This window comes from Panicum virgatum, chromosome 6N (genome assembly GCF_016808335.1).
Source record: "Panicum virgatum strain AP13 chromosome 6N, P.virgatum_v5, whole genome shotgun sequence".
Classification (NCBI taxonomy): domain Eukaryota; kingdom Viridiplantae; phylum Streptophyta; class Magnoliopsida; order Poales; family Poaceae; genus Panicum; species Panicum virgatum.
In genome coordinates this window covers 32,565,878-32,620,198 of record NC_053150.1, presented here as the reverse complement: position 1 = coordinate 32,620,198, position 54,321 = coordinate 32,565,878, and the positions used below count along the sequence as shown (strand labels likewise).

The 54,321-nt window shown below is 47.8% G+C and overlaps 2 protein-coding genes across 6 annotated transcripts; one reads left to right on the top strand and one right to left on the bottom strand.

The window, feature by feature from the left end:
- Positions 1-13,007: 13,007 nt before the first annotated feature.
- On the top strand, positions 13,008-16,316 carry LOC120679966 (receptor-like protein kinase HSL1). Its single transcript, XM_039961619.1, has 2 exons — positions 13,008-15,601; positions 15,702-16,316. The coding sequence occupies exons 1-2, from the start codon at positions 13,060-13,062 to the stop codon at positions 16,067-16,069; spliced, it is 2,910 nt and encodes a 969-aa protein (XP_039817553.1). The 5' UTR covers positions 13,008-13,059; the 3' UTR covers positions 16,070-16,316.
- A 6,549-nt stretch (positions 16,317-22,865) lies between these two features.
- On the bottom strand, positions 22,866-34,059 carry LOC120678374 (nudix hydrolase 15, mitochondrial-like). Of its 5 annotated transcripts, XR_005676505.1 has the most exons (5): positions 31,512-34,059; positions 30,490-31,322; positions 29,883-30,025; positions 28,863-28,982; positions 28,030-28,596 (listed from the first exon to the last, which is right to left on the bottom strand). XR_005676505.1 is itself a non-coding variant. In XM_039959535.1 (4 exons), the coding sequence occupies exons 1-4, from the start codon at positions 31,034-31,036 to the stop codon at positions 23,153-23,155; spliced, it is 1,047 nt and encodes a 348-aa protein (XP_039815469.1). In that variant the 5' UTR covers positions 31,037-31,321; the 3' UTR covers positions 22,866-23,152. The 5 variants fall into 5 exon arrangements, 2 of the variants coding, with proteins under 2 accessions (XP_039815469.1, XP_039815467.1); XM_039959535.1 differs by lacking the exons at positions 28,030-28,596; positions 31,512-34,059 and adding an exon at positions 22,866-23,389 and having other exon boundaries at positions 30,490-31,321; XM_039959533.1 differs by lacking the exon at positions 31,512-34,059 and having other exon boundaries at positions 28,029-28,596; positions 30,490-31,321.
- Between the last annotated feature and the right edge of the window lie 20,262 nt (positions 34,060-54,321).

Genomic DNA, 54,321 nt, shown 5'->3' with positions numbered 1-54,321 from the left:
AGAACAAGTGCTCCATGGATCTTGGTCTTATGCAGGTTTGATCAAGACTTGATGGTTCTCCAAGGCTGATGGATAGCCCGTGGTGGTTTGTGTATCATATGTACATTTGAGTTTGCTCTTTGAGTTCTTTGTACACTTTCTGCTTTTGATTTGTTGTAGACTCTTTATCTCATACTTGCTCTGCTTGCTAGGTCTGTACTTGTGCTATGGTGGACTAGTCACTCTGTATGCTAGTTTTTGTGGTTTTCATATTGTCATGACTCTTGCTAGCTCAGTGTGTGTGCTTTGTTCAGTTCCCCTCATGCTTGTGTAGCTTGTACTCCTTAGGTCTGGTTGCTAGCTCAAATATCTTTTTCATATAGTCTTGCTGCCTTGGTTCATGTTATTGAGTGCCTTTAGACTTTTCTAGGAATATCTTTCATCTTGATATGTTCTAGAGTGTCTTTTGATATACTTTTGCATGTAGCTTGACTAACACCTAATCGTTTGCTTGAGTTTTGCTCTGGATTTTTGGAGTTTGCTATTTTCTTGTGTCCTAGCTTCTCTTGTGCTAGGTATCACTTGTTGAGGGGGAGCTCTACCTCAGGTGCTGATGATGATCCGGAGTTACTGCGCCGGCTGCAGGCTCCGGCCCCTTCTGCTTCGACTACCTCAGCTCAGGAGGACGATCCAGTACCACTACTTCCACTTCGATCGTTCACCTCTACAAGAACCTGTTCGAGCAGAAGATGGATCCGCTGAGGACGCAGGGGAGGTGACCTCGAGCCTGCTATGCTCTAGGTCCAGCGGGATCTTCGTCAAGGTATGTGTGCGTTCGGCTTGTACGTTTTCCTCTCAGGATGGACTGGTGATTTTCTGATTGTTGCCTTTTCCTTGGTACTCAGTTGGATCCATTTGGTCAAGTTCTGTGTGTATTTGAGCCGTTGTATTTGCTGAGTGCTTCGTTTGCCTAGCTTTTGGCTTGTCTTTGTCTTTCTCTTTGTTTTAGCTTGGTTAGTTGCATTGTGCATATGCATTGTACATATTTGCATTTTGCATTGACTCACTTGCACTAGCATTCTTGTATATATTGCTATGATCTTCTAGTGCCTGCTAGTGTGAGTTGATAAATTTGATCATGTATAGCTTGCTCCATTGTGTATATGACATCATCTGAGTTAAGCTATTTTGATTTGAAAATCTGAAAACATGATCACCCTGTTTTGGCTACTAGCATGTTAGGGCGTGTTGATATGCTTTGTTATCTTATTCATGCTAGTGTGGTCTTTCGTTCAGCAATTCATATTTGAAATGATCTAAATCTGATAAAATTACTTGAACTGTTTTGGAAATGGATGGAAAAGATCCAGGTGGGATTGCATGTCGCACTGATCGAGCTTTCGGGACGGCTCACTTTGCACTTGTGAGAACCCGGGCAAGGCTGTGCATGACTGAAACGAGAGCTTTAAGCTTCTGATTGTCTTTTGGCATAGGCTTGGCCTCGTTGCTAAGTAAAGCATGACAAGCTTTCAACCCTTGGCACTTAGAATTGCTTGATATAAAAATTGATTGAAAAATGAATGTTGGCAACTTGTTTTGGCTGATTTGGCTCACCTGTATGAGTATGAGTAGCACTGCTTTTCATTCCCTACTTGTTAGTGCTAGATCATGGGTGATGCTTTTATTTCTCCTCAACTGAACTTGCCTAGCTCTAGACTAATTTGATATACCCTGTTGAGCTAGATGCAGGTCTAGTTTATGGATGCACACGTGCTTGAGACTAGATGTTGCTCATATCTTTGTATCATTGAATGCTTTCACTTACACCTCCTGCATTGCATTCATGGCATAGCATCTGTTCAGGGGGAGTTTTTGCTTCAGGGGGAGCTTTAGGTCTTTTTAGACTTGATGTGTGCATGTGCCAACAAGGGGGAGAATTTTGAGAGAAGTGATAAAACAAGGGGGAGACTTGTTTGATTTTTTAAAAAACTTGTGCACAGGGCTTTGAGAGTGCATCATTTTGGGAGAGTTGCACTTGTGAGAGGGAAAAGCTTTGCTTGAGGAGTTTCTGCTTTGTTCTTGGCTCCGGGTTTTCCTCGTTTTCCCTCTGCTTCTTGCATGACTGCGTCGAGCGTTACCTCTGTCTTTGAGGAGTCATGTTTTGGCTTTTGATCGATTGCGTCGAGCCGTTGCCCTTGTCTTAGGGAATCGATCTGTGCTTGAGTAAGTGACTATTCTTGACTTTTTGAGCTTTTTGTCACTTGCTTGAGTTCTTCGCTTTCTTGCTTCTCTTTTTATCACTTCTCTGTTTTCAGGTGGTGTGTTGACAATGCACTCATCAAGGGGGAGATTGAGGAATGTTGAGTACTCTATCCTGCTTGTGATGAGTGAATTGTCAACCGTGCGGTGTGATCGTGCACTTGATCTTTGGATTGCAGGTACACGGGCGTCGAGTGTCGACGGGGAGCTGCCGTGGAGGTGCTGTGGCCGATGGACCTTGCGGTGGACGGCGGTGAAGGGCAGCCGGGACCGGAGCTCGGACCGGGCGGCAGCTGTGGCGTCCACTCCTGGATCGAGGGCGCAAGTGGCGACGGAAGGCGGGTTTCTTGGTTTGCGCCACAAAACCAAGGAGGCGGATGGCGGTTGAAAACGCCAAGTCGTGGAGGTGACGGGCGTCGGTCTCGGGACTGACGGAGGCGACGGGCGTCGACGGCGTCTAGGACCTCGCTGCGGGTGAGGAGGTGATGGGCGTCGGGCGGCGTCTAGGGCCGTCAGAAGGCCGAGGCGGGAACGGTGTCTAGGGCCACGGCGCGGAGGCGGGAATCTTCCCGCGCGTGAGGTTTTGGCGGTTTTCTCAAAAGCGGCCACCTACCCGGGTTTCGCGGACCCTCAAAAACCACGGACTGAATCTTCATCAAGACGGCGGCATCGCGGAGAAGACTTCGTTTCGAAGAAAGAACCTCGGCCATCGGATGAGATCGTTGTACAGGGGGTGCTGCAGGCCAACCGGTCTGATCGGTCCCTGGCACCGGTCTGACCGGTCCAGCGGGTATAAATACCCCTTCACTTGTGTTAGGTTAATTTCGGCTTTTGTATTGCGTCCGTGAATTGTTCTGTTCCCCAGGCCGTCGCCCCTGCGTCTCTCTCTCTCCCTGTTCATCTCATTAGGGTAAATTTGAATGTTGTTTGTGTGAGAACTCTTGTGGATTTGATTGGGAAAGGAGGCCCTAACCTCCTCGTGCCCTCTGGGCGGTTGGAATCAATCCATCTCCTCATTTTGTGCCTTGTTTGATGAAATTCCGATTTCGTTTTTGGTGCACTTGATTGCGAGGAGGTTATGAGTTATTTGCTGTGATTCCCGTGCTTCTAACTCTGTCTTAAACCCTTTGGAATCACTGGCTGGTTCGAATTCGAATTCTTGAGTTTTTGAGAAAACCCCAATCCCTTTTGATCTCCCCCATAATTCTCAAGATTCGTTGATCTTTAGGCCGAGATCTCTTGGGGATATGTTCACGGGATAGGTTGAAGCAATCCCCCAAGTTTCACCGATTTTCGTGGTCGTTTGCTCGAGATTCACCGTTTGAATCCAATTTCTCGGGGGTTTTCTGGGTACTACCGGTCAGACCGGTAGGCACGACCGGTCAGACCGGTCCAGCGCACCGGTCAGACCGGTCCAGGCAGATCAGTTCTGCAGTTTTTTGGTTTTACTTCCTATTTGCTTCGTGGTTTCGTTCGCTCGTTCGAGGCCTGTTGTGTTGGTTTAGTTTTTCAATACCTACTCCAAACTTTGGTCAGAACGCTTGAGAGTTTGTGCGATTTTGGGACATAGGCCGACGATTCGAATTTCGAAGAAATTTTGATTGGCTCCCATTCACCCCCCTCTGGTCGCCGGCTTCGGTCCCACACATAACTTGTCTGTGGGTGTCCGTAGTCGAATCTGCCAGAGTTGGAAGTCCGAAGCGCAACGGCGGTAGACAACATCATTCGATTCCTGGACATGGTTAAAAACTTGGGCATTCCTGCACTTCCCAAGATTCCAAAGCAGCCCTGTGAGGATAGTCGACCGAGTTCGCTTGGAAGTGCATTGTCCAGGCAACGCGGTGTCCCAGAGGTGTTCAATCTGCAAAAAGTTAGTGGAGATAACACCAATAGCCCCCCCCCAGAAACTTTGGGCACGGGCACAATGGAGGAAAAGGTGCTCAGTATCCTCATGCAATGAACAGAAGGGGCAGGTCCCATCATTGTCTGCTCCACGAGAGTGCCGCCGAGCATTTGTGTTGAGTTTTCGGTATGGAGAAGCCAAATGAAGGACCTACAGCGCGGAGGAGCAGCATTGCTCCAGATGCAGGGCGCAAAAATGTCATCAGGAAGATGTGAGAAGGAGAGCCGATAGAAGTTAGTGATTGTATTAGGATCGACTAGATGTAGATCGGAAGGTTACTTTCTTTCTCCAGGAGCCACCGCGGGTATGTCGGTGAGGATCTGCGCTAGGGCAGCGACGCGCAGAGACGACGTGGTGGAGGTGTGTCGCAGTGGTGACGACGGGCCGGTGATGGCATGGTGGCGCTTCCCGCCGCTGCAGCCTCCCTCTCTGATCGGGTTAGGGTTTTGAGGTGGGGAATAGTGGCGGCAGACGAACCTCGTAACTTGAGCCGTCAGTCCCCACCTCCTCTTTATAGGCTGCGCGACGGGGGCCCACCAGCCTCGTCTTGGGCTGGGCCCCCGATCAGGGCGCGAGGTCAAGGGACCAGTTGGCCGTTGGCCAACTGGTGGAGATCAATTCCAACATTCTCCCCCTTGATCTCCTCTTATACTTTCATCTTCATATCTTTTACTTCTTTTCATATTTCATCACAAATTAATGTATAGAGCAGTTTCATCGTCATGGTCGGTTGCCGATAGATTCAACAGCTACAATACATGTCTCTGTTCTGAAATAGATACTTTAACTTTGGGGCCCTTTATTGTCCGGAAAATATAGGCTATACCATAAACTCATGTCGACTGTGTGTTCTCTGTACACACTGGGCGGCAAGCCTTTAATAAGTGGATCCACAAACACATGTCTGTCATTCTTTTACTCAATGCATTTCAACATAATTCCGGACTTTCTCCTTTACAACGTATAACTTTGTGTCAATGTATTTGGCACCACACTTGACTCGTTGTCATAGGAGCAAACTACTTAAATGGCTATCGCTGTTGTCAACCATTATCAAACTCCGGGTTCAGGTTCCCTTAACCATGTGCCTGTCCCTCGGCCTCGTATCATGCTATACCATGTCTTTGCATCACATTGATGATAATTGTTTCATTTTGGAGCTTTTCCACACAAAACCTCCAAGTGTGAAAGTTAGCGACAATTGTGGATTTCGCTACACATTTCACATGTTCTACTTTTGTACTCACAATCTTTTGAGAGTACTTGATCTTTCCAACTTAGCATGAGGCCAACATTCTCAATTTTGTTCCAGTGATCTATATCTGGATTGAACTTTTGCCAAAATAACCCGGATACACAAAATATGTCAGGGTAAGTTCTTTACTTGCGCGCCTATAAAACTTCCAACAGCTGAAGCATATGGATTCCTGGAACATTAAGGTTCCCAAAACCATTACCCTTGACGATAGGAACAGGCGTAGGTTTACTCCTTTGCATACTTCATTTCTTTAGAATATTTTCTGAGTATGCCTTTGTGATAATCATAATACCCCTTTCTTTTATCTCAATGAGTCTCAATTCTTAGAACGAAAACCAACCACCGAGATAAAAAACTTGAGGACAAGAATTCTTTATCTATAATGTCAGATTAAAACCACCACTAATAAGTAGGGTGTTATCTTCATTTAAGTTGTTGAAACCAAATTCCCCATTCTTTAACTTCACTTTAAAAACTATTGTCCTCCTTAATTCCTTTAAAACCCAAACTTTCTCACCATTTCAACGAACTTTAGATACCATCGTCTCAAGGCTTATTTCAATCCATAAATGGATTTCCTTTTGTGGTATCCCATATATATTCTTTTCTTTTCATGACAAAACGTTAGGTAGTGTCATGTAAACATTTCAGCTATCTGATATAATTCCAAAACATAATGCGCGACCAACGTCATTATGATTCTTAGAATCCTTTGCATGAGACTGGAAAAGTTCTCATCAACTTATTCCCTCTGGAGTCACATTCCTCTTTGTAGGTCCATTACAACCTACTGTGATGACTCTTTTAGGAACCATTCCTTTGTCCATGGACTCAACCCATGGAATACTAGCGACGTCTTCTTTACTTGGCACATTATTTTCTATATGGGGCTGTTGTTACTCTTTGCCAAAAGGCAAAGGACTCTATATGGCATAATAAGACCCTTCTTTACATTATTGATTGATCTTCTTTCAAAGGCTAACAATAGGTGTTGTATACAACATCAACAAGTATGAGAAACTTATTGCTCTTGAATCATCGAAGTTGACACACATTCCAACTTCTCTTCAAGTCTCAGGTCTCTACATACCATGCTCCCCCAGATTATCCCATCTTTTGTAAAAGATGGCGTGTCACTCAATCTCTTGTTTGGGTTCCTTCTGTAAAAGATTTCTGTTAAAGACTTTATATGTGCTCTGTAAGTACCATCTTACTATCTTTGAGGGTCGTCCAGCATAAATACTGGAATTTAGCCATTTCTTTACATAGGGGTATCAGTATAGTGACCGTTGTACTCCCCCTGACGGTCACATTCAATTTTAATAGATCATCTCTTGCTTTTCAATGCACATCACAGAGGAGTATCTTTCTAACTATCTCACATTTCTCCCCCTCGAAATGTGGCATGAACTTTTCTGCCACAATTTCGAAAACTATTCTCAACTTTCGTGAATGAGGAAACTTTTATTTCTTATTTCATCCACATGATTACGACATGCAGAATCAAGTAATTTGTTACTTTGTATGGGAGTACCTTTTATTCATTTTACTTTGAAAACTCAATAGAGTCCTTTATTCAATATGGCAGTACTTTTTCCTCAATTCACTTCATGAACTTAATAGAGTCCTTTATTATTAGTACTTTAGCAAGTCATGCTCGCATATCTTTCTTATCTTGAGGTTCACATGTAACTTTCCATTCTTCATTAAACTCAATGAGTGCTTAATCTCTGTGACACAATAGAAGTGCCCGATCAATTGTAGAATAGCAAAGCTACTCCAAATTTTTCTCCTAGTGTGGGATGAACCAGTACATGAGTCATCACAACTTTCTCCCGCCATGCAGGATTAGCACTATGCCAACTTTATCCCGTCATGCGGGTTATTTCATAATTTTCCAAACAAAAATGTCAGGATCGGTTCATATCAAATTCAGAAATAAATCTGAATATTCCATGACACACATGCTTAATCCGACGTTGGTCAAATTAAAACATGTATTGACTTATCACAACTTTGAATGAACTCAAAATGAATTCTTCTTGATAGAGAGTACATAAGAGACATTTCTCAAAATGAACTCTTATTGCTTTATCTACTTCTTGGATAAATATCCTGAGTACTTTTCCTGTCAAGCCGTTCTTTACAAAAAATATATTATCTTATGTAATGACCTTCTTTCTTTCTGAGTCACAAGTACCCAGTTCAATGTCTTTAGTCCTTCACGGACAACATAGAACTCTTTGTCTGAAAAGTCAATAATCAATACTTTAAATTCTATTCTATATCACCGTTGGGCAGAAATAGAATAATCTTTTACATTAATTCTGTATCACCGTTGGGCAGAAACGGAATTAATGTATGGAAAAATCAATAAACTTTAAAACCATATATCTGCTCCTCAAAATTAAATTCTCCCGTTGGTTCGAATTTAATTAGAGGATAATCAACTTTATTGCAGCGCAAACTAGAAAATACATTTCTCTAGTTTGAGAGCAGTTCTTTAGCTATTCTCTGAAATGGTCACTTTGATGCAACATTTACCAGAGACCTTAAACTTCAAGGTATGATTCATGAAAAAATTATAATAATGTTATCATCAACGTTGGTCAGAAAATAACAATACCATAATTAACTTTAAATTTCTCTTCCATGAGAAATATCTTTGTGATTCCAGTAATGCTCAACTTTGAGACTTCAAATGGCAGAAAAATGCCAAAACTCAACTTTTACTTTAAACAGCAGAAGCTTTTCTGTCTTTTACCCACAGACAAATCATTTAAGACTTTTCGACTATTCTTCCAATTAAATCTTCTCGTTGGTTCTAACTTAATTGAAAGATAGCATCATTGTAGCAGCGGAAAAACTTTTATTTATAGTCACAATACTTTGTACTCTTTAATTGTACTTTGTACTCATTTTCTCTCTAAACAATTAAACTCGTTGGTTCAAAATTGAATAGAGATAAAACTGTACAAAACTTACTCAAATTAAACTCTTTAACCATGCTCTTAAAATTTAATTGTCCCGTTGGTTCTAATTAAATTAAAGAGCAACAATATAAACTTTGCAGCAGAAACATGAAGGAATTTCTATTTTTCAGAAGCAATACAGTGAACTTTTATCTCAAAAACAATATACACGTTGGTGCAAAATTAAATAGGGATCAAATTATAAGCAAACCCATTCAAAATACTATGAAAATGCTTCTGAAAAATAGAAAAAACATTGAAAATCACCACTGTGGAGGCGGCCCAAAAGCGAAAAATGGCCCGCGGCCCGCTCGGCGCGCGCCTCCCCCCGCCCAGGCCGCAGCGTGGGCCTGGGCCAGGATTTCGGCCCCCCGCATGGCTCCCTCTTGGGCCAAATCCGGCCCAACTGGCGGCGACCGCTCCTGGCCGTCGGATCTGATCCGACGGCCAGCCGCGTCCCTCGCGGGATCAAAACCCGGCCGGCGCCCGCCCCCCACCGAAACCCTAGAACATTTTCACCCCCCTCTCTCTCTACCACGAGACGGCGGTGGCGGCCATGGTGACCGCGGAGGGGATGACGAGGCGGCGCCGCCGCGGCTTGCTCGCCGGCGCGCGCGCTCGCCGGTGGGTGAGCGCGCCGCCGTCGAGCTCGCCGTTGACGGCGCCTCGCTTTGGAGCTCGCTCGCGTGCGCCCCGGCGTCCCGGCGGCGAGCGGCGGCCCTGTTCTTGGCCGCACCGCGGCGAGCGGCGGCGCAGGACTTTCCCGCGCGATGGTAGCCGGCGGTGAGAGGCGCGCCGAGACCCAGGTGAATCCGACCGCCTATCTTTACTCTAGGGTTAGGGTTTGACGTCGTTTTCGATCCAAGATCGATGTATTCATTCTTTCTCTTTGATTCTATCCCCTTCTTTCTCAGCGCCAAACCGTGCGGAGCAGCGGTGGCAGCGCCCGCCCGTGGCTGCCAGTGGAAAGGCGTCTACACCACCGCTGTGTCTCTCGCCGGCGCGCGCGTTCGCTTGTGGGTGAGCGCGCCGCCGTCGAGCGGCCGTGCAGTAGTGCTTGAGCCGGAGCCCTTGCGGAGGCAGTGGCCGGCGACATCCAGGTGAGCGCCACCACCTTTCTTTTTGTTCTCTGTGGTTAGGATTTGGTGATTCCTTTGTGCTTTTCAATTCTCTCTGTTCTTTGAGTTCATTCGAAATCGTTTCCTTTTAACTTTCCCGATCCGAGATCAGTGGTCTTTTCTTTGATGTGTTCCTCGATCCAAAATCAAGGTCTTTCTGTTTCTTTCGATCCGAGTCCGGATCTTTCCCAATCTCAATCTACACTCTAGATTGGCTCTTGATGCCATTGATTGTATTAGGATCGACTAGATGTAGATCGGAAGGTTACTTTCTTTCTCCAGGAGCCACCGCGGGTACGTCGGTGAGGATCTGCGCTAGGGCAGCGACGCGCAGAGACGACGTGGTGGAGGTGTGGCACAGTGGTGACGACGGGCCGGTGATGGCATGGTGGCGCTTCCCGCCGCTGCAGCCTCCCTCTCTGATCGGGTTAGGGTTTTGAGGTGGGGAATAGTGGCGGCAGACGAACCTCGTAACTTGAGCCGTCAGTCCCCACCTCCTCTTTATAGGCTGCGCGACGGGGGCCCACCAGCCTCGTCTTGGGCTGGGCCCCCGATCAGGGCGCGAGGTCAAGGGACCAGTTGGCCGTTGGCCAACTGGTGGAGATCAATTCCAACAGTTAGCAGAGGAGAGCTCAGTGTTGGAGGAGCCAAGGAGGGTCCGAGTGTCCTGCAAATCCGGCTGTGGGGAAACCGTGTCAAGCAAACTGAGGAGAGAGTTAAGTTCCGAGGCTGCAGCAGAGGAAAGCCAAGGGCGAAGGTGCAGAGTAGGAGGGGCACCCGCGGTGCCCAGGACCAAAGCCACAGAAACATTGCGGCGAAGGCAGTGGGAAAACAGAGCAGGGAAAGTGTCAGCAAGATTGCTGTCCCCGATCCAATGGTCGTGCCAGAAGAAGGTGTACGCATCAAGGTGTTTATCAAGGTAATCTGTGCTGTTTATCAAGGTGTACGCATGCTTTCCCTTTTTCTTCTCCTGCATTGCTTCTCTATTTGTACGTGCTCTTATTGGTATATGTACATACTGGTACATTTTGAGCCCGTTTGGGAGGGCTTCGCTCTTATTGGTATACATACATACTAGTACATTTTGCGCTCGTTTGGGAGGGCTTCTTATAGAGGGCTCCTTGTGCAGAGCCGGAGCCACAGAGCTGGTTTTTGTGGCTCCTGCATGCACGGCAAAAAAACGGCTGCAACTTCTCCACCACAGCAGCAGAAGCCACTCCATTGCCCCAGCCATTTGGTGGAGCCCCAGCTCCGAGGCTGATGTGGCGCGGGCAGGAGCCGAAGCTCCACCAAATGGGCCCTTTGCTCATCTGCAGACCTGACTATACAAAATAATATCAAATTCCAAAATTGTATATGCCGCAGAGTGTTAAGACTCAAGATTACAGGTTGGGAGGGATGCTAGAAGCTCCTCATAACACCATGGTTGATGGAGCAGCCTGTGGCTGAAGCTTTGTTAATAAGAAAATGGTCTGGGATTTGTTTCAATTATGAGAGGATCCCTTTTTGTTTCAATTGTGTTGCTGCATTTTTCAACTTTTCTACATGTTCACCGTACAATTAGTCTCCTCTATGAGTTTGGTGCTGTGATTGAGAACATGTTCGCACCCATGTCTCATACACTTCATTTCAAAGTATAAGTAAAGTGTTTGAGACATGCAATTTACATGATTCACAGGGTTGCTGTGCTCTACTTTGCCTCCACACCTCTCCCATGACTTCCCTCCTGCAAGGTAGTAACTAACTAGAATTTTCGAGTCCCTATGCCATGAAATATGTTCTCAATATTATCACTTTTAAGTAAATATCTACTTTTTTTCTTAAATTTGAGTTGCCAGTTAAGAAACGTTGATGAACTGCACAGTGCAATGGCTTAAAAAGTATGCGGACACAAGCATGACGTTTTGTTGATGACAATAATATTCACACAAAAATAACTTTTTTCGTAAGACATATTTATTTATGTTTGTATCTCTAGCAGGCATCCATATTCTGGATTACGATTAATTTTAGGGTAAAGTCCATATTTCAACCTCCAACTATCACGTTTGTCCGATTTTCAACCTCGAACTGCAAAACCAGACATTATATACCCTTGAACTAACAAAACTGTGCAAATTACCCCCTGAGCCGAATCCACCTCGGTTTTCAGCCACGTCACCCGTCCACATGGCGCCAGTAGCCACGTCAGCTTCTCCTTTTACCCACTCCTCTCTCTTTCTCTCATAGACAGGTGGGCCATGCGCCTCCCGCGTCACACGTCTGCATGCGCCTGCCGCTGCCTCGCCACCGCCGCCTGCGTCTGCCGCCGCCTCCTCCCCTGTGCTCTCGCTCGCCTTCGCACGCGGTGAACCCCGCCATAGCCACGCATGGCTCCGGCCGCCGCAGCCATGGCCCCGCGTGAGCTGCAGGGGGCGGCGGCGGCGGATGGAGCAGGGGATAGGGTGGAGCCGGCATAGGGGAGGAGAGGAGGGAGGGGCCGCCGCAGCTCCATCTCCCCGGCGCAGCAGAGCTCCAGGAGGGAGGGAGGGAGGGAGGGCACCGGCGAGAGAGATGGGGAAGGAGGGAGGAGGCCATGGCGAGGAGGCCGGGGCCAACGAAGATGGCGAGAAGGCCGGGGCCGACGAGGGAGGGGGGAGGGGGCGCATGGATCCAGAGCCTCCCTCCAAGCCGGCATTGAGAAGCTCACTGCCGCAGTCGGCATCACCCTTGGCGGCGTACCCAGCGAGCTCCAGTGGGCGGCGGCGGACCCAGGGAGCTGCAGGGGGCGGCGGCGGATGGAGTAGGGGATGGGGCGGGGCCGGCGCAGGGGAGGAGAGGAGGGAGGGACCACCACAACTCCATCTCCCCGGCGCGGCAGAGCTTCAGGAGGGGGGAGGGAGGGAGGGCGCCGGCGAGAGAGATGGGGAAGGAGGGAGGAGGCCATGGTGAGGAGGCCGGGGCCGACGAAGATGGCGAGGCTGCCGGTGCCGACGAGAGAGCAGAGACGAGAGGATAAGGGTTTGACATGTGGGCCTCACTGATGATTTGTCAAAACCATCTACCATGTCGGATCAAAATCGGGGTAGTTTGGGTTAGGGGATATTTCGTCTGGTTTTAACAGTTTAAGGGTGCAGAATGTCTGGTTTTGCAGTTCGAGGTTAAAAATCGGACAAACATGATAGTTGGAGGTTGAAATATGGACTTTAACCTAATTTTTACAGCACATGGTGGACATACCATTCCATGTAAATTCGCTCTGTTATCACCCTACATCAGCTCAAACCATTCGAAATTCTAGTATCAACTGATCACAAAAGACAAAAAAGAGAAAATATGTGTGTTTGGATTTTTGACATAAATTTCTCATGAAAGTCGCAGGGTAGTGTGGTTTCCTTGCAAAACAAAAAAAAAACGGATGGTGTGCTTCGCCAATTTATAATCAAATTTTGACTCAAATATCTTTTCTCTAAGAAGAGTCAAACAAACATAGGCCCATCCGTCAGTCCCCACGCTTTAAAACCCCCCACTCCCCTTGACAACGGTTAAGCCCCGCCGCCCACTCCCTCCACTCCACTCCACACCTCCCCCATGACTCCCCTGCTCCTCCTCGTCGTCCTCCTCTGCCTCCTCCCCCTCGCGGCCGCGCTTCCGCCCGATTTCGCCGCGCTCCTCGCTGCCAAGTCCAACCTCTCGGACCCCTCCTCCGCTCTCGCCGGATGGGACCCGCGCCTCTCCCCGTCCCCGTGCCGCTGGCCGCACCTCCTCTGCTCCCCCGACCGCTCCTCCGCCTCCGATGCCCCCGCCGTCGTCTCGCTCCTCCTCTCCAACCTCTCCCTCGCCGGCGCGTTCCCGCACCCGCTCTGCTCCCTGCGCTCCCTCGCGCACCTCGACCTCTCCTACAACTCCCTGGCCGGGCCCCTGCCGCCCTGCCTCGCCGCGCTGCCGTCGCTCGGGCGCCTCGACCTCTCCGGCAACGCGTTCTCCGGCGAGGTGCCGGCGGCCTACGGCGCCGGGTTCCCTTCCCTCGCCACGCTCAGCCTCGCGGGCAACGAGCTCTCCGGCGCGTTCCCGGGGTTCCTGCTCGACGTCACCGCGCTCGAGGAGCTCCTCCTCGCGTACAACCCCTTCGCGCCGTCGGCGCTGCCGCCGCAGTCCTTCTCCGGCCTCCCGCGGCTCCGCGTGCTGTGGCTCGCCGGGTGCGGCCTCGTCGGCGAGATCCCGGCGTCGGTCGGGAGCCTGAAGAGCCTCGTCAACCTCGACCTCTCCACGAACAACCTCACCGGCGAGATCCCGGCGGGCGTGGGGAGGTTGGAGAACGCCGTGCAGATCGAGCTCTTCTCCAACCACCTCGTCGGGAGGGTGCCGGATGGGCTCGGGGAGCTCAGGCGGCTGCGGTTCTTCGACGCTTCCATGAACCGGCTCGCCGGCGAGATACCGGCCGACATGTTCCTCGCGCCGAGGCTGGAGAGCCTGCACCTGTACCAGAACGAGCTGTCCGGCCGCGTGCCGGCGACGCTGGCGCAGGCGCCGGTGCTGGAAGACCTCAGGCTCTTCAGTAACCGTCTCGCCGGGGAGTTGCCGCCGGAGTTCGGAAAGAACAGCCCGCTCCAGTTCCTCGACTTGTCGGACAACCGGATATCCGGCCGGATTCCGGCGGCGCTGTGCGGCGCCGGGAAGCTGGAGCAGCTCCTGATGCTGAACAACGAGCTGGTCGGCCCCATTCCGGCGGATCTCGGGCAATGCCGGACGCTGACGCGCGTGCGGCTGGCGAACAACCAGCTGTCCGGCCCCGTGCCGCCGGACATGTGGGGCTTGCCGCACCTGTATCTCCTGGAGCTCTCCGGGAACAAGCTGTCCGGCGCCGTGGGCCCGGCCATCGCCATGGCAACCAACCTGTCGCAGCTGCTCATTTCCGACAACCGCTTCACTGGCGCGCTGCCGGCGCAGGTCGGCACCCTGCCCGCTCTCTTCGAGCTGTCGGCGGCGAACAACATGTTCTCCGGGCCGCTGCCGTCGTCTCTCGCCGAGGTTTCAACGCTTGGCCGGCTTGATCTGAGGAACAACTCGCTGTCCGGCGAACTGCCACAAGGTGTTCGACGGTGGCAGAAGCTGACGCAGCTGGACCTCGCCGATAACCGCCTCACCGGAACCATCCCGCCAGAGCTCGGCGAGCTGCCCGTGCTGAACTCGCTCGACCTGTCGGGCAACGAGCTCACCGGCGACGTGCCGGTGCAGCTGGAGAACCTCAAGCTGAGCCTGTTCAACCTGTCCAACAACCGGCTCGCCGGCGCCTTGCCTCCTCTGTTCGCCGGCTCCATGTACAGGGACAGCTTCGCGGGCAACCCGGCCCTGTGCCGCGGCACGTGTCCCGGCGGCCGCCAGTCCAGAGCCGGCAGTCGCGGCCTCCTCGGCAGCGTCACCTCCATCCTCGCTGTTGCCGGCGTCGTCCTGCTCCTCGGCGTCGCGTGGTTCTGCTACACGTACCGGAGCCAACGGACTGGGCACGCCGGGGAGCCGGGCGGCGGCGGCGGCAGGCCCAGGTGGGCGCTGACGTCGTTCCACAAGGTGGAGTTCGACGAGGACGACATCCTGGGCTGCCTCGACGAGGACAACGTGGTCGGCATGGGCGCGGCGGGCAAGGTGTACAAGGCCGTCCTCGGGCGCGGCGGCGAGGACGCCGTCGTCGCCGTCAAGAAGCTGTGGGGCGGCGGGGGCAAGGCGGTCGACGGCGCCACGAAGGACAGCTTCGACGCGGAGGTGGCGACGCTGGGCCGGATCCGGCACAAGAACATCGTCAAGCTGTGGTGCTGCTTCCGGAGCGGCGACTGCCGGCTGCTGGTGTACGAGTACATGCCCAACGGCAGCCTCGGCGACCTCCTCCACGGCGGCAAGGGCGGGCTCCTGGACTGGCCGGCGCGGCACCGGATCATGGCCGGCGCCGCGGAGGGCCTCGCGTACCTGCACCACGACTGCGCGCCGCCGATCGTGCACCGCGACGTCAAGTCCAACAACATCCTCCTCGACGCCGAGCTCGGCGCCAAGGTCGCCGACTTCGGCGTCGCCAGGGTCGTCGGCGACGGCCCCGCCGCCGTCACGGCCATCGCCGGCTCCTGCGGCTACATCGCTCCCGGTGAGCTACCTGCCTAAAACTCGTGATGTTTCGTGTGATTTGCCGACGGCGGCGACCTGACCGTGATTCTTGCGGGGCGTGCGTGCGTTCGACCGGCCAGAGTACTCGTACACGCTGCGCGTGACGGAGAAGAGCGACGTGTACAGCTTCGGCGTGGTGATGCTGGAGCTCGTCACCGGCAAGAGGCCCGTCGCGCCGGAGCTCGGGGACAAGGACCTGGTGCGGTGGGTGCACGGCGGCATCGAGCGCGGCGGCGTGGACGCGGTGCTGGACCCGAGGCTCGCCGGCGAGTCCAGGGACGACATGGCGAGGGCGCTCCACGTCGCGCTGCTCTGCACGTCCAGCCTCCCGATCAACCGCCCGACGATGAGGGCCGTCGTGAAGCTGCTGCTCGAGGCCGCGCCAACGCCGCCGCCTCCGCCTCCGCCGCCAACCAAGGCAGCCGAGGAGAAACCTCTTGATGTCTGACGCTGTTGGACACGCACACACTGTCTCGTAGATCATGAGTTCATGACTGATGATAATCGATAACTTACCATCGTCCACATTTGACAATTTTTAGCTCTTAAACGTTAGCACATAATCTAGCACTGTACCTGCTTCATAAACTGATGAACTGAACTTGGAGCTCGATTTGTTCAAGATTCACTTCACACATGTACTTGTTCCTTGAAGTATATTAGTTTATCTAATGGCAAAGATTTGATTTAGAAAATGACACTAGTTCGACTTAGTGGGCCATTAGGATATGTCAGTGCTCGTTTCCGGTCCTGAAAAGTGCTTCTGCTGAAGTTCAGCTTTTGAGCTTATAATTTGCACATTCAGATATTGGGACGAAAGTAACCAGTGATTAGCATCGCTGTTAGTTGCCATTTCTGCATCAGGCTGCAGCCTTTTCCATGTGCCCTTCAGCAAGAAACATGCAGCTATAGAGTGGAAACTGGGAAGGACTGAAGGACAGCATCAAAACAGGAAGCTGCACTGCACACAAGCTGTACTGTGCCTTCTAATTCATGTTTTCTCTCAAGGAAAAAAAAAATACAGTCCAGCATGTTGCCTGCAGTGTTGGGATCCAAAGAAGGATAGGGCGATCTTGGTGTGTTTGCCTTTTTCCTGCATCTCCATGTGTGTGATGTGCCGGGGTGGACCATGGCTCTGCAGTGTGCTTGTCTGCTTGTACAATACAATAATGTGCTCAATCATTCGCAGCCGTGACAGAAATTCTCTGTGATTTGGAGGTTGGAATGCTGCACCTAATCTTTTTTGCTGCTTAAGTTCATGCGGACACCGGATCACGAATGCAATTGATAGGAAGGATGATGTGCAGAGAAGGGATCAGGTGAATTTGAGGCGAATTGGGTCACGGCCTCACGGGATGAATAGCGAGAGGGAAAGAGTGACTCCTTGGTGCTACTCAATAGTTGCAGAGTCCGTTAGGGACAGACTAGACAAGAGGCTCTTCCGTGCAGCTTCAGCTTTCACATAATGTTAGCTACTCGCTCGTCCCTAAAAGAATGCAAGTCTAGTTTACCAAAAAGTCAAACAATTTTAGATTTGATCAGATTTAGGCAAAAAATTACTAACATTTATATTTCCATATAGATTTGGTATGAAAGTATATTACATAATTAATCTAACAACACTTATCTTGTATACTATAAAATTAGTTAAATTTAAAATTGTTTCGCTTCTCAAGAAATGAAGGTTGCATTTTTTTGGACAGAGGGAGTAGTAGTTAGGGCTCTTTCTTCTGTGTGTATGTTCATGTTGTCCGCACTCATCATACTCTATTTTTATCTTTAAAAAATATTTTGTTCTAGTCATCGAGATTATTTCCTTTATACCCAATTTTTCCGCACTCATCATCATTTATATCTCTCACTTTATACCAACTACCTGCAGCGGGACCCACTTGCTAGAATTATTTTTTATTTCTCTCTCTCCCATTCTTCCTTATCCGCCGCCCTCCCCTCCCCGTCGCTCTCTCTCTCCCCCCTCTCTCCCATCTCTCTGTCGATCTTTATCTGGCTCTCTCCTTCGGCCATCGCCGCACCTCTTCGACCTCCTCTAGCCTCCTCCCTCACCAGCGACGGCGCCCGAGCGCGATGGCACCGGCCCCTCCCTCCCCATGGGCTAACACGCCGCCGCCCGTGCCCGCGCCCTCTCCCTCCCCGACGGCAGCAAATCCGAGGAGCAGGGGCTTGTGTCGAAATCTGCACCGAACCAACCAGTAGAAATAAGGAGTTTGGCTGATGTGCTCGATAGGTTGATTCGGTTGTCGTACATGACACATGAGCACTGTGCGCCATGCTACATGTACATTGCCGTCTCTTGTTCTTTTCTTCTCAGATGGCGAGGAGCAGAGTGGCAGCTGGCAATGGCACCGGAGCGAGGCCTGAACTGAAACGAAACGAGGCGTATGGGACTAGACAAAGCGGCACGAGCACGATCCAAAGACAAGCCATGAACCCCCTACCGGCTACCACTCCCCACGGTATAGATGTAACCCTTTTTGTAGCTTGTCGTTTTACCTTGACAACACAAATGAGTACCCCCTTTTCGAGTCCCAAGTCCCATCCCAACCCAACCCCCACGGAGCAGACGGATAAAATCAGGAAAAAACTGGGGTGGGCACTCGCAATCGAATAGCAATGGCTCCTGAGGCGCGCGGCTCCATTTCCAGCTGGGAAAAAAGCTCGCCTCGGCTTCTTTTCTCGTTTCCGATCAGCTCTCGGCAGATGTCTTCCGGCTCCGCTTCTTATCCATCTGCATCGTCATCGTTGGAGTCCGCCGCATCCTCCGCTCCCCCTCCCCGCTTTTGCCCCCACTCGCCGCTGCCCCAGGCGCCGCCTCCCTGTCGCCCGCGACCGATTCCGTCCGGTGGCGCCTCCTCCCCGCCCGACGGCTACTTTCCCTCTCGGCATCGCGCAGCCTGTGCGCCATCACGTACTTGCCCTGGCCAATCTGGTCGCTGTCCGCCATCACGCAGTCATCACTCCTGCCACACGCCGCCGCACAACTGCACGTTGTACCGTCGGCTCCACCTCCCGCCGCTCCTGAGGACCCAGGCCTCGACCTTCGGTGCTGCTCGGCACGCCTGGCAGGCTGGCACCTGTTGACGCTGCAGGAGACGACGGCCTCAGCTTTCTTAAGGGTGGAGCCGATGCGATCCAGGTCCGGCTTGTTTCGGAGCCACTTCCTTCTCGTTTTGGATGCACGTCCGGCTCGTTTCGGAGGCACGCGGACTCGTTTCAGAGCTGCGGAGGCCTCGCCGTCGGATCGATTACGGGATTACTTGGTGGGCATCCGGTGCCCACCCCAGTTTTTTCCTAAAATCATGCCCCCTCCATCCTTTAAAAAAATACCAGTCGCGTTTTTCCGATGTGTCAAATAATTTTAAATTTATGCAAAATAGTATTAATATTTAGATTATGAAATAAGTATTATTAGATTAATTGTGTAATATATTTTCATACTAAATCTATTTGAAGATATAAATTGTAGTAATTTTTTGTATAAATTTTGTCAAACTTCAAATTGTTCGAGTCATCAAAAAGCGAGAGTTGCATTCTTTCGGCGATAGCGAGACTAGTTACTGAATCTAGAGAGGGGGCTATATTTTTTTTGCAATTTACTCCATTCTATAAATGTATTTTATATATAGATTCTTGATGGTAAAATTATAAAAAGGACTCTACTCAGTGCTTTTATTGATTTATTCTTCAAGTTAAGCATCTCTAGCAACAGTCCCTACTTTATTGAGTAGGTGTTGTCCCTACTTTCTAGGGATGTGTTTTTTCCATCAAATCCAGCAACAACTCCTATACTAAGCTCCTACTCTTATTAGTCCTATTATGACATGTGGGAGCCACATGTCAATCTCTCATCCACCCTTTTCATTATGACATGCGGGGCCAGCAGTGAAGCTTATCTCTTCCTCCTCTTCTCTCCCTCCTTCCCCACCGCATACTCCACTGTACCCTCTCTCTCTCTCTCTCTCTCTCTCTCTCTCTCTCTCGTCTCTACCACAGACTCCACAGGCAGTGGCAGTAGTGCGGTTGCGGTTCCATGGCGGCGGCGGCAACGGCGACCCGGTTCTACCGTGGCAGCGGCGCGATTCCATGATGGTGGCGGGCCGGTTCCGCGGCGGCAATAGCGCTGCCGACCCGGTCCACGGCGGCGACGCACAGCAGCAAGGGTCGCGCTACCAGCTCGGTTCGCCGCAGTGGCGCATGGGGGCTTGGGGCAGTGGCAGCTCGGCGACGGGGTGCTCGAGTAGTTCTCCGTGAGGGAGGAAACAATAAAAAACAGGGGCCTCCCCAGGGACCCATGGTAGAAGGGGCCTATTGGGGGAATTTGGGTGCCTCCCTACTCTAAGGATCTAAGTAGGAACCCTACTGGAGATAATGTTTTGGCTCTTAGCTCCTACTTTAAAATTAGGAATTCAAGTAGGGACCCTGCTAAAGTTGCTCTTATTGAATTCATCGCATTGCATCTCCTTATTGCAGACAACACCTTACTCTTTCTTGAAAATAATTTAGGTAAGACTCAGAACTTCAAATGGCTGTTATCCTGCTATGGAAAACTTTCTGGAATGAATATAAATTTTGATAAAAGCAAAATATTATGATGCTGGGTTTGGAGGAGGAGACAACGTTGCAATTTGCAAGGTTGTTCTACTGTAACGTGGGCACCCTTCCCTTCATCTATTTGGGTATTCCCCTACATCAACCTAAGTTGAGAAAAGAGGATATCCAACTTATTGTAGATAAAGTCATCAAGAAGATTGCTGGGTGGAAGGGTAAACTTCTTTCTTACGGAGGGAGGTTGACCCTTTGGAAATCCTGCCTAACAAGTATCCCTACTTATCTTATGTCTATTATCAAGTTTTTTAAATGGGCTATTGAATCTATCAATTCACAAATAGCCCATTTCTTTTGGAATAATCTGGAAGAAGGGAAACACAAGTACCAGTTAGCCCACTGGAAATTAGTATCTTTGAAAAAGATTATAGGAGCCTGGGTTCCTGACCATCAACAAATGAATATGTGTCTGTTGGCTTCGTGGATTCCCCGCTATCACTTGAGTGATGCGGCAATGTGGCGTAAAATTATTGATTATAAAAATAAGATAGATGGTCCTAACATGTTTTGCTGTTCTGAGAAAGATGCCTCCCCTTTTGGAAGGGATGCTCCATGGGGGTATTGTTGGCGCCGGCTGTGGACAACAAACTGGGACAGGGGCGGAGCTAGAACAAAATGCCACCGGGGTCAGCAGGCTTCTTGTTGAAGTTTAACCGAGTCTAACACGGTGAAAATCAGTTGGGTATAAAGGATCTGTGGAAATCGTCGGGGTAGGTCGACCCCTATGCCACCACGTAGCTCCGCCCCTGAACTGGGAGACGTTGCAAGGGGGTCGTGTGGGAAGTTTATCAGTTTCTGGCGATCTTCACAATAACTCTGGTGTGGAGAGTGAACCTCTAGCAGATTTAGCTATTTTCCCTCTTAGTACTGTGGCAGGCGGGTCTTCGAATACACGCTCAACCTTGATCTATCGAATTAGTTTCTTTTCGTTGAAATGAAACGGAAAATCTTTTTCTCTTAAAAATAAAAAGTATAATGTTAATATGGACATTTCATCCTTTGAAATAACTGGAGATGTTGTTTTACCAAAGTTTTACCAAACGTTTTATCAAGTAGACAATTCGGAACCAGTAAAAACCGCTTCATCAAAGAAACCAGAGTTGGAGATTTTTCAGCCACAGCCAAAGCCATACCAAATAGGCCCAAAATAGAAAGGGGAGGGCGTGGGGTCGCTTGCCGGTGCCGAATTACGGATGATTGGAGCTGCTTGACCTTGACGAAGACGGCGGTGGTTTGGGCTCCACATTGCCGCGGGAGGGGTCGGCGTGTGGATGCGCTCGGTAGTGGCGTATTTGGCCGGCAGGCGGCGCGTGCCGCGAAACAAGCAGAGGAAGACAGCAGCACTCCCTCAGCATGCTCGTCTGGCTATTGCGGCTCATGGAAAAGGAAGGATGGCACTGGTACCAGCAAGGCGTGCGGGGGACTCACATTTGCAGCTTTGGATGGGCGTGGACGCCAAGGAGATAATGGTGCTGGTGTTGCTACCAGAGGAGTGCTGCGCACGGCCGACTCCAGGTCGAAGACGGCATTGGTGGAGAAGGCGTCACCGATGGATGACGATTTCACGGGATTGGAGAGAGGTGTACGCTAAGGGGATCCCTAGCATAGTTTCCTACAAATTACCACTCAAACTTTCGCCTCATAGACAAAGCAAATGTTCCGAACGACTTGGTGTCAGGGTTTTTAATTCCGGTAGGAGAAAAAAATCGGAACCCACCGATAAAACCGATATATCGGGAATATCGGGATTTTTTATTTTTATTTTTTATTTTTTATTTATTTTTTAATTTACTTTTTAGTATAAAAAATATTCATTAAATCAATTTCGGCCGATAAAAAAAATATCGGACCCCACCGATAAACCCGATATATCGGGCATATCGCGAAATTGCGGCCGATATTTCTAACCCTGCTTGGTGTTTGTGCATGACATCTTGAAGTTCTAAGGCATCACACGGACTCTAGGATTCTAGCATTCTAATGTTACCCTTTGTTCTATTCTTTTCTTTGATATCCATGGAGATGGAGCCCTCCCACATGACGAACCCATGAAGAACTGCAAAAGACGTTCCATGCCCAGTTCTAACCCAAAAGGCACTCACCACTATTTAGGTTCTTTTTTCTGAATGCCCGTGAAGAATCCTGCACTACCCACCCAGCCCAATGAGATTCAAAGCCAGCACAACAAAAAGCAACAGAAATGTGATGTGAAGTTGTCAAACGTGTAGCTGATAAAGGCAGAAGTACCACGTACTGTCCTTTCTGTTGCACAAAAGAACCTCCATGATCTGCACGCAGACTAAGAGAAGCACACGCTAGCAATCTATTACTATTATCTACTGTACCATTCACCTCATCTGCTTTTGTTTCTCCAATTACATAGCTCGTACCAAAGTTAATTCCGTCAAAAGCCGGCCACTAGAATGTGACAAATCAACATGTGAAAGCAGAAGACCCACTAGTGTGATTGCGGGGAACCCAAAGCGGACTCACCATGTTCTGATTGCAGCGAGCAAAATGGTCAAAAGGATACTGCAGCGTAGACTCATCAGGACCAGTGGCCAAATGCAGGTCCAAGAGGATCAGTAACACAAAAGGAGTTCACACACTTGCAATCTTTATGGACAAAATATCAGTAGTACAATATGACTAGTATATAATCAAATTTCATTAGAGCAGGTGCTTTGTTCGCATCAGCAGGACAATCAGCTGTGTACACTCTGATATTAGTAACATTGTTCTTAATGTCAGTAGTGTCGTTACCCTATTGTTTCGGTTTTAAAAAGAATATAAATCATATGCAAGAATATGGTTCTGCACTCCCCTTGGATTCTACAACTTCATGTGCACTTGTCTGTTATATGCTCCAATCTGATATAGTTGAGACGCAACTGTAGAGATTAGCGTTTCACAGTCCTGATGATGGCATGGAATAACACTCCTTTGAGTACTTTGGCAAGTTAAACTGTGCTCTTTTCTCAGGAAAGTCCGGTTGTCGCTGGTATACAACTGAAGCAGCATGGATCAGGATGCCGGCAGTCAGGCCCCAGATTATGTAATTCTCATTTCCTTTCTCGTAGGTGAAGTGATGAATTGTAAATGGCTGCCCCATCCATTCTAGCTCATTAGATGTCCGGTTCTCATCCTGCGCCAGTCACCACAGATAGACCACAGGATAAAAATGACATGGGTATAGTACTAATAATATCAAGTAAAATGAAACAAGGTCCTCTTCTCTGTCTTTGCAAACAAGTACTAATTTTATATGACAGCCTATCATAGCTTGCTGTTTTGGCAAGTACGACATGCAGATCATCACAGAACAGTGTATCGCAGCAGTGTGGTAGCACATGCAGTTAACATGCTTTTATCAGTAAACTAGTCATTTTTGTGGTAAATAGAAAATCCAGCTGCACAATAAATTGCCATGTTAAATAGAAATGCTACAAGATAAATCCTACACATTCATAGTTAGCATGTAAGAACATAAATGATACTAACCTTGAGGAACATCGAAAATTTCATCCACCTCAGCGACATTAAGAACAGGTTTAAATGCTTGTATGTCTGAAAGTATGCCAACAACAGGAACAACTACCAGAAGATGCTGCCAAAGACATGCAGAATATTTATAATGTAAAAATAGAATTTGTGCATAGCCTATTAACTAAAGTCCTAAATGGTGAGGCACAATTTTTTTTTTTTGGGGGGGGGGGGGTATTCATTATTTGCCACATCAAGTGCCATTCCATGCGCCACTATTTAGGACCTGAGACCACATGTCAGCGAGCAAGGGGAGGAAAAATCCTGAAATGCACTTTTTGGGGAGACATTCTGCATGCATGTGTTGCAGTGAAACAAAAGGGAACTCCTAGCCTACTTGATTAGACATTTTACAACAACACATTCAGTAGCTGAATTTACAAGTCTAGCTTCTGCTCTATATCTGAATGATATGGATAGAAATAAGTGGTGGGACATTTCATATGAATTTCACATTAACTCCATCTTCATGTGAGAGGTACCACAATAATCTTAATAGACATTTTGCACATGACGTTCACAGACCAATTTTACACACGAAATCTGAAACAAAGTATTGACAGATTGATAATAAGGTGAACTTCCATAATACTGCGATCAAATCCTAAATAAGACACCAAGACTAAGAAAATGGTCAAGTGTAACGACTTAATAGTTCCTTAAAAAGGACAATTTTGGACATTTTAACCAGTTGCGCAGTCATACCAATGGCAGCACAACTGTATTGACATCATATCACAAAATCAATTTTCCAGTTTTGTGATAAGTAAAAAATTGATATGCAACTAAATAGACATTATGATGGTAATTCAAGACTGCAAGAAGAGAAAAAAAATGACTTCCTATGTGATGTGGAACCATTGCTATCTCAGAGTAAGAGAAAAATTGTTTAACAAATGTGATCTGCTAATAGGTTTTCTCAGATCTGAGTGAGACTGGTTTAGCTGCACACATGTATTTGGTTCTCTGAATGACAAAAAGGGAAAGGCTGCTATTACATTGATGCATCGACATGTTACCAACTGTGAGAAAATATTCCATTGTGCTTTAACTGAGAATGGAAGGAACTGTACTTTGGACAAGAAGTGTTCAAGATATGTAACAATGGTAACCAGGGCTGGGTCAAGCCCAATCTCCTCTTTTGACTCCCTTAATGCTGTTGCTGCATCATCAGCATCGCCCTCAGCCTTTCCACTTGGTAATGCAACTTCCCCTGAAAATTCCAACGGAGATAACAAATCCTAAATAAATGGATAAAATAGTCATCATTTTCATCGTAAACCGAATCAAATCTTCACCTACAATTTTGCATGGTATTCGTAGTAAGTTATGCTCAGATGAATATAGTTAAGCTACACATGGATCAGTTAACTTCCACGAGTTGATATTAGCAAGGCAAGCTATCTAAGGTAAACGAAACATAGGACGAAGCCACTCATGTCCCAGACAAAACAAGAAGTTTGGGTCCATTTGGAATCTAGGTTGGCTGCGATGGAATTAATGTGGCCTCATGCTTATTTCATTTCAGGGAGAAACATGTTAATTACATGGCCTGAACTAAAGTCTCTCCTAAGCCAAGGCAAATACAGCTATCTGGGATAATGCCACTGCTGCAATTTCTTTATTGATCAATCTTGTATCACTTAATTCATATGATGTGTCTGAAACAAATATTGCCAACATGAAACGTGAAAACAAAAGCCAAAACTTGCTTGGTACCTTAGTCGTTTTCCCCTCTATTCCTGATCATTAACTACTAATACCATTAGGATTGCAATTTCAATCCACAGATCCCAGGTGTAATATGTTTTTTTTTCTCAAATACAGGTGCATCCTGTTTTAGCTTTCTAATTTTGTGCTAAGTCAAGACAAGTATTGAACAATTTGATATCAAATGTGCTTCAAGTGGAAGATGTGCATAGTTGAGCATGCAACTTCTTGGTCTATTCCTAGGGTGCTAGTGAGTGAAAATTCCTTATCCTCAAAACATCCCAATAAACATCAAACACTTAGCCATGTAATGCACTGAGAAGGATCATCTGTATGGCATTAGGTTGAGATTATGTATTAGCAAGTCATAAGATATCAGAACTTTTTTCATTACACTACTGGACTATTGAACTTCTAGCTTTAGCTGGCCAAAGATTACTTATTTGGCAAACATTCAGTATAGTGACCAAAATTTTGGATCCTGAGGTACACTGATGTACACCAGCGGCCCTCGAACTTGTTCCGAGGTGCCACTTAGGTCCACAAACTTGCAAAATCGAAATCTGGCACCCTGAACTTGTTAAGTTGTGCCACTTAGGTCCATACCACTTGATGTGGCGCCACGTGGCATGAATATATGCAAAAAAGCCCTTGAATTTTATCATCTTCTATATGTAGATCCTCCTCATCTCTTTCACCTCTTTCTCAATCAGACACGCTGCTCCTACCGCCGGCAGCCACTCCCGCCCCGACGTCCAGAGCACCGCCGCCCCATCACCTGCCCTACAGCCACGCCGCCGCCGGGCAGCCACCGCGGGAGGCTAGGGCCGGGCCCTGCCTGCGCCCAGCCTGCTGCCGGCGAGCACCCGCAGCCGATTGGCCTCCCGCGCTGAGACCGCCTCCCATCGAGGGCCGCCTCCCACGGCGAGGCCACCTCCGAGCGCCGGCTCCCATGCTGGGCTGCCTCGCGGCGAGGCCGCCGCACGCGCCGAGGTCGTGACGGCGCTGCTGCTACTACTCCCGCTGCTCGCGCTCGCTGCACGCGCTGATGACGATGGCGGCGGTGATTCCGAGGCCGCGGCGGTGTTGCCGGTAGAGGCGGGGGCCGGGGTGTGGAGGGCGCACCCTGCTCCCGCCGCCGCCGGATGCTCCGGCCCCGGCGTCCATAGCTGCGCGCTCGCCTCAGAGGTCGCCACGAGCACCGACGCGCCGCCTGTGCGGGAGCCACGAGTCACGCCTCCACCCTCTGCAAGTTCCTCTCGTGGTGGGACACGAGCGGCGGCGGCGGTGCTAGCTCCGCCGTGTTAATGCTGGGGCAGGGGCCTAGAAGGCGTGGCAGCAGCAGTAGGCCCTGGAGGACAAGGACGTGTGGCACCGCAGGGCGCTCGCGGAGGGCACCAGCGCCGGGTGGCAGGGTCTGAGGCCGCGGCGGCGCTGCTGCTATTTGTGCCCACTGCGCACGCCGCCGCCGACGGTGGCGGCGGGTCCGAGGCTGTGACAGCGTTGCGGCCGTTGCCGACGACGATGGTGGCGGCGAGTCCGAGGCCACGGCGGTATCACCGGCGGAGGCGGGGGCAGGGGCCGGGGCCGGGGCTGGGGTTGAGGGCGTGGCGGCGGCGGCAGGTCGCGGAGGACGGTTACGTGCGCTGTGGCAGGGTGCTCACAGAGGAGGGGGCCTAGGCGGAGGGCGCCGGTGCTGGGCGGCGGGTCCGTGGTCACGGCGGCGGCGCTGCTGCTGCTTGCACACGCCGCTGCCGCCACCGACGGCTGTGCGGGGCCGCCACCGACGGCTGTGCGGGGCCGACGCCGCAGGGGCGCAGGGCGACGACCACGCTCGGGTCGTGGCGCTGGGGGTGCTGCCTGCCCGTGCTGGGATGCAATGGTAGAAGATCCCAAATTGCATCCCAGCACGAGAGGAGAGGCGCGCCGGCGGAGGGAGGAGCGGCGCGCAGGTCGGCGGCTCGACGGAGGTGGGCGTGCGGCATGGAGGCCGGTGGCTCGCGGCCGCGGGAGGCGCGCTCGCGGCGTGGAGGCCGGCGGCTCGCAGAGGCAGGCGCGCGGCAGCCCTGCCTTCTATCCCTCAAGGATGTGAAGGTAGAAGACGATAAAACTCAAGGGCCTTTTTGCATATATTCATGCCCTTTGAAAGGGTATGGAACTAAGTGGCACAACTTAACAAGTTCAGGGAGCCAGATTTCGATTTTGCGAGTTCGTGGACCTAAGTGGCACTTGGGGATAAGTTCGAGGGCCGCTGGTGTATTTAACTCTTCTTTTTTGTTACTTTGCTCTTTTATCTGCACCGTTCGGTTAAGTTGCCCATTCCAAAATAACCACGTTTCATGCTGGACTTTGCTTTAAAAAAAAAATGGACTTTGGTCGTTAGATATTAGAATTTTGTGACAGAACATCATGAAGAACCAGTGCGATGGAACTTGGAAGACACCAGTTCTGATTGTATTGAGCCTAAAAAAAGGGGGACTAAAAAAAATGAAGAGTTCAAGATGGCCATTTGCAGAAACAACATAACCAGGAGAATGAAATTAGTTCCGAACCTTCTTATCCTTATAGAACAAATGAACAATGCATTAAACAGAACAATATGGTATATACATACAATTCAATTGCATAAACAGTATCGAAATGGACCATTTGACGGCTATAAAGTATATTTAGCATTGTTCTAATTGTAAATGTTACTATTGTGTCGACTAAAAGATTGTGCAAAGAATCTAAATTAAAATGACACCATATATGATTTGGACTCCCCATGGATTCTGTAATCATTTCTTGCAGTGAAATCTCCTACATCCCCCAGTACTGGGCCAGTAGTCTATACTTAAGATAGTGTCATAGAGACTAGTGTTTGGCAAGCCCTGCCAGCATTGAAGAGGAATCCTTTGCATACTTTGGTAAGTTGAAATGTGCTCTTCGCTCAGGAAAGTCTGGTGGGCGCTCATATACAACTGAAGCAGCATGGATAAGAATGCGGGCCGTCAGACCCCAGATTAAGTACTTCTGATCCCCTTTTACATAAGTGAAGTAATGAACTGTAAATGTCTGCCCCATCTTTTCCCGTTCCTCTGATGTCCTGTTCTCATCCTGTGCCATTCAACTCAAATGGGTCAGGGCATAAAAGGGGCCATGGTACCAATGAAAATCAAGCAGATCTCTCGGTACTTGCAATTATTGATTTAATATGTCAGCCTATCACAGTTCACCATTCTGGAAATATTTTCATATACATTCTGTTAATTGCAGCAGTATGGTAGCACATGCTGTTACCATAATTTTTCTGATAAATTGCTGAAGGCTGTTACAGGTACCATCGATAAATCTTAGCATCACAAGAATACAAAGTAACTAACCTTGAGGAACATCTCCAGGGGTACATCAAATATTTCGTCCACCTCAGCAACATTAAGAACAGGTATAAACGCTTGTATGTCTGAGAGTATGCCAATAACAGGAACAACTACCAGAAGATGCTGCCAAGGACACAAAGAATACCTTCAGCAATTGATAGGGATCCCCGAGTCCTGACCTACTGATAGGTCACTCATACCCATTTTACTTTAACAGCATGGAAAAGAATTACTCCCTCCCTTTCTCCCTACAGTAATGTTAAGGCAAACCTCCCTCCATCCCTACTGTAATGTTAAGGCAAACCTCCTTCCCTCCCTACTGTAATGTTAAGGAAAACCTCTATGCTGTAGAGCACCATGACAAAGAAAATGATCATGGCACCACTGCTTAAGAAGTAATGACATTGAGCACCATCAGAATAAGCTGAATAGTTTCCACATGAAACAGCAAAACAAATTTGGTCCTAATCATATTACAAAATCATTTTATATCTCTGATTAGTAAAGCACTTGATATGCATGCCATCCAATAGAATTTATGATGATTGTGATCCAAGATACCAAAGGACAATAATATGAATTTCTGTGGGATGCAGAATGATTGCTACCCTAAACAGGGGTGGAGCTAGACAACAAGACCACTGGGGTCATTGCCCTTGGCACACTGGGGACATCAACACATATGAACAGTAGTTTAGTAGTTTCTACAGGATTGATGGAATTTTATCAGGGTCAGCTGACCCAATAACTAAGCCTAGCTCCGCCCGTGATCCGAAGTCCAAAGTTTTAAAAATGATTATTGAATGTAATCTGGCAGTAAAGAACTTTTGAAAAAATAATTCAGACTCTATGCATTATCCATTTATCCTCGAGACATCTGTAAACAATCATGAGAGAAGTTAGTTTAGTTGCACATGTGTGTTTGGCTGCAGAGTCCAAACAACCAAAGGATAAAGTTTCATACAAAAGGCATTCAAGTGAGAATTTTTCTTTGGATTCAAGTGAGAACAAAAGGCATGGCACCTTGGACAAGAAGTGTTCAAGAGATGCAACAACTGTGACCAGAGATGGATCAAGCCCAATCTCCTCTTTTGACTCCCTTAATGCTGTTGCTGCATCATCTGCATCACCCTCCTCAGCCTTTCCTCCTGGCAAAGAAACTTCACCTGAAATCCCAGATGGAGGAAACAAATCATAAACAAATGCATAGAAATGGTCATCACAAACTTAACCAAGAATTGACCTACTACATTCTTCACATTTCAGTAGCTTGTGGGAACTGATTTGAGCTAAGCAACCTCTCAATAGCAAACAGAAAGATAGGAAAAATTTGCTCATATTTTGAGATGAAACTGCACTCCACTTTGTAAGCTTGATCTACAATTGTAGAAGCTATTGTATAGCAAGAAAAATCTGCACACAGCAGCAAGCTAGGTTGCCTGAACTTATGTGGCAACTAAGCTTAATTTACAACAAGGTACAAACCCAATGTTTTTTATTTGAATAATCAAAAACCCAGGTTGTTATTAGTTGTAATTCGGGAGACGGAGGCTTGTTCTGGCTCGTTACTAGAGTTAAACAAGGCAAAGGACGGAAGAAGGGCAAGCAAGGAAGCGAGCTAGAGGCTCACCGGAATGGGTAGAGAGCGTGGACGAGCGCTTGGTGAGGATGACGCGGAGCTCGCCTGCGGCGCCCCGGAAGAGGCATACGAGCACGGCGGCCCTCCGCGGCCGGAACAGCTCGCCGCCGCCGCCATCGGCCGCGGGGGTCGCCTCTGGTGCGGGGTCGTACGGTGATGGAACCGCCTGGTGGAGCCTCAGCCGCCGGATGAGTGCGTCCATTTCCGCGCCGGCGCCGGAGCCCTCCTCCGCCATGGCCGAGATCGGGGGCAGTTGGTGGGAGCGGCGGAGGTGGGGTTGGTTTGGCTTGGGCGGTGACCTTTTCGTTTCCGTTTCATCACGTGGCTCATTGTTTTTGACGGCGACATTTTGCTGCCACGTTTGATTGACAGTTTTGCCTAACCAAACGCTACCGTTTGATTTGTACCAGTTTGACCGTTGTTTAAAACCAAATTTTCTTTCCAAAAAAGCTTTGGTAAGTTTACACTTTGCCAAAGTTTGATTGAAAGGAAAGATGTCCGCTCCATAGGCAGAGACCTTATGCTCACTCAAGTTCATGATTGGCAGCCGAAACTGAATTAACCAAGAACAATGGATACCCTCCGAGTACCTCAGTTTGATTGACACGAACAAGTTTACAAGCACACCGTGTCAATTCTTTTCCTTCTATTGTCTTGTTTCCCTAAAATCCTGCCTGCGAATGCCAATCTAGATTGGGGACAATCTTGCTGGTTTTGTATTAGAGATTTCAATTAAGTTAGGTGCACAGCTGAGTTGTTGGCCACCAGGATTGAGATACAACCAGCTGCAGAATCGAGAAAGGAACATCAGTCTCGATTCCCACCTGAAACCAACACAAAATTGAATTAAACAAATATTGAAAAAAAAGTATCTATTTTTGTGATCTGCATTAAATCTAAGAGATTCTATAATTTTCGTAGCTTTGCTACCCAATGTCAAGACCCAAGATGGATAACACTAGCTGGATAAGAATGAAATGTACACAACTAAAAAAAGACTAAGGGTACAGAACCTGATAATGGAGTCAGATAATCCATCCATCGTCAAGATGATGTGTACACCGTACACAAGATGGTGCTCAGTTTATCATATCAAGCATTTGGCATGATGTTCAACAGCTTTGTAGGAGTTTTATTTCTCTGTCTTTTCCTCATGTAAATAGGGAGGAAAATTTGCCAGCCCATGTTTCTATCAAACTAATATTTTTTTTCTTGAATAATGTTTCTATCAAACTAGCCTCTTGTGATAACATTTATGCTGCTTGGATGAGCTACGTTGCTCCTTGATTGGCGGACATGATCATCAACAATTGTACTCCTACTTCTGAGTAATATAAGCTCATGTTATTGCCCTCAGAGATAAAGTTGCAGATCATGTATCACTGGGTAGTCACGAGAATCTCATCATCTTCAGAAGAAGAAAGCCTATGTGCCACTTGAAGCAACATTCTTAACATCTCATATATTTCATCCATCCTTGGGTGCGACCTATCCTCTGCATTGAAAGAATGCACCTCATTTTTCACCTCAATCCAGCTCCATCCAGGAACTTTGCTTAATCCCCTATTCTTCATTACCTTCTGAACTATTGCCCTGTCACTCCACATACCATGACCAGAAAACATGCTGGAGAGAAGAACATAGGTCGAGTGCTGTCGAGGTTCTTCCACAAGTAAATAGCTTGCCACATCGCTTGCTAGTTCCATATTCCCATGGATTTTGCAAGCACCTAAAAGGGTCATCCAAACCATGGCATCTGGTCGAAATGGCATAGACTCAATAAGCTCTTTTGCTTTGTCAAGCTGCCCAGCCCTCCCATAGAGGTCAACACCACATGCATAGTGCTCCATTCGAAGAGGAATTCCATACCTAGTTTCCATCGTATTGAGAACTTCTGACCCTTCATCGACAAGACCGGCATGACTGTAGGCAGTAATCAGGCCAACAAAGGTAACATGATCCAGAGGAACCCTAAGTTCCAGCATTTCATTGAAGAGGTTGGTCACAATCTGTGCCTGTCCATGTTGTGCATGACCAAACATCATAGAATTCCAGGGAACTGAGCTACTCTTATCTGCCTCTTCAAAAGACTTTCTTGCATCTCCAAGCATTCCACTCTTAGAATACATGAAGATCAGTGAGCTTGAAACAAAGTCATTGGAAGAAAACCCAGATTGGATGACTAAACTGTGTATTTGTCTACCTAACTGAAGTACAGCAAGGTCTGAGCAGGACCGCAGAGCAGCAGAGAATGCAAACTCGTCTGTTCTAATATTCTCTGACTGCATGCATCTGAAGAATCTCAAAGCATCAGCACTCAAACCATGCTGTGAATATCCAGTTAACATAGAGTTCCAGGAGACTGTGTCCTTAAGCACCAATGAATTAAAGCACTTACATGCATCTTCCATCATACAGTTCTCAGTGAACCTAGTGTACATGGCAATAAGAGCATTGCAAACATGTGTGACTCCTTCCAAACCAATCTTCATCACCAAACCATGTAGTCCTCTCCCTCGGTGATCGCGCCCATGCTCTGAACACACACTTATGATACTTGAGAAGCTATACATGTCAGGCCGGACTCCACTCTCTTGCATCATCCTGACAAAGAATCTCATTGCCTCTTCATCCATCCCATGGTAAGCATAGGCTCCAAGCATAGAATTCCATGATATCAAGTCCTTACTTTCTATTCCTTCAAAGATCCTTCTAGAGTCTGCAAGGGCCCCACACTGTGAGTACACAGTGATTGCTGCATTCGACACAACCAAACCCAACGCTGATCCATACTTCACAATCTTCCCGTGCAACTCTTGCATCAAGAAACACCAGCTCGGACCCTCAACCGCAACAAGCAACACGGCGAATGTCGCTTCATCTGGGGTCAGCCCCTCCCGCTCCATCTCAAGAAACAGCGCCACCGCTTGTGAAAGATCCCAAGACTCCGCATACCCTGCAATGAGCGCATTCCAAGAAACGGTATTCCGTGCAGGCATTCCGTCGAACACGCGGCGAGCATCAGGCAAGCGGCCACATTTCGCGTACACGTCGACCAACGCGCTAGCGGGGACGACATTGTCGGCGAGGCCAGACTTGACGGAAAACGACTGCAGCTGGGCGCCGATCGCGAGGCGGCGCGTCGCGGCGGCGGAGCGGAGCGCGGAGCCGAGAGCGAAAGTGCTGGCTGCGAGGCCCCGCGCGTGCATGGCCCGGAGCAGGCGCCATGCGTCCTGGTGCGCGCCGGCGGAGACGTGCGCGGCAAGGAGGGAGTTCCAGGAGACCGCGTCCGGGAGGGGGATCTCGTCGAACACCCGGCGCGCGGTGGCGAGGCCGGAGCCGGAGCCGGAGTACGCGGTGAGGAGCTGGTTCCAGGGCGTGGGGAAGCAGATGCCGGACTTAAGGAGGGCCGCGTGGGACCTGGCCGCGGCAAGGGTGAGATGGTGATGGTGGCGGCGCATGCGCAGCGTCAGGCGTCAGGGGAGGCGGCGGCGCGGCGACTGCGCACGGGCATTTGCGCATTTGCGAAGGCGGAGCCGCGGCTGGCCACACTGGTGGGTCTCGGTCCCACCTGTCATTGAGGTAAAAGTAGCAAACTCTTTTTTTTTTTTACTTAAAAAGTACTCCCTTCGTCCAAAAATAAATACAACTCTAAAGTTCAAAATTTGTCCCACAAAAAATGTTAACTTTACCGACCTATCACAAAAGACAAGCCAATTTCTAGAAGATTCTCATAAAAGACAACTAACACCCCATTCACTCACCACAAAAAACAAAAAATATTCTGGTAATTTTACTACTAGTATTGATTTGTGTGCTTGGTCCTAAAATTGCATTTATTTTAGGACGGAGGGAGTAGCAAACTTGAATTGGGGGTGGGGCTGACAAAGCAATAAAAAGTATAAAGGGCCCGTTTGGGGTGAGGATTAAAACTTCAGTCCTCGTTATATTGGAATGGGATGTTGATAATAATTAAGAGTATTAAATATTAATTAATTATAAAATTAATTGTACAAATGGAGGCTAATTGGCGAGATAAATCTATTATGTCCAATTAGTCTGTGCTAAAGCAAATATGTGCTAATGATGAATTAGTTAGGTTTAATGGATTTGTCTCATCAATTAGTCTGCATTTATGTAATTAATTTTATAGTTAGCCTACTTATAATTGGTGTTCAAATATCTGATGGGACTAAAGCTTTAGACCCCCTCCCCAAAACACCCCCTAATTTTTAGAAATGCATCAAGAGTTTAGTTAGTACAAATTTGTTTAAGTTGATATGTGTTATCGCCATAAATTAACAGGTTAATTAATGGGCCGCGAGTGAATTGGTCTTAACGAAGAAATTGAAGGAGGCTTACGAATCGGCTCCTGCGTGGGCCTTTGGGCCAAGTATTTTTAGATTTAGTCCAGTTTGAGTTAGAGATAGAGTCCGAGATGAACACTTTAGTTTAGATTGTTTCCAGAGTATAAATATGTACCCTATGATATTTGTAAGGGGGGAACGTTATCACGTTTCGCAAACTACAACTCTCGGCGCACCGCCACACCTAATTCTAGGGTTTCATCCAAGTAAGCGCCATGCTGCCCTGATCGCTTCTCGCGATCAGGGCAGCATTGTTTTTGCTTTTACCTTGGTATTACTCGTACTGAAGCATTTTTGATGGCGAGTAGTACTAGTTATCCTGATTTTCGTAGCATGATCTCTAGTAGATTCATCGTGCTTTTGTTGCTTATCATCTACGAACATCATGTAATCTCCGTGCGATCATGTTTTAATCCTATACTAATTCTCGTTGTATGGAATTAGTCGCGTAGAGGTGACGCCCTGCTTCTTTTCTATCTAGTAGATCTAATCTGTTATGGTTTGTTCTTATACTTAAGAATTGGCGTAATATCTGCTAGGTTAGGCCTTGCAAACGGGTTAGATGATCCGGTGACGTATTAGATGCTTTACCTTAGTCTTAACAGGGAATTGATCCGGGAATCGGCTTTCGCTTGTTCTTAGGCCTCTATTCTGGTTAATATTTAGTTATTTATTATGCTCATTAGGCCCAATTACGTGTAGAATGTTCCGATCTAGTAGTGAAGCATTTACCGTCGTGGATTAGATTAGCTAGATTTAATTGAAGCAGTTTTACAATTATTTGCTTTATTTATCAATATCCGGATATATGCAGATCCAATCTGACACCGGGACTCGATCGGCTCTTTAAAGCCGATGCAAGATCGTCCCGGGGAGCCGACCACGGCTCGGACTTATGTCTACACGTGTTTGTGTATGCAGGCAAATCGTCGCAAGCACGTTCGCACCTTCCTGATCGGGTATAGGTCAGGTGGCACGCCCTGCGTCTTGGAAAGCCGCGGCGTGTGCTAGGATTGCGGGCCGTTGACGTGGGAGCAGTGCCTGCCAGCGCCCCGGCGACCTCCCAGCTCTTCGTGTTTCCTGTCGCTACTCGCCGGTGGGTTTTGACCGACAACACATTCTGGCACGCCTGGTGGGACCTTCATCAGCAACAACGCTCGCCGCAGAGATGACAGCACCTCAGGACCAAGCACCGATTTCGCCGGTCACCAAACCTGTCACGTATGAAGAGCTAACTCTAGAACACAAGCAAAAATATGATGAGGTCAAAGCTCAGTTCGAAGCCGATCTCATCGGCTCTTTCGAGAGGACCCGCAACCACGACATCAGGTGGAAGGGGTTCTCACCCGAAGGCGCTCTCGACAACGTTGACTTGTCAGTACCATCAGAGGAGCGCACCAGAGCCCTGCGCCAGGAGATGAACTATATGGTGGCTCACATGCTTCATCGGCACTCAGAAAGCTTGGTGAATGAGCTCGAGCGTGTGGCACATCGTGTCGTCCAGGAGGTGATCAAGAACCAGTACTCCCCATCAGGACCAATCCTGGGGAGTCACAGGGGAGAAGCCTTGCTCCACTCTAGGCCACCAGTATTGCACTCGCTCACAGCCCCAGGACCGCAAAGTTTGCCGATCTACATCGTCTGCAAGATCGACGGTGACCCTAGAGAAGGCCAGTTCCTGAATGAGCCGCCTAAGGAGATCCCGCACGGCTACACTTGCGTGTGCATACCTGATAACATCAACCCAACGCGCGCTGGACAGCTGGCGAATGCGGGAGCTTTAGGGGCAGATGCGGAGAAATAGGCATGACTAGCGAAGTACGCTACCGGGCCGAGTGCTGAGCCCTCGGCCCCAGGAGTTCTGAGTGCGGAGAAGGTCAGTGCAATATTAAGGGACCAGTTCGACATCCTGCCCAAGAGAAAGGCGATAGGCTATTCTAAGCCGTATCCAAGTGATTACGACTTGATCCCGTTACCACCCAAGTATCGGCTCCCGGAGTTCACCAAGTTCAGCGGGTCAGAAGGGGCCAGCTCTATCGAGCATGTGAGCCGATACCTAACGCAGCTCGGGATGATCTCAGTGTCGGATCCTCTAAGGGTCCGTTTCTTCTCCCAGTCTCTCACGGGTTCAGCCTTTGGGTGGTATACTTCACTGCCTCCAGATTCGATCAGGACTTGGAGGCAGCTGGAAGATCATTTCCACACCCAGTATCATTCAGAGGCTGCTGAAGCCGGGATTGCTGACCTCGCCCAAGTTAAGCAGAAGCGAGGGGAAAGTGTGTCGGAGTACGTGCAGCGCTTCAGAGAAGTTAAGAATCGACGCTACTCATCGTGCATCACAGAGAAGGAGGCAGTCGATTTGGCAGTTTTGGGGCTCGCTAAGCCGATCAAGGATCTGGCTTTTTAGTTGGAATTCACTTCTCTGCCGCACATGGTGCAGAAGCTCACGGCATATGAACACTATCACCCAGAGTTATACCAGGAAAAATTCAAGCGCCATGTAAACATGGCCCAAGCAGATGATTTCGATGATTATGGTGGGAAACAAGAAGTGGCTGTGGCAGAATGGACCCGGGGGGCAAACCCCATCCCGTGCAAGTGGGTCAAACAGAAGGGGCTTGTGAAGGACTTTGACTTTGATGTGGCCAAGGCAGAGCAGATATTCGACTTACTGCTCAAGGAAAAGCAGTTGAAGCTCCTAGAGAATCACAAGCTGCCAACGACGCAAGAGCTGCAGGGGAGACTGTACTGCAAGTGGCACCACTCGTTCACCCATGCCACGAATGATTGCAAGGAGCTGTGTCGGCAGATCCAATCAGCTATCGAGCAAGGCCGATTAATTTTGGCCCAGCACACGATGAAGGTGGATAGTCAACCATTCCCGCAAACTAACGTGGTGGAGCTGTCGGATTTTGGACCTGAGGGCCAAAATTTGGCATTTCAGATTAACATGGCGGGACCCATGCACCGCCGTGACGAGCAGAGGAAAGAGGCCGCTTCTGGCAAACGGCCCCAGGATGAAGAGGAGCCGGAGCAACAACACGTTACTGAAGAACAAGTGCGTCACATCCGCAATCAACTCCCAGCTTCCAATCGGCTTCTGGAAAAATACCAGTATCAGTACAAGTTGCGCCGCCGATATGAATCGGAAGAGGAGGAGTATGAGCACCGCACAGGGAGGACGCTGGGGAGGCGCCAGGCTATATGCGACCACTGGCATTGCCCCTTCTTCAGGTATTGTTGGAATTCCGGCATGAGCCGATTACCTTCTATCGATGATTGCTTGGAGTGCAGGCCTCGGGGACGCCAGCCAGGCGAGACATCGGTATTCCAGTGCTTGGGGCCCAGAGCGCGTCACGACGACCATGTTAAGCGGCCATCCAGGGATGATCTTGAGCTAGAAGAGGAAGATAAGAATCATCGTCCACGATGGTGTCCTGACGGGCTCAGCCGCTCACAGAAGCGCAGAGTTCAGCGCTTACGCAATCTCGAGGAGGCAGAAGCAAGGTACCTCGACGTGCTGAGGAAAGCATGTCCGGATCTCGCGGAGCAAGTCAGGCACCCGCGAAGGGTGGAAAGGCACCCTCCAAGGAGGGAGTGGCACCCCAAGCAGCCAAGAGCCGATGAAAAGCCATCGGCTGATGTGAATATGGTGTTCGTGCTCCCGTCGAAGTTTCGGGCGCCCCAACCGGAGGAATTGGCCGTCGCACAACTGGATCTTGGCCCACAGCCGATCATCTTCGAGAAGCCCAAGGAGAAAAGCTACAAGCACTTGAAGGGATTATATCTCAAGGGCCTCATCGATGGCAAGCCTGTGAACAGGATGTTGGTTGACACTAGCGCCGCGGTCAATCTAATGCTGTACTCAGTACTGCGCCGATTGGGTCGTTCTGCTGCTGATCTTATCAAGACCAACGTGATGCTCAATGATTTCAACGGCCAGCCGTCGGAGGCACAGGGCGTCCTCAATGTGGAGTTGACAGTTGGCCGCAAGACCGTCCCAACCTCGTTCTTCATCGTCAACAGTAAGAGTACGTACACAGTGCTGCTTGGGAGGGATTGGATTCACGCCAATTGTTGTGTCCCCTCCACGATGCACCAGTGTTTGGTCCAATGGGATGGCGATGAAGTGGAGGTGGTCCGTGCAGATGACTCCAGCGAGGTTTCGCTCGCAGACATGAAAGCCTGGGACGCGGAAGGGCAAGAGCCGATTTCAGGGATCGCGCTGGAAGACTGTGACCGGATCGAAGCAACAAAAAACGGATTGAGGCTGGTCTTATCCACTGGCCTCACAGAATAAATATGTCCGGGCACGCCACGGAGCCTAGCAGGGTTAGAGAGGCCGGTCCCAGCGACCGGCCCCCAAAAATAGACAATTCTTGTTTAGAGTCGAAACTGTTACATTGTGGACAGACTTTAGCCTGCTCTGGCAGTTGGTTGTTTAATGAGCATTCAGTTTCGAGGGGTAATATAGAAACGGCCGGCCCGTGCGGTCGGCCGAGAATTTTCTTTTGTCATCTCCCCGTGTTTGCTGTCGACGTGGCAGATGATGACGAGTCGCCTGCGTCCACAGTCGATCTTATAGGCGATGACAAGTTAGGGTACGGGTTTACATCAGCTGACGATTTGGAGGAAGTTGATATTGGTCCCGGGGATAAGCCACGACCAACATTTATCAGCAAGAAGCTAGACCCGAGCCTACGAGAGCCGATGATAGCACTGTTGAGGGAATACCGGGATTGTTTCGCGTGGGATTATACTGAAATGCCTGGTCTAGATAGAAGCATCGTCGAACAACGGCTCCCGCTTAAGAAAGGATTTCGGCCGTATCAACAACGAGCAAGGCAGATGAAGGCTGAAGTCCTGGAGGAGGTCAAGAAAGAGGTGCAAAAGATGATGGACGCAGGGTTCATCAGGCCATGTAGGTATGCAGAATGGATCTCCAGTGTGGTCCCTGTACAGAAGAAGGATGGCCGATGGAGAGTCTGCGTGGATTTCAGAGACCTCAACAGAGCGACGCCAAATGATGAATATCTGATGCCCGTGGCAGAAATATTGATCAATGCCGCTGCCGGTTACAAAATGCTGAGCTTTATGGATGGTAATACCAGCTACAACCAGATCTTCATGGCCCTAGAGGATATAAGCAAGACCGCGTTCAGAGTATCAGGCGCGGTCGGCTTGTTCGAGTACTTGGTTATGACCTTTGGATTGAAAAATGCCGGTGCAACGTATCAACGTGCCATGAATTACATTTTTCATGATCTTATCGGCAAGCTGGTAGAAATCTACATTGATGATGTCGTGGTCAAGTCCACGTCGGCTGGGGGGCATCTGGAAGATTTGCGTAAGGTTTTGGAGCGGACTCGGAAGTTTGGGCTCAAAATGAACCCGAAGAAATGTGTCTTTGGCGTATCGGCCAGTCAGTTCTTAGGATTCCTGGTACATGAACGAGGAATTGAGATCGGCTTGAAGAGTCAAGAAGCGGTAAAGACAATGAAGCCGCCTACTACGAAGAAGGAGTTACAAAAGCTCATCGGCAAAATCAACTTTGTCAGGCGATTTATCTCCAATCTGTCTGGGCATATCGAGCCGTTCATGGGTCTGGTGAAGATCAAGTCTGAGGATGAGTTTCACTGGGGGGCAGAGCAGTAGTAAGCTTTCGATGAAATCAAGGGATACTTGTCGAAGCCTCCAGTTTTGGTTCCTCCACGGCAGGACAGGCCTTTCTACGTGTACATGTCCGTGGGTGACACTTCCATCGCCTCGGTTCTAATTCAGAAACATGATGATTAGGAGAGGGTTTTCTTCTACCTCAGCAGGCGCATGTTGGACGCCGAAACCAGGTATCCTGAGATCGAAAAGCTTTGCCTTTGTTTATTCTTTACATGTACAAAGCTTCGACATATTTTGCTCTCGGCGGAAACGATTGTCATATGTAAATCTGATGTCATCAAGCATATGCTGTCGGCTCCTATTCTGAAAGGCCGACTAGGAAAATGGATGTTTGCATTGTCAGAATTCGATATCCGATATCAACCTGCAAAGGCAATCAAGGGGCAGGCACTGGCGGATCTCATTGCAGATAGGGTCAACACTGACGTGTCTGCACTTTTTGTACGTGCCTGGGTCATGTTTTTCGATGGATCGGCTTGTATTGATGAGTGCGGCGTAGGAATTCTTTTGGTATCGCCTCGTGGGGCGACTTATTCTTTTTCCATCAGGATGGCTACTCCATGCACCAATAATTTAGTAGAGTATGAGGCCGTTCGCAAGGAAATGGAATTACTCCTGGAAGCTGGTGCAGAAGCAGTGGAAATATTTGGGGATTCAAAACTGGTGATTTCTCAGCTCACGGAAGAATATAAATGTGAGAGCGAGGCTCTTTTTCCGATATGGATGCAGTGCCGTGAGTTGATGTCACAATTCAGGTACATTAATTTCCACTGGATACGAAGGACTTTGAACAGTGAAGCCAATGACTTAGCACAGATGGCTTCCGGATACAAGGAAACAACCAATGGGGTCGATGTAGAGGTTCAGTTTCTAGAACCTGGAGACTGGAGAGCCGATATCTTCAATTATTTGAAGGATTCGGCTCGGGGGGCACCCAGAAGGATAAGACTCAAAGCTATGAAGTATTTTCTGATAGGGGACGACATGTTCTACAGGACTTTGGAAGGATTACTGCTTAAATGTTTGGGGCCTTCGGAGTCGAATCGACTCTTGCATGAGGTTCATGAAGGAGCCTGCGATACTCATCAATCGGCTCATAAGATGAAATGGCTGATTAGACGATCGGGATATTACTGGCCTACCATGCTTGAGGATTGCTTTAAATATTACAAGGGGTGTCAGGCATGTCAGAGATTCGGCAAGGTTCAGATGGTGCCGGCATCAGTGATGAATCCTATCATTAAGCCATGGCCGTTCAGGGGTTGGCCTATGGATATGATTGGCCAGATTAACCCGCCATCTAGCAAAGGTCACCAATGGATGTTAGCTGTCACGGATTATTTCACAAAATGGGTGGATGCGGTACCCATGAGGTCGGTGGCATCGAAAGATGTGATCAGTTTCGTTAAAGAGCACATCATTCATAGATTTGGGATTCCTCAGACCATTACGACTGATGGAGGATCGGTCTTTATATCAGAGCAATTTAGAAAGTTTGCTGATGACACGGGGTTCAAGCTGATCAGATCATCTCCATATTATGCCCAGGCTAATGGACAGGCTGAAGCATCCAACCAGAGTCTTATCAAGCTGATCAAAAGGAAGATCGATGAATATCCTTGGCGCTGGCATGAGGTGTTGTCAGAGGCTTTGTGGGCATATCGTATTTCGTGTCATGGATCTATCAAGACGTCACCATACCATCTGGTCTACGGTCAAGACGCCGTGTTGCCATGGGAGATCACGGCCGGATCAAGGCGTGTTGAGTTTCAGAATGATCTATTGGCTGAAGAGTATGCAGCCTTGATGAGCGATAATGTGGAGGATCTTACAGAGCTAAGACTTTGGTCACTTGAGAAGATCAAGGAAAACAAGGCTAAAGTTGCTCGTGCATACAACAAAAAGGTTAAGCCGAAAGAATTCCAGGTTGGAGACCTAGTTTGGGAGGTAGTGCTACCATTGGGAACTAAAGACAGGAAGTATGGTAAGTGGTCTCCTACTTGGCATGGACCGTACAAGGTTAATCAGGTCCTGCCTGGAAATGCGTACATGCTTGAAGAATTAGATGGTGTCAAGTTTCCTGTAGCCGTCAATGGCCAACACCTCAAGAAATATTTTCTGAGCATGTGGGAAGGCGACTAACAAGAGCCGATGAGATCCATCTGGCTGCATTATAAAAGGCCAACACGTTGAGTTGGCCAGTAAAAAAATGATGAGATAGGCCAACACGTTGAGTTGGCCAGTAAAAAAAATGATGAGATAGGCCAACACGTTGAGTTGGCCAGTAAAAAAAAAGAAAGAAGAGAGGCCAACTCGTTGAGTTGGCCAGCAAGTAAAAATTATATGAGAAGCAAGGCAGCCGATGTGTAACCATCGACTTAAGATGTTTTTGACAAATATGAGTTTCAGTTTAACAGGCAACACTAAATGTTTTCTGGATTGTTCTACTAGTTCAGGAATCCTTCTATGGCATGGGTGGCTTCTGCGTGTATGGCGTCGGCTCTTGCTATGATCGCTTCGTTGTCTTTGTCATCGCCTGTTACTATCTGTTGACTCAAGGTGTTGATTTCTGCAAACTCGGCCCATATTTGCTCGGTTATTTCTTGGGCTTCTTGCTTGGAGTTTGCAATCAAGGCTTTCTCCTCTTGGATCAGTCTCTATGTAGTGCAGACTTTTTCTTCGAGTTCTGCCAGTTCTTTCTCCAGGAGGCTGAGTCGCCTTGTACTCGCTGAGATATCGGCTTTGGCATCCAGAGTTGCCTTCTTCTGGTTTAGCATCTTGCACTTTTCAGCGATGATGGCTTTCAGAGGAATTTGAGAATGCCTTGTTTCTATCCTCTGTTGCGCTGCTTTCACCTCTGCCCGAAAGAAGGGAAGATGACCGGCTGGCCAGAGCTTGACCCGAAGTGACTCTGGGAGTTGGGATTCTATCTGCTCGAGGACTTTCTGTATTTCGCTGGAGTCATCGACCAGGGTACTGATTGGAGCAGATAGCTGATTTTTGATGTGTTGAAGCTGATCCGCGAGGCCAATCGGCTGCTGCGGTGGTGGTACCTTCGCTCCAAGGGCGATCAGACCCATTGATGCCGGGTCAAAGGAGAGCAAGTCTGAAATGTTGAAGCCCTGTGGGGATATCAGAGTTAGTTTTGGGGGCAAGGTATATCAACAGAGTTATCGGCTGATTTAGAATCGGCTCATGCGATGTTACCTGTTGTGAGGAAGAAGCGATGATCGATCCGAGTGTGATCAGCTCAGTTGGGGCAGCGACAGTAGCATCGGCTATGTCGGCTTGTTCGTCACACGCCTCTATCGGAGCATCGGGAGTTCCGGCTCGGGCTTCCATCGTCACGTCATCTATTGCAGTTTCTTCACTGCGAATTTCTGCTTGGACGATGGTTGGTTCTTGCTGTTCAGGGATTTCAGTTTTTTCAGTATTGACTTCGTGAACGGCGGTTCCCTGTTGTGATGGGCTTCCGGTGCTAAGGATGTCTTCAGCTGCGTCCTGGAGAAAGGGTTACAATCAACCAGAGTATGTGTGCATATATTAAAAAAGAGACATTCAGGAAATTTCAGAAAGATGAATTACCTGGTTGGTGTTGGAGTCTGATGGACTTGGGGAAGGTTGTGCTGTCTTCTTGATGACCCGTCTCGTGAAGATCTTCCTTTTCTTAGTTGGGACTTGGGGGGCAGCATTTCCTGAGGTTTGTCTCCGCTTAGAGGCCGACTGGGGTGAGTCTGGCTGAATAGTCATTATCAGTTTCTTCATTGGTGGTGATCCCTTGCAAAAGAGAACATCAAGGGCGGATGGAAGAAAGTGGAATGGCTCCCCGTCATTTGTCATGGGTTCTGGACCATCTTGTTGCTGTAAACAAAGTGAGCAAGGTTAGCCAAGGAAAGCTATAGAAGGCTTAGAAAGGATAAGAGCACGGATTCAGTACCTCTTCCTCGGGGATTGCATATTCAGGATCAATTTGCTGCAGTAGAGGGCCTAAAGCTCTTCTGAATACATGAGTTTTCCACATTTCCCACCAAGTGTTAAAGCCGATTGACGAGGAAGTAAAAGATAGATCGGCTGGTATTGGAATGTGGAGATTGTCAAACATGCTGTAGCATCTTGAACTGGTAAGACCGTCAGGTAGATCGGCTCTACTCTCCACCAAGTGGTGAATATGGAAGTGGGGAGGGACTTGTCTTAGGCCGAATTGCCAAGCTACTATGACTGGTTGATAGGTTTCATAACCTGGTTTGATGATTCTGTTGGAAGTGCTTATGCCGATAGGAAGGAAGCCAGGTCGGATCATTAGAGAATATAGATGCCGAGTGCTGTTGTCATCGACAAAGCTATCCAGCCTGAAGTTAGTTGGGTTCTCAAAGACTTCAGATTCAGTGAAGGGAAAGAAGAGGGGATTCTCCAGGACTTTGTAGAAAACTCTGAACCATTTTGCTACATCTGTTGAGTTCAGTTTACTGCCAGGGAGGCTGAATAGGGCTTGGCCATAGCTGGTGCATCTAATTGGTTTGCCATTCTCGTCAGGGAAGGAATTCTTGGCTAAGCTTTGAAAGTTTGGAATTTGATGCTGGAAATAGAGTTGTGCGCATAACTGAATGAACCACCAAGGGCCTCCAGTTCTGAGTTTCCTTTGGCTGAGCAAGCTAGTTGTCATTAAGTGGAGACATCTATATGTTTCTCCGAGGAAAAGCTTGCCTAGGCTGGTTGTAGCGAAAATGGCCTCTCATGCCATATTTCAATATAATGTTTTGGCGATTGATGACACACACAACACTTGGACTAATATGATTGTTAAGATGAACATTCCCAGGCTTTTAGGTTCAAGTGATGACAAAGAGAAGATAGGCGTAGCGGACGGGGGTCGAGGGGGAGCCGCCCCTCGCGGGTCTCAGGGCAGCGCCCTGAAAGCTCTTCGGTTCAGGAGCACCGGAAGAACCGACGCCAGGGCATCGGAGCATCCGGTGGTAGTCGGAAGAACCGACGCCATGACACTTTGGTGCAGAAGGGAATCGAAGCCAAGTCAGCCTATAGGCACCGGTTGAACCGACGGTCCAAAATAGGGCATCGGTGAATTGGGTGTCCTTTGTACCAGAGACGATGTCAAGCGCCCAGGAGAAGTTTCTTCAGCACCGGTTCAACCGACGGTGCATCGGAGCATACCATCGGTGCAATGACGTCAGCGCCCGGGAGAATATCCTTCAGCACCGGTTGAACCGGTGAGGCATCGGTGCATAGCATCGGTTCAACCGGTGGTCACTGCGTCAGCTGACAGGAGTTCAACGGCTACTTCGGTTTATGAGTGACCGGAAGAACCGACGCTACCCCTGCCAGAGGCATCGGTTCTTCCGGTGATACGCAAATTTACAGTTGACCGTTGGAGCAATGGCTACAAGACTTGGTGGCCTATATATACGCCTCACCCCATCCATTTGAAGTGTGCTGGAGTTGCTGAACATTCTACTACACTTGAAGAACATCTCCAACCACCTTAGAGCTTCATTATACATCATATAGGCTTAAGCACACTTGTGAGAGTACTTAGTGCTTGTAATAGGGATTAGTTCTTGCGAGAGCTCCCTTGAGAGAAGCCTTGCTGCGGCAAGCAACTTGTGATCCGTCGTGTGACCCTCCGTCTTGGTGTGGAGTGGCAACGACACTTTGTGCGGGGGAAGAGGAGGCCCCTTCCTTGGTGGAGAAGCTCCGTAGTGGATTTCGGCCAGGTGACCGAGAGAGACGGTGGCGGTGCACGAGACTCGGTGTCTTGTGGGCACTTGCCTTTGCTTGCCGGCATCGCCATTGGTGGCGTAGTGCAAGACGGTGATCGGAAGAGCCTCGGTGTCCCGTGGACGTAGGCGTTTATGCCGAACCACGTTACATGACCGTGTCTACTCGGAAGTTTGCATCCCTCTTGCACTTACCTCTTTACTTACCATATTACATTTCCGCACTTACTCTTTGTTGTGTGCCTTTAGTTTCCTAGTTAGTTTGATTAGGATTGGCTATAGGTTGCAAGTTTTTAGGGGTAAGTAGAGAGTTGCATAGATAAACCTTAGTTATAACTAGCATGTATATGACGTGTTAGGTTTATCTTATGCAAGTAGTTTGAGCCCTAGGTTAAAAAGCGTTTAGCGACCCTATTCACCCCCTCCCCCCTCTAGGGTCGGACACCCCGGTGATCCTTACACTGGTACGGTTGCCATGGGCCAGATGGTAGGCCAAAGGAAGATAATTCTTGGTTGGGGCTAAGGAAGGACCACAGAAGATGAAATGTTCTAACCAAAGATTTAGAAAGGCTATGTGTTCCTTTTTACTTACTGGACCTTTCGTTTTCATGTGCTGGTTCATGTAAGTGCTCCAGTTTGTGCAGTCTATTTTAGATGAAAGTTTGAAGGGGACTTCTACCATTCTGTGGGCTGCAGGATCAGGGGATCCAATGTCAAGGCCAGTGATCATGATAACATCCAGCAGAGTAGGGGTCATGGGTCCATGACCAAAGAGGAAACAATTCAGAGCATCGGACCAGAAATAGCCGATGGTCTTCAGAAGGTTTTCATCTTTATCCAGGGGAGATAATGATAGACTGAGTGCATTAGCTATGTTCAGTTCTTGCCACAAGGGCATATAGGTTTTTGCTACTCTGCTATACCATGTAATCCAGCTTTCAGGTGGATTAGGCCAGGCTCTTAAGTAGTCGGCCCAGGAATTTAAATTAATGCCTTGACTCATGAAAGGATTCTATTCGTTTCACAGGAGATTAAATCTGTGGGATTTTCATAAGTTCGTGGGCCAAGACAAAAGGATTTGGGATTAGAAGGATGCGGCAGAAGGATGTCTGACACCTGTAAGTTCAGAGATTCAGAAATTTATGTATGGCGTCATATTTCAGAGTTTAATTTGTCGGAGGCATAATGAGCTGAAGAAAGTTAAAAGAGCAGGCTGAATATTACCTTCAGGCCACAGATTGCCGCGTCGTCGATTGAAGAATTCGCTGTTTGAGCTGCAGAGTCCGCCATGGTTCAGATCTGCTGACTTAGGGTTTGGTCGGTTTGTGGGCTCTGGTTCGAATTTTGGATGCTTTGCGAGTCTTTGCTCGAATTTATGGAGTGGGATTCTCGAATTACGCTCGGATTTGGAGTGTCTAGTTTGAGTTGGATTCAGAAGTGGAAGTGGTGTTCTGTTCTTATACGGGTTGCTTCCAATTTTGAATTTCATCGGCTCTTGGAGATTAGTAAAGCCTGGTGCGATGCCATCGGCTTTTTTGGGGGATAATCCAAACAAGCAAGATTAAGGGATAATAAGCTTCATTAAAAGTTAGATTCTTACAGAGGAGCCGATTTAACAAAGGAAAAATCCTTCGGCTTTACAATACTACTTCTACAGTACTACCTACATCTACCGCTCGTAGGTACCTAGTACCTACGGCGCTTGGGGCTTTGAGCCAGCGCATCTCCGCCGTCGCTGTCTTCGTCGTCGTTGCTGGCGCCGTCAAAGGCACTGCTGCCGCCGTCAGTCTCGGCGTCGCTGCTCCGGCCGCCGCCGCCGCTGCTTTCTTCCTCGCTGTCCTCCTCGGAGGACCCGAGGAATTGGAAGGGGTTTCCGCCTATCGGGTCATCACTGCTGGAGGGGGAGCCGATCTCCTCTTCCGAGGAGGAATCGGCTCCATCCCAAGAGAAGCCTTCCTCGCTGCTGCTCTCCGGCTCCTCTTGGAACAGGAATCGGAGGTCTTCACCTTTGGTTTGAGGCTCGTCGTCTTCGGAGATGATCCCGAAGTTGTACTCCTTTGCATCCCAGTGCAGAGGAGCGAGTGCCTCGTACGCTGCCGTCGGGTCGTATTCCGGCGTCGGTTCCCGACTCTCAGGAATAGAGTCGAGGGAGGAGGCGGAGGAGCTTGAAGAAGAAGGGGGAGAAGGATAGTCGATGGAGTTGGAGCCGGAGGAGGAGGAAATCGCCATGGCTACTGAAGGTTGGGGTTTTCTGCGCTACTTGGCTTTGGAAGGAAGATGAGTTTGTAGTGAAAGGAGTCGATTTGGGGTGAGATTAAATAGTAAAAAATGGAAGACGGATCGGCTGTTTCACATTCTACGAGGAGCCAGTTGCAGAGATGTTGTGTCTTCCATGGCGGTTGTTGTGCGTTTTAATGAAGCATCAACGGGAAGATGAAGCGGCGAAGTGGTTTTGGAATTACATTGCCAAAACCAGGGGGGCATGTGTTATCGCCATAAATTAATAGGTTAATTAATGGGCCGCGAGTGAGTTGGGCTTAATGAAGAAATTGAAGGAGGCTTACGAATCGGCTCCTGCGTGAGCCTTTGGGCCTTGTGGGCCATGTATCTTTAGATTTAGTCCAGTTTGAGTTAGAGATAGAGTCCGAGATGGACACTTTAGTTTAGATTGTTTCCCAAGTCTCCTGACTATAAATATGTACCCTATGATATTTGTAAGGGGGGAACGTCATCACGTTTCGCAAACTACAACTCTCGGCGCACCGCCACCCCTAATTCTAGAGTTTCATCCAAGTAAGCGCCATGCTGCCCTGATCGCTTCTCGCGATCAGGGCAGCCTTGTTCTTGCTTTTACCTTGGTATTACTCGTACTGAAGCATTTTTGATGACGAGTAGTACTAGTTATCCTGATTTTAGTAGCATGATCTCTAGTAGATTCATCGTGCTTTTGTTGCTTATCATCTACGAACATCATGTCATCTCCGTGCGATCATATTTTAATCCTATACTAATTCTCGTTGTATGGAATTAGTCGCGTAGAGGTGACGCCCTGCTTCTTTTCTATCTAGTAGATCTAATCTGTTATGGTTTGTTCTTATACTTAAGAATTGGCGTAATATCTGCTAGGTTAGGCCTTGCAAACGGGTTGGATGATCCGGTGACGTATTAGATGCTTTACCTTAGTCTTAACAGGGAATTGATCCGGGAATCGGCTTTCTCTTGTTCTTAGGCCTCTATTCTGGTTAAGGTTTAGTTATTTATTACGCTCATTAGGCCCAATTACGTGTAGGATGTTCCGATCTAGCAGTGAAGCCTTTACCGTCGTGGATTAGATTAGCTAGATTTAATTGAAGCAGCTTTACAGTTATTTGCTTTATTTATCAATATCCGGATATATGCAGATCCAATCTGACACCGGGACTCGATCGACTCTTTAAAGCCGATGCAAGAGTCGTCCCGGGGAGCCGACCACGGCTCGGACTTATGTCTACACGTGTTTGTGTATGCAGGCAAATCGTCGCAAGCACGTTCGCACCTTCCTGATCGGGTATAGGTCAGGTGGCACGCCCTGCGTCTTGGAAAGCCGCGGCGTGTGCTAGGATTGCGGGCCGTTGACGAGGGAGCAGTGCCTGCCAGCGCCCCGGCGACCTCCCGGCTCTTCGTGTTGCCTGTCGCTATTCGCCGGTGGGTTTTGACCGACAACAATATGTTTTTGTTTTTCATCAGTTCTTTAACTAATGTAGTAATGTGCTCACTCAGTTGCCCCCCCTAGTCGACATTGGAGTACATTACACCCATTATACAACAACTTTATGAGTGAGTGCCTATGTTGGTCCAACAACTTCTAAGGACATATATTCTCGTATTCTGCCACACTAGTTTCTTATTTGCTCATCTCACAATTAGGGGATTAATTTCTTTCTGAAAATTGAGAAAGAGCCAAAATAGGTTGAAACAGTTAATAGTTATTCTGTCAACATTCTAATCATAATTGATTACTGATACGTAATATAAAGATAGCATTAACGGATTATCTCGTTTCTTTTACTTATCAAACTACAAATTCTTAAATACAAAATCTAAAATCAGAGATGATAGCATTCTTATGTCAACAGTACTTTAAATTAAAGTGAAAAATAATATATTTATACTTAAATGGTATAAACAAGAGTAAACAGGTCTTCTAATGTCTGTAGAAATTGTTTGTTTCTTCAAAATTTGAAGAAACTATTGCTATGTAAAGAAACAACTTACAAAACAGTAGTAACATCATCTGAATAAATTACATTTTGGTATTATATGCTATTCCGAAGAGGTATAAGTTTAACTATAGAAGAAGACATTCACTAATCAAGGACTCTGCTTGATTTTGTGGGGTAGACCACATCCCAAGGCAACTAATCAAGCCTAGGCACCATGTCTAAACTATGTAGTCACTTACCTTCTACTATGTACTTAGGCAAAAAGAATACGCAAGGAATTTTCCACTTACACCGTCAAGGGGTCCCATTGATCAAAGAAAGCAAGTAAATAAGTATCTAAAGTAAAGCAAAAAGCAAGTGGGTTACTGATGATAGATGTGGAACTTCACTCAATAATGTTTCATTCCTTCAAGGAAACAAAGTTGGAGATGAGCCAACAGAATTAGCTCACTTTTTGGATTCTCACCTTACACTATCCCTATTCTGCTCTAAATATAGCAGGGCTTCGCCTTGATACTTCTTCTCTCCAAGAATGGTGTGTGAAAAATGGAGGTGGAGGTGGATATTTAATGCCTTTAGAGGTCGATCGGTTGCTTGGATAGATGGTAGTTATGTTAGTTGAGTGGAGCACCATTTAACGGAGAACACGTGGAGCCCAAGAAGAAGCCTGGGTTTGTTGCCTGCTTCACCGACCTTCTTATGGATGCTCCTCATTATTCCTGGATGGAAATTACAATTGCATCGTTGCAAGAATCTCTTAGAGCTTGGCCGGCCGACCAAGTTTAGGCAGGTCGATGTGGCTCTGATGATTCCCAGCCGTCTGTTCCACTTCCTATTATGTCAAAGGTTTCTATTTGCGTTGCATGGTGGGATGGATCTTGAATGGACTATTTCTCTGCATGTGGGTGCTTTGATCCGTGGCACAATCCTTTCGACCTTACGATGCACCGACTTCATGATCAATGTTTGTGATGACTTTCACTTGTGCTTTTGTGCATGCACAAGAAGTTTGGTTGTGATTGACCATAGTGTGGTGGATACTGAATATAAATGTTTGTGCATGCACAAGGAACCCTAGAGTCCTAGACATGTCCCTAATGGAATCCAAAATGATACATGATCCAATTTTACCACGCGATTTGAACAGTTGGGTGGTGGTGCTGCTCGGCTGTACTCTTCTCCCCTCTCTTCTTCTCTTGGCGGAACCCGAAAATTTGAATTAATCTTGCTTATAATTTGAATTTTAATTATAGCTGAACTCTGAACCAAAATTGTAGAGGGAACAGAGGGCTACACCTTTCGTGTAACTGACAGTACAAGTTCAAAAAATACAATGATTCTACATAAATTCCTTAAGAACATGCTCATTTCACTGAATTCAATCCAAATTTAGAGTTTCAGAGCTATTATTTGATCTTTCAAACTGTAGGCCTCAATTTAAATACCTTATCCGAACTTTCTTAGATCTTGTATGGCACCCTTGTACTCTCCAAGGATCGTTCTACTTCAAACTAGTGATATTGTCATCCAAAGGTTGTACACAAATTTTGCTTCAATTCGAGCTTAAATTTCAAGACAAACTCTTTAGTTTCACCTTGAAATCGGCAATCCTTTCCAACTTTAGTTGTCTTATTAAAATCCAAATCATTCAAATCTCCTTTCAAACTTTATTGCACGATGAAGTATGTAGTTCGTACTACAACTCTTACATTGGACAAAAGTTTGTTGTTCATCAAATTTTCAAATTAGAAGCATTGAAATATGGCTATCTGATCATGGTTTGTTTCTTAAGAACTTACCTCAATTCAAATCTTTCGGAATTAGACTTGAATTTGTTCAATCAATTTGGTTCGCCTTTGACCTCATCCACCTTCTTGTACTTATTTCAACCAACTTTTCTTTTAAAATTTTCAATTTGGATCATATTTACTCTTAATATCATTATATTTTGAGATAATGATAATTAATCAATCTCAATGGTCATTAGGGTTTAAACAAGACCTTAATTACCTAGGGGTGTCACAACCCCCTACGAGCCTGTCACTCTATGGCTTCCTTTTATGGTTGTGGTGCTATGGTTACAAGCGTGGCTCTCTATTTATAGAAAGACCGAGTATAAGTCTACCACTTAACTCTACCCTCTACCACTATTTACAGCTCCGAAGTATACCTGATCACGAGCTACCGGATCTGATAAACCCGATCCAACCCACCCAAAAAAACCGACCCGACCCGACCTGATTTATGCGTGGGCTGGACTCGGGTCAAATTTTTTGACCCGACAAAAAATAGGCCGGGCACGGGCTGAATATTTTGACTTGAAATCAACCCACCCGACCCGACCCGAACTTTATACACAAAAAAAATTAGGTTTGACCCGACCCGACCCAAATCTGACCTGACCCGACCATGTGACGGGTCAGGCTCGGGCCAAAAAAATCAGCCCGATGGTCGGGTTGGGCCGGGTACGAGCCCAAGAAAAAAGTGTCAGTTTTTGTTTACCCGACCTGAACCAGACCCGCCTAATAAATGATCAGGTCTACTCCGAAGTCTATGTAACCCCTTATTATGAACAAATATTTGACATATTTACAACAGTATTTCTATCAAAAGTGTATCTTGATGGATCATGTTATATGAAAGTTATTTTTCCCAGTAACTTGTTTTCACTGAGATAGCTTAACGACTTGCCTCAGCTCGTTAAGTCTAGCTTTGATAACAAGCTATTTCGCTTGTCTTAACAGTCTTGTTAAGGATAACAAGTTAAAATTAGAATTGGCTTAGTTCGTCTAAAAATGTTGAGGTGGCTTTTGGAATAACTTAGCACGCTTTCTTTCTTTTATTTTATTCTAAAATGCCAAAATTACTTCACTGTGAATTTTTCTTGAAGTTTTAACTAAACGGAACTGAGACTTTCTTCATGGAGAAACTGAATGGTCCAAACAGAAAAATATTCCCATATGAAAATAACCCTTCTTATAGGAATACAATGATGCCTACATGATATATAGTACTTGTTTCCGAATGTGTTTCTTTATCTCGCTTCAGAAATTATATTTCTCCTTCATTTGACAACACAAGGCACAACGAAACATGTATATAGAGACACTGTTTTTAATTTCTAGAAACATTTTATGTTGTCTCTACGTAATCGTAGAGTTGTTTTTTACTATGTCACTAGTGGAAATGCACGTGCAACATGCACGTGTTTAAAGATCAATAATAATGTAGCAATGCGCTCCATTCTAAATCTAATCTAATTCAAGTTCTCGCTGAAGGAGCTGTCGTGCTCGATGTACTTTGCAGCCTGTTTAATAGGAAAATGGAGTTAGTAATGATGTCTCATGTGGTTAGGCGCAAGCAACAGAAATTTTCTGTGAAGAGCATGTGATCATTTACTTTCTCATGTCTCTTGGAAGCCTTCGCAGTATCACCATCACTACTTGCAATTAGTACAATTATCTTCTGGCCTCCTCTGTTGCGTGGATATGGTCGGGAACAAAGAGGGTGAATATAGCACCACATCGGGAACAATGATGGCATGGTGCCCTCGGGAGTGGTGGCAACTCGATAGTAGTCTGCATTATCCCTTATTATAAAAAGGTAACCAAACCAGTTAGTCAATAAGCAACTGCCATTCTTAGATACACTTTATAACCAAGTAGCATGTGCACTATTTGTCATTCCCACCAGTCCACAAGGAAAGTATGCTACGTATGTCTCAAATTTTCTTTTCTTTCCTTTCTAAAAAAATTGGCACCCACTTATGAGAAATAAAAAAAATCTAACCATCACCAATAAGCCAGCGAAAACAGCACCAACGTGCCAGTTTGTCTCACATGTTAC

Excerpts from the sequence above, each read along its gene's own strand:
- LOC120678374 (XM_039959533.1), bottom strand. The coding sequence starts at position 31,036 with ATGAACTTGAGTGAGCATAAGGTCTCTGCCTATGGAGCGGACATCTTT. Across the intron at positions 28,983-29,882 it reads TTGAACACTTCTTGTCCAAG|CATCTTCTGGTAGTTGTTCC; the intron begins GTGCCATGCCTT and ends TGTCCTTGGCAG. Across the intron at positions 28,597-28,862 it reads CCCTGGAGATGTTCCTCAAG|GATGAGAACAGGACATCAGA; the intron begins GTTAGTTACTTT and ends TGAATGGCACAG.
- LOC120679966 (XM_039961619.1), top strand. The coding sequence starts at position 13,060 with ATGACTCCCCTGCTCCTCCTCGTCGTCCTCCTCTGCCTCCTCCCCCTC. Across the intron at positions 15,602-15,701 it reads CTGCGGCTACATCGCTCCCG|AGTACTCGTACACGCTGCGC; the intron begins GTGAGCTACCTG and ends TCGACCGGCCAG.